We start from the raw sequence: 71,538 nt of genomic DNA, 5'->3' as shown, positions 1-71,538 counted from the left end.
TGACAGAGAGGATGCCACCTGTCTGATAGCTAGTAGGACTTCAGTACGATCAGCAGGAGTCATGATGATGTTCCATTCCTACAGTTGTCAAATAACTAGTTCTCATGAACACTAAACTCAGATTTGTCAGAATACACAAAGTAAGAGATGGAAATATTAAATACCTCTGGACTTCTGATCTTGTCAAGTAAAATCCCAAGTTCTTGCATTTCAGGATAACTGACGGATGCGAAGAGTTCTTCTAGAACATTTGCCTATAAGAAATATATTCAAGTTACAAAAACAAGAAATTATTTAAATTTTAAACCATAACAAGACATTGGCCATACCTGGCGTTTCCTCCATTGTGTGTATGATCTTTCAACCAGAAAATCATTCAGTTGTATGCCACTTAAGAGCTCAATTGAGATTTGAGGAATATCAAGTGGTACATGTGGCTTTCTCATAGAAAACTGCATCAACTTTTGCCTAATGCGTTCATCCATTGCCTCTGATATCTAATTAAACCAGTGAGCAAACATTGTTATGACATGTGTAATGTGTTAGATTATTCTTTTTCTTTTTTTATATTTCTCTTTTGATGATGATAGTAATGAATGGGAAATGGTTCACCTGCATCTGAGCACGAATGGTGTCGATGTGCTCAAATTGGTTTTCAACAGAGTGGGACCTCATGTGTCTTCTATCTCTCCTATTTTTTAACCCGGTTAGAAATTTTGAACCCTTATCTTTCTTCGGGTTCTCCAAAGAATGAATTGTGATCCTAATGTTCAAAAAAAAAAGATCAGATATTCACATATGATTATCTATTTATAAAAAAAAGTAAATTTCCAAAAGGCCACTTTTATATTAGATTTTTAATCTTTTTTCCATACATATGAAAGCTAAAAGTCAAAAAGTAAAATAGAGAGTGAGAATGAGAGAGTACCCAGAAAATGAAATGCATGAAAGCAGTACTTCATAGGCAGATTCCCGCAAGTCATCATCCGATAATCCTTAAAAGTTACTAAAACTATGTATCAGTCACTCAAAAAGAAAACCACAGCATCAGGTTATAGAATTGGAGAAGGAGGACAGCAAATACCTGTTCTTAAAACAGGGAGTCCTAAAGAAGGTACATCCATATTTTTTGCAGACTTTGAACTTGAGGGCACCATATATGGATCATTCACCCCAGAAGTAGTTGCTTCTGAATCATTAGAAGAAACATGGGGAATAGATGAATGTTGTCTATCACTGTTGATCTCAACTGGGGGTGGCACTCGTCTAGGTGGAGATCCAGCAGAGTCTGGTGCAGACACAAGAAAAAAAGAATCCCCTGATTGGGACTGTATCTGCAGAAAATCCCAAATAAACTGTCACAAAATTCACAACATCTGCAACCATGCATAATGGTACTGATATCATATTACCAAATAAGAAATCCTTAGTCCTATCTAATTTCTTGCAACCCCAGAAACAGCATATTGAAGCCTTACCATTGGCGGGAACATAGATTCATCAGTGTGCTTTGTGGTTGCTTTAGAAACATCAAACACTCCACCTGATTACAAGAAAATATCATAACTACAGTGAGCTACGTGATAAAAACTGCTCTAAAGACTAAAAATAGTATAGAATGCTACAAATTGGAGATTTGGGGTTCTAAAAAGTTAAATATCTTCGTATAAAGTTCTAAAAAGTTAAATTGGAGATTATGTTTAATCTTGGGCGGAATGAACAGACTACTTTACAAGGGAATCCCGTTGACCTCTACATCTTTGACCAAACCCTAATAGATACCAGAAACAATACTCCCAACAACTTATGTTCATTGATTATCAATATAGTTCATTGGTTATTATAGTGTCCCCACTTCGGTTCCACAAGCAGATATGAGTTTTGAACTTCAGTTATCAACCACTTTACTTTTAGCTGCAAAAGTAATATTGATTCAATATATTCTAAAGGGAGACAAAATGCTAACCGCGCTAAATTTTACACATGAAAAGATTACCATAAATATATAAATTCGGTGTTGTATGGAACAAAAAACATATCATTTCTTTTTCAAGAGATTGGCATGACATGGCATCACGAGTCAACAAGCATGAAATTTAAGGAACTATCGATTACGTTGAAAATCAAAACCATTGACTCATACAATTACTTTGCCTTCACTTTAGCTTACGGCAATAGCTTCCTCGGTCATTAAAACAAATAAAAACTACTTAATGAAATAACAAAAGCTAACTAGGTAAGAAAATAAGAAATTACCACCGGATTTTATGCATTCGAGGACATAATCGGCGCTGATAACATCGAAATCGATGACGGAACCAGGAAACTTTCGAATATCCGTGATCAGCTCTGAAGAGACTATGAAGTTAAGGAGCTTCCGGCGATCGCGACGGTAGCGCTGTAGCAGAGGAGACTCCATATTTTGAGAGTAATTTGGGATTCTCCGCTCACATGTTCGGAGTGTACAACCAAATGATGCAAAGGGGAAAGAAAAAATTTGGAGACGCGCGAAGATAACAAATAAGAAACGGCGGGGGTAATTGGTAATTGGGTATGGCCGGATTCCTTGACCTTTTTCAGGCTTCTTTTCTCTTTTCCTTTTCTCTCTCTTTGAACGGTCAGCTTACAATAATTATTAATAATTATACCACTTAAAATAATAGATAATATACCAAAAAAGATAGCGTACTTTTAATTTATTTTAATTACTAATTTACCTATTTAATTGTTTTTTAATAATTGAATCATTATATTTTCTATTTATTAAAAAATTAATTTTTGTTATCGAATTTGGTAAGTAAACAAAAATATATTGTTTGGAGTGTTTACTATTTCAATTTATGATTTTACTATATAATTGTTAACAATTTTATGAAGTACGAAAAATGAAAGAGACCGAGTGTGGAGACATTTGCTAGTCTTCTCCCCACTCCCCTACTCAAAATATTTACTTTAACCTTATTTTTATGCATTTGGAATATTTATTGTGTTAAGGTTTCTATGAAGAAAAACATTTGTTAACTTCTTGATCATATGATCGACCCGTTACAAATAAGATCAAAACTTATATTGACTATCGTTTTGGTTTTTGGATGGATTGTGACCTTTTGTGGACTTGAGAAATAAGGATTTCACTATGGATAAATTGTCTTAAACAGTGTCTCGTGCATATTGAAAAAACAAGAGAAAATATGCATATATAATCAGTGTTTATACTATTTACATTTGATATTTTTGGTTTTCTAACACTAAAGGTTGTGAAGCTCCTTAATAAATTCCAAAATATCATATAATAGAACCCCAAATTTATGTTTGTAACTTTTAAAAGATTTAGTTTTTCTATCTATAAAGAATTTAACACCATATTTTGTTGACAGTTTGTCTTCCATCTAATATAATTGAATCTTGAGTTGAATGGCATAAAGAAAAAGCAATATAAATTATATCATGTGTGTCATGATGATATTGTGACTACTAAAACAATGGTTGGCCTGCTAGATGGGAAGTTTGTTATGAAAGACTAAACGTGCCATAATATGAATTATGAACATTCAAAGAGTGTGATTTTATAATTTCAATCGTTGTCTTACATAGATATATAATATATATAATTTCAATTGTTATCTTACATAGATATATAATATATAAAAATAACTTATGTGCTTGACAACAATTTCAAATAACAAAATTGTGTGGGATTAAGGCCCACAACAATATGCATGGCTTAAGAATGAGAAATAAAATATAATGTTTGTATAGACAATATAACTATCAATCTAAGTAGTACTTGAATGTGTAAAATCAAATGTATGTCTATGATGAAGTATACAGAAAACATAACAAGGAAACTAATTTTCGGTAAAAAAAGAGTCAAACCTAATTCTAAAATTAATTTGGTATTTATAAACAGTTAATGTAACGCCCTGTTTCGAATCGTTTCCCGTTGCGGGGTGATGATCAAGGAATGGGTATTAGCAGACTTAGAACCCTTGAAGAATTGAGTTTGGGCTCATTTGGAGGTAGATGATGTAGTTTGGATGATCCGAGTATCCGGTTTGTGTTTTAGAGCCCAAGGGTATCGGTAAAGGCGTTGGTCGGGCCTTTTATGAATTTTGGATTTAATTTCGGTTGGTTTTCAAACTAAATAAAGTTAATAGAAGTGTAGGGTTTCTCGTTACCTTTCCGTGGATATAAAGAACGTTGAAAACGGATAAGGGATGCAAATGTTATGATCATTTGATGTTATAAGGGTTTAGACCAAACCGGGTACGCATGGCATACAAGGGAGGTACGCATGGCGTACACGGGAATTTGGACGCGGATGCATTTGGGAACGCCCTGCGTTCCCCAAGGGAACACGCTGCATTCGTCAGGCCAGATTAAAGCCCTAATTTAGGGTCTTGGGCCCTATTTAAACTCCTTAACTCACCTCCAACCCTCATTTCCTTCAGCCTCCATCCTCTCTAACCCTAAGAACGAAACCCTATCCTCAATTTGAGTGATTCATGAGCTTCAAAGTGATTTATGAGTATTTTGGTGCTTGAGGAGGAAGAAGGAACTTCTTGAAGAGTCATTGCATGACTTGGAGCTTTTGGATCGAGGATTTATGCACCTAGATCTATCTTCTGGAGGTATAAAGTCTCGACCTTGACAACTATTTCATGTAGATCTAGCTAAGTGATATTTTGTTATGAATTTGGTCCATTTGGGGTGGTTCTTGTGAGTAGAAGTTACTCCAGACCCTTTGAGCTTCATATTTGGTCCTTGTTGAGGTTATGGAGTCATAAAGTTTGGATCTTGATAGGTAAAAACCTTTCATGCATGATTTTGTAGTCATTTGATGAAGTTTGGGGACTTAGGGTTTTGATTTGGGTCCTATTGGGTTATGCTAAGTCATAAAGTTGGAAACTTTATGACTTAAGAAGTCCCTTGAAATCAGATCTGGAAGTTTGGATTGAGGTCTTAAGGTATTAAGAAGTTTTTAAGACATTTTAAAGTGATTTTGACCTTTGGAGTTCATCTTTGGTGTTGGTCTTCATTAAGCCATACAAAGGCTTAAAGCCTTTAACTTTATGGATTAAGTCACTGATATGAAGATATGTTGAGGATTTGGACGTTGGACTTAAGCTATTAAGACGTTTGGTGTGATTTTTGGTCAATGGTCGGGAATGACGTGCGTTCATCTCGGGAACACGATGCGTTCAGGCAAGGGGTCCCGATCCGTGGTCTGGCAATGAACGCCATGCGCTCCACCAGGGAACGCAACGCGTTCGGTTCATCAGTGGGCTTTTGGGCTTTTGGTCATGGGTTTGTTTTGGGTTTGTTTCATTTTGGACTTGCTGTTTGGGCCTTTGGGCCATCTAAGATTTATTATTGGATAAGGAATTATTGGGCTTTAGGATAAAGCCCATACGGGTTGGGCCCAATTTGGAAAATTGGGCCATTAGTGGGCTTATGGATCTTATAGTTTTGGGCCTTTTGATTTTAGGCTTGGGCCTCAGTTTTGGTTCATGTTGGGTCAGGGGTAAAATGGTCATTTTACCCCAAGTATTGATTATGGATCATAGTTTGGAACCCAATTGCTAATTGGGTGTTATTTTGGTATTGATAGCTCGGGAAGTCGTCAGAGTAGCAGCTAGGGATTTCTTTCAGTGAGCTTCTGCATTCGAAGTGAGTCTCCTCACTGTTCTATGGGTCGAAGGCACCAATGTCGGCCCATCTGGTTTATGTATTATAGGAAGACCAGGGGTAACCCCTGGCATTTTGTATGAAAGACCGGGAGGCAGCTCTCGGCAAACTGTATGCAAGACCATGGTTTTAACTATGGCAGATAATTGGTTAAGTAGTTGTAGATTGTATGCTAGTTGTATTTGTGATTTTGCATGGAAGACCAAGAGGTGGCTCCTGACACTTGTATGTAAGAGTTTTGGTCCCCAGCTTGGCAAGAAGACCACGAGGCGGCTCGTGGCATATTGGCAAGACTATGGTTGGCACATAGCACTTTTATTGATTAATTGGTTAAGTATGATATATATGGATCGTTTGATATGTTTGGTATGTGGTATTTGGGGAACTCACTAAGCTTTGTGCTTACAGTTTGTGGTTTCAAGTACTTCCGGTTCGAAAGGGAAGGGCTCGACTTGATCGTAGTACATACACCCGTGTTTTCTGCAATATGTGATATTTGGGAATGAACTTTGATAATTGTTTATTTTGAAATGCTTTTAAATGTCTGGATAAAGTTACAATAGTGTTTTGATTATAATAAAAATGAAATTTTTACCCTTGTTTTTCGGGATGTTACAGTTAAAACTTGCTAAAACCGAAAATTTGCAACTATCAACAATCAACAGTGAAACATGAATTTGATATTTAATTATTTTTGTAATATAATTAATGAAATAATATATGATAATAACCTAATAGCGTTAAAGTCTAAGGGGATGACTTATGGACGTTTTTTAGATGAATTTTGGATGTTGTATTATGAATATGTTATGCAATTTACATCTTTATGTGGTATGCAATTGGCATGTTAGGTGGTATGCAATATATGTTAACAACTTACATGTTATGTAATTTACACTTAACAAGTCATATATGGATTTGGATGGTGAAATTTTAGTTTTCTTTTTATTTTCGTGTTATTGGTTGATGTTAATCTGACAAAGGCAAAGAAGAACTGAATATTATGCAAGTAGGCTAGTATAGTCTTTTGCATGAAGATTACTTGATTTTATGATATGGTTATACGTTATGCTTGAGGGGTTAATGGTGGAACAGTACTAGGGTTGTGAGCCTATAATACTTATTGTTGATGACTATACGAGCACCAGAGTTGTTAGTTGTCATTGATGACTAGACAAGCACTAACGTTGTTAGTCGTCGTTGATGACTAGACATGTATAGGAGCTATTACTCGTTGTTGATGACTAAACATGCACTGAAGCTATTAGTCATCATTGACGGTTAGACGACACTAAAGCCATTAGTCTCCGTTGATCAGGTGGACCGGTACTAGAGCCGAGAGCCTTGTTTTTGTATGTATTGTATATGTGATGTAATATGTGGTATATTGTGAAATTCACTAAGTTGTGTGCTTGCGTTGTGAAGTTGTATGGTTTTCATATTGTTCATGTACGAAAGGGAAAGATGCGGCATGACAGTACATTCACATCGATGGATATTCATGACCTAGACTTCCGTTGATTCTATGTTATTAGTCTGTTTTGGAAACCATGTTTTTACAATTTTGAACAAATGAGTTTTATATTACTTTTGGAAACGAAGATGGATATTATACTCTTTTTTGAAAGCGAAAATTTGGTTTTAGATTTGGGACGTTACACATGTGTATTAAAATATAAAAAAACATGGCATCTTTATATATAATTACATGTGATTATATATATATATATATATATATATATATATATATATATATATATATATTAAAGTTGAATATATTCATATGTAATTATATTTCATTATCGTAGTTAAGTATATATTTTAAAGTATAACATCTTAGTAAGGAAAAAACAAAAATACAATTCTATAATTATACTATCTAACATTTATCAAAATGTTGTGTAACTATTCTTAATGTCACATCCTAAGAACAATGTTAAGGTATAGGTTGTAAAGATATGTTGCTTCTTGGTATTGTCAAGCATCGTAGCCAGCCATGCTTCATGCTTCTCCTTTATTCTTCTCTCCAAGGTCTCTTCCTCCCCCCCCCTCTCCGGTTTATGATCACATACACACATATAAAGTCTCACATTTGTGTTTCTTTTTATTTTCCTCTCTACATTGAAGACTTTATTTATAATCAAAGAGGACAGAAAAGAAACTTTGAGGTTAACTTGGTAGTTTACAAGGTTAGTAGTTTTTCCATAAATCGGACTTAATTTTGGGATATAATGATATTATTCTGATTTAAAACAGAGAATAATTGTTTTTGTTTGAAGCTTTTTTACATTTGCGACTCCTAATCAAATTAGATAGCTTATACAATTTAATGGCCTTACATAGGTTATACAGAGGCCTAATTTTTTGTTGGGAGAGAAGGCTATACGATTCGAAGAGTGATTGTGTAAGAGAAACTCAACGACTAAAATAATATAAGTAACAAGTTTTGCAAAATGCTCTAAGGTTCTCGACGTGTTCTTGCTTCTTGCTTAACCCACCCATTTTCTCCCTCCTTCTTTATAACCCTACCAGTGGTGAGGCTATAGCTTAACAAGGTGGGTCACTTGACCCACCTAAAAAAATAAAAACAAAATTAGTAATACTTACATATAAAACTAATTTAGGATATACCTTAAATATTTGAGATGACCTACTTACCTATATATATATATATATATATATATATATATATATATATATATATATATATTTATGATGGGACATCAGATACGACCACCTGCTCTGAGAGTGTGCTTCTACGCCAGAGGGAATCTGCGAGGTCACAACATACAAGGCCGTTAGAACCGCCCCAGGGACAGTGCCCCGTGAGCATGCTTCGACGATAAAGTTAGATCGGTTGGATGGATGAGATGGTTCTCCTTAGCTGGAGAGAACCATCTTGGTGCTTGGGGTGGTGTATGATGGAAGAAGGCGGAGGGTGGCGGTTGAGCCACCCGACCGGAGTCTAGGGCGGCGGCTGAGCCAAGGGGAAGATCCCCTTCTATGGAGGAGATATTGTTCACTTTATAGGGGACAATTAGGTCAAGGGTAATTAGGTCAGGCATTGGGCCAACCCAATTCAGGCCCAACTAGAAAGGAGTTGGGTAGGGCCGCCCCGAAGCGTCTGGCGAGGCTGGCGTGCGCGCACTAGGCAAGGCTGGCGGGCGCACACCATGAAAAGTTGATAAGGGGGCGCCAGGAAAGGGAGCGCTAGACCGGGCCGACAGGAGAGTGCTAGGCAAGGCTGGCAAGGGAGCGCCAGGCAAGGCTGACAAGGGAGTCCCCGACAAGGCTGGCAAGGGAGCGCCAAGCTAGGCTGGTGTGCCAGAGCTGTTTGGACCACGCTAATGGGCCTAATATCAATAAGTCCCCCCAGTCCGATGTTATTGGTACGCGGCCAATGATATTGGACTGGACTCAGTCATATAAATCGTGTGTTATCAAGTCCCCCTAGTCCGATGTGATTGGATTGCTGACAATCGGATCGGACTAGACAAAGCACCAATGTATTGAATAATAAAAAGAAACATCGAACCTCGCCCACGGGAGCCGTGGTGTTGCGCAATGATGTCACACCCCCGAACCGGAATGACGGAAACGTCCGGGGGGAATGACTTCATCTTGTAATATCATAACAAGTGTATATAAATGAAACATAAACATCATCATCACCATACACATAAGATAACAACATTCATGGTTTACATCATTGTGTTTGTACATAAACTTACATCCCAAAAATATCAAATGTATGGTGAAAACAAAAGTTCAACAAATGCCAAAAGTCCAAAGCTGCCAACCTGCTTAGTGAGTTCCTGAGAATACAAGTTATTTTGAAAAGCGTCAACATATAAAATGTTGGTGAGTTCATAAGCATGTTTAAATGAAAACTTTGTATTGGTTTGTAAACACCAAAAAATCCGATATTTTCTGTAAAAATAGTTTGTGAGTTTTGTTTCAAATCTTGTATTATAGCATGTGTATCCTTGTTTTATCTTGTTTGAAAATTGTATAGAGAGTGATTCTCATAAAATCATGTATTTTCTGTGTCATGAGAAAATGTGGTCTTAAACCCTAAGACCGGAGTGAGGTGGATAGTACAAAATAATCACACAATGTTTATACTTTGCAAAGACTGAGTGGTATGTATATTCAGCGTAAATCTTATAATAGTTTTGGTATTCTCTATGTGAGTCGTTATAACCATACTAATATGACAGAGTGTCTGTCTTGACGTTCTTCAGGCGTCGGTTTCTGAGAAGACATTTGTCACCCTAGACTAGTCTGTCTAGTTGTAGCGAGTAACTCAGGTGTGGGGTGTCATCCCCGTATAGATCTATACACAAATTCCCGTTCTCCCTCCAGGAGACTCTAGTTATAACTACAGGGCTTACAATGTACACTAAGGTAGGTACGGTGAAGGTGCGTCTCACAAGAGCCTTAACGAATTTCTTCGCGAATATTGTGTTTCATTATTTCAGCGTTAAAATAATGTTACGAGTGTATATTTTTTACTATAACTCATAAATAGTAAAAATGTAATCATTTTTATTGAGAGTGTCGGAATAGTTCGTTGTTATCAAAATAATCGATTGTTAACGATAAGTTCATGAGAGGCCCAATTTACATAAAATTGGTGTTAAGGCCCAATTAACATAAAAGGTGGCACATAAGGCCCAATTAGGACAGAAGGGACCATATAAGGCCTAATTTTTGGTCCACATTGTTATGGGTGGCCCACTTTACTAATTGATCTAATTCTTGGCCCATTTTATATAAAAAGTCATTTTGGCCCAAGTTTGTTAAATAGTTCATTTTTGGCCCATTGTAAATGAAAATGTCATAAAAAGCTCATTTTTACGAAAAATGACAATTTTAGCCCATAAATACCAAAGTTGACAATAAAAGCCCATTTTTATCAAAAATGACACTTTTGGCCTATAAAACTGTGAATGACATTAAAAGCCCATTTTTTTAATCAAAAATGATACTTTTGGCCCATAAAATCGTGAATGACATTAAAAGCCCATTTTTTTTTATCAAAAATGACACTTTTGGCCCATAAAACCGTGATTGACATTAAAAACCCATTTTTTTTTTATCAAAAATGACACTCCTAGCCCATAAAACCATGAATGACATTAAAAGCCCATTTTTTTTTATCAAAGATGACACTTTTGGCCCATAAAATCGTGAATGACATTAAAAGCCCATTTTTTTTTTATCAAAAATGACATTTTTGACCCATAAATATCGTGAATGTCAAAAGAGGCTCACTTTTACTTTATTGACAAATATGGCCCCTTTGTATGTTTTCTTTAGTTTTATAGTGAATATTCAAGCTTTCTTAGCATTTTTAACCAAACATAATAAGTTATATAATGTAAGTTATTCCAACAACTTCAAGGTTTGAGTAAATCTCGAAATCTTTGGGGCTTTTAGCATAACATCATACATATTAACACATATGTCACACAAACATACACATGCAAGCATATATACTAAGATTTAACACAAAACCAAGCTTGGATTCCCCCCTAAAGATGGAAAATCACGAAAACAAGGGGTATAAAGCTCACCTTGGGCTTGATCGGTTTTGAAAAGGAATGTAGAGGTGATTCTCGGCCTTAGCTTGCTATCTTGAAGAGATTTTTGAACCCAAGATGGTTTCTAGAAGCATATCACGAAAAGAGAGTGGCTTTTGAGGAGTAATCTTAGTATAAAATGTAAATGGAACACCTTAAGTTTGTTAGAAGCTTACCAAGTTAGGATCTTTGGTGAGGAACTCTTGAGCATACACTAACACTCACACGATTTTTAGGGAAGAAGAGAGAGTTTTCTTGGGTTCTTGAGAGAGAAATATGATAGAATGAAATTTAGAAAAAATGAGAGTGAAGTGAGAATGAGGGTGGTGGGTGCTTGGCCGAGATAAGGAGATGAGAGAGGAGATAAAGTGATTTTTGCATAGAGGTTAAAAATTTGGTGCATGGAAGTATGCAATACAATTGCTTGGTTGTATGAGATACAATAATGAGGTGTCACAAGCATACATCTTCATTATATCTTTTTTTTTTTAGAAACCGAGAATAGGAGAGGGGAGAAGGAAACAAGGTTTTTGGGCTTGGGTTTTAAGTGTAACCGAGAACCCCTAGGCCCAATAGGGTTTTCGGTTTTTAAAAAGCCCAAAATAAATGGTTCTCGGCCCAAAATGATCTATGGAGGGTATTGGCCCAATTAAGTTTTTAAAATAATTTTTCATGGCCCAATAAGGCTCATTAAGAGAGTTTAGCCCCAAAATAATGCCAAATGGAGTATTGGGCCCAATATGGCCCAAAAAAGGTGTTCACGGTCCAATAAGGCCCACTAAGGGTCTTATGGCCCAAAATACTATTGTTTAGTGAATTTCGGCCCATCTAGGGCCCATATGTGGATTCTTGGCCCAAAATAACCAAGTTGAGGGGTTATTGGCCCATTAGGGCCCAATAAGAAGGTTTTGGTCCATTAGAAGGTTTGAACTGAGAATCCAAGGTCTAAACCCAAAGTTCAGTGAATGAAGCTTTTTGGATTAGGTTCAGGGCTTTTACGAGGAAGTTTCGACATGAGTTCAAGTTTTTGGATGTAAAAACTGATATAACATTTGAAGTTTGGTTCGCATTTAAACACATAGTTACATAAAGAACTATCTTGTTCATGGATAGAAAGTCCTGGCCCTAAAATGCTAGTTGTGACAAATGAGCCAAGCATGGGCTGGCTGAATGATATTTCCTTGTTAGGAGTACAATCCAGTCGGTTAGATGCAAAGCAGTTGTTGCCGCCATTATGCAGAGCAAGGCTGCTGATGATGTGTAACATCCCAAGTTCGGAAGTAAGAAGTTGAAGGGTACTAAGTGAAAATAAAGGAAGGGACTCGGCGAGTAGGTCTCTTGACTCGTCGAGTCCAAGCGGGTGCGTGGCACAGGGTTAAGTGGCCTAACTCGGCGAGTCGGCGGCTGGACTCGACGAGTCAGTGCTGGTCGAGGAAAAACCCTAATCTTCGGGGTTGCACCCTATTTAAAGGACTTAATGTCCTCCCCTCAGCTCCCTTAGCCCCCTTTGAGACCCATAAACCCTAGAATCGTGAGTGAGAGCCATTGGAAGCAAATTGGAGCATTGTTAAGTGTTTTGTGAAGACATCTTGAAGATCAAGAAGCTTGGATGTTAGGTGCATTTCATGTACCCATTTTGTAGCTTTATTTCATAAAAGTACATTGCATTTAGGTTTAAACTCATGCATTTTGCATATTTTCGGGATTTTTCATGATGCAATTCCATTCACACACTTTTGTAATATTTCAGGGACTTTTAGAGGTTGGATCTTGCTTTAGGAGGTTAAAAAGAGTTGAGGGTAAAATTTCAGGGCTATTGGAGCATCGAGGAGGAAGTTATGAAGAAAATGAAGATTTTGGTTTTACAGGAGTTTACACAGCCGTGTAAATGGAAGCCTATAATTTACACGGGCCGTGTAAACGCATATACAGGAGCATTCTACTTTTCTTGTTTACACGGTCGTGTAAATTGCACCCTTTAATTTACACGGGCCGTGTAAACGTCTCGACAGTTTTTAAAGTAGTTTTACTCTCATATAATGGAGACAATCGGTTTTTTTGGAGGAGGTCGACTTTTGGAGTAGAGAAGGCGATTTTCAGAGCTTTTGGAAGTAGATTAACACTTGGGAACATTTGATTTCATTTTGTAAGAACTTTAATTTCATTTTCTAGATTTGTGATCTCGTTCTAGTCATGAGTGGCTAGAACCCTAGATTCTCCAACTTTATGTCTTGACTTCTAGTTGTGATTTCAATCATATGACTTGATGTTTTCTTTCAATTTTCTATCTAGTGAATTTGATTTTGTTTCAATCGAATGTTTGATTCTAATTGTGATTCTTATTGGCCATTTGAATTAGGGTTAGATCATTCAAGTTATCTAATTGCAAAATCCGTAATTGTTTTGTAAATTGGACTAGGTAACAAGCACTAAATTGATTTCTATTGAATGAATTTAGTGTAAATCTTATTCACACATTCTTATGCTCCCGAGCTTATGAGGAGTATTGAGTGTTGTTGGGAACATTCACATAAAGTTTAATGCAATCTTTCAACCTAATTCTAAGAGTTTGTTTAGATTAGATTGGTAAAGTTAGGATTAATCAAAGAGCTTGTTTTGGTTAATTATTGTGGTGAATGGGAAGTGTTAGAGCTTGTTAACACTTTCAAGTACCAACTTAGATAGAATTAAACAAATATCTTGTCATCCATGGAATCACATTGCTAATTTGTCTTGCATAGAGTTGGAGTACTTACAAATCTTGAACTTATTTCACTTAATCAATCATTTACTTATTGCTTTATTCTATAGTTTAAATCATTGCTTATAAATTCCCCCCATTCTGTGACCATTTTTGTACCTTACGCAAAAAGGTATAAACACTTGTCCCGTGTCTCTGTGGATCGACCCTACTTACCTTGTACTACATTTTTAGTGCATAGTAGTAGTGTTTAAGGAGTCATTTGAACCCTTTATTTGTTGGGTTTGACACCCCTAACATTGGATCAAGGAGATTTGTGGAGATTCAGATTACTCTTCAGCAGGAGGTCGTTTTGGAGGTAATGAATCGTTATCCTTGGCTTTCCCCTTTCTAGATCCATTTTCATGGAAGTTTTAGGGCTTGTTTGGAGATGATATGATGAGATCTTGGTGTATAAGTTAGATCTGGAGTTGAAACTCCAGATCTGAGCTCTATTTGGATCAAAGATGCAGAAAGCCCTTTTGGTTGCTATGCAAAAGCCTTTCCCCAAGAGTTAAGTCCCTTTCTAGCTTGGTTTTTGGTATTATGGGGCAAGAAGCACGTAAAGGTAGCAACTTTATGTTGCTAATGGACTTTAGAGACCCCGATCTATTGTTTGGAGCAAAGGAGCAGCTCTGTGTCTCGAGATTTTGGGAATGCACGTATGGACTCAACGAGTCTGGGAGATGACTCGGCGAGTCGAGCTAGAGATCAGACTTTGAGTCACGTAGTAACTCGGCGAGTCGCATGGGTGACTCGGCGAGTCTTATGATGATGAGCTTGGACTTGATGAGTTGGAAGAACAACTCGGCGAGTCTATTGAAGATTGTCGTGGACTCGGCGAGTCTGTTCTTGGACTCGGCGAGTCTGGTCGCAGAACCCCTAACCCCTTTTGGTTAAGACGCAGATCAGTGAGTCGAGGGGTGACTCAGTGAGTTGGACAGGATGGGACTCGGAGATCGTTGGACTCGACGAGTCTTGGGGTGACTCGGCGAGTAGACTCGGGTTATAGGAATTTATGAGTATAGGGACTCGACGAGTCGACGGGTCGACTCGGCGAGTAGAGTCAGTCAGGGAGGTTGACTTTGACTGAGGACTTTGACTTTGACCAAGAGTTGACCAGTTTGACTTCCAAGGGTATTTTGGTGATTTTGGTATTTATGGAATTGGTTCTTTGGTAGTGTTCGGTGGTGGAGTTCGTGTCGGTGATCGGAGCAGCTGATCTTATCCTTTCAGTCGGCAATTGCGAGGTGAGTTATCCTCTCTATATCGACAGGGTCTACGGCACCAAGGCCGGCCCTTTATCGGATGGAAATCCGGGTATTGTTTGTTATGTTATTGTTTTGCTAGATCTGCATCCTGGTATTTAGGATGGTGTTATGTTAGTGACCTGGTTAAGGTCGGTACCCGAGATATAGGGTAATGTTATGCTAGTGACCGGTTAGGTCGGAATCCTGGTTAGGATGTTGATATGCTATGTGATCTGTTAGACTGTTTGTCTGGTTGAGGATTGTTATGTGATTGATTGTTTTATGTGCACACGGTTGTTTGACGGGGGTTGGGTTGAGGCGGGTCCTGCTTTGTGCTGAAGGCCAACATACCTAGGGCGGACCGAATATTTCGAAGGCCCAGCGAGCGGTCCGGATAGGCTGAAGGCCCCAAGAAGGCGGACCAGACGTGCCGAGGCTCGGGGAGTGGACCAGGCCGACTGAAGGCCCGGTGCGGGCGGACCAGTCATACTGTAGACTCAGAGAGTGGACCAGGTGGATTGAAGGCCCGGTGCGGGCGGACCAATCACACTGTAGACTCGACGTACATGGCTAGACTCGGAGGGTGGACCAGGTGGGCTGAAGGCCCGGTGCGGGCGGACCAATCACACAGTAGACTCGATGTGCATGGTTGTTCTATTTATGATATGTTATGAGTGTGATATGTGTGGTTCGTATTTTGGGGGTAACTCACTAAGCTTTCGGGCTTACAGTTTCAGTGTATTGTTTCAGGTACTTCAGGAGATCGTGGCAAGGCGAAGGCGTGATCGTACCGCTCCTCATGTTTTATGATTTATATGATATGGTTCTGGGGGATACTCTGATGTTTAAACTATTTTGAAAATGAGTTGTATGAACGTAATGGTTTTTGAATGATTAAAATGTTTTAATTTGGCTCAAATTTTATGGGTGTTACATGATGTTACGCGGAGCAGGGCTGCTATGCGAAAATGATGTCGATAAGGCGTCGGGCCAAGGTAGCTAAGAAACGTAAGCTCGCCATGCAGTCGCTGAGACTATTATCCGATGCAGTTGTTATTGTAGTCACACGCTGATGGAATGTCACCGATAACCATTTACATAGTCTGATTTGCATGAGGATTAATAACCGTCCTGAAGGTGTTTCTTGCTTGGGTTACACCTAGTTGGATTCCCCCCAGTCTGGTGTGGGTGGCGTAGGTAGCTGCATCAGACTATGTTGTCAAACCAATAAGCCATAAAGTTGTTGATCGTAATACAAGTGACAGAGGTTCCGGGAGCCAGGCTATTAGGTTGCTAATAGGGGTCATACAGCGAGACTATTTCCGATAGCCATACAATAGAATTGTTGAGGGATAGGAAGTGAGGTTATTCATAGGAAATACGCAGCGAGAGTGTTGCTGAGAGCCAGGCAACAGGGATGCTGAGGGATAAGCGGCGAGGCTATAGGTCGTGGTTGCACATCAAGACCGTTGCCGAGAGCCAGGCGACAAAGATGCTGAGGGATAGGCGGCGAGGCTATAGGTCGGGGTTGCAAAACAAAACTGTTGCCAAGATTTGGGCAATAGAAATGATGAGGGATACGCGACGAGGCTACAGGTCAGGGTTGCACAACAAAATCATTGCCGAGAGCCAGGCAACAGAGATGTTGAGGGATAGGCGGCGAGGCTATGGGTAGGGGTTACGCATCAAGACTGTTGCCGAGAGACAGACAACAAAGATGCTTAGGGATAAGCAGTGAGGCTATGGGTAGGGGATGTGCAGTGATACCGTTGCCGAGAGCCATGCAACAGAGGTGCTGAGAGGTTGTAGGTAGCAGGGATGCTGTCGTGATAACATTCTCGTTGAGAGGTAGCCTGACTGTAGTAGGATGTAGTGTAGAAGATGATTTGTTGATTATCTGAGCACAAGGAAACCATGATGATCGTGGGAGAGGAAACACTAAGAGCGCGGTGCTTGACGTGGTATAAACTTATGATGTGCGACTTACGGTGCGTGATGATGCACGACTTATGTTGCGCGGCTTAGAAGAATAGCTTGGGCTTAGTAGCCAACGATCATGGGGATGTTACGTGGGAGAGCATCACATGCAGATCGGGCATAACAGCCAGCGATCGAAGATACATCACGCGGGAGAGCATGGCATGCAGATCGGGCTTAGCAGACAGCGATCGTAGATACATCATGCGGGAGAGCATCACGTGGAATCATGTAGGAAAAGGTTTGCGAGCCTTTAAGCCTTGTTGGCGGAGCATGCCGATGATGGAGTCGGGTTGAGGAGCCAGGAGACTCAAGGCAACGGTACTGAACCTTGCAGGCGGAGCTTGCCGCTAGAAATGGAGTCGGGCTGAGAAGCCAAGCGAATCGAGGCAAAGGTATTGAACCTTGCAGGAGGAGATTGCCTCTAGAATGGATTCGGGTTGAGAAGCCAGGTGACTCGAGGCAAAGGTATTGAACCTTGTAGGCGGATCTTGCCGCTAGAATAGAGTCAGACTGAGAAGCCAAGCGACTCAAGGCAAGGATATTGAACCTTGCAGGCGGAGCTTTCCGCAATAATGGAGTTGGGATGAGAATCTAAGCGACTCAAGGCAAGGATGTTGAACCTTGAAGGCGGATCTTGCCACTATAATGGAGTCAGGCTGAGAAGTCAAGCGACTCAAGGCAAAGGTACCACCTGATGATTAGTGCGGGTTGAAGTGTAATACCACCTGATGCTTTGCGGCATCATTAGCTGTAATGACAATCGGTGCCTCACTGTCTTGGATGTTTGCCGAGAATTATGTGGCGAGACTACTTAGAGTTGGGTAGTGGAGCTGCTGTCAAAAGGTGTGTAGTGGGATTACTGTCGAGAGCTGGACAGTAGAGCCGCTGAGAAATGGGCAACGAGTTGCTAGCGATAGATGAGCAACACGACTACTGAGAGTTGGGCAATGAGACTACCGAGGGTTGAACCACGAGCCTGCTATTTCGATCTGGAATATTAGTGTCACCTCGGTAATGCACTATCATGCATAGTATCAGCTCTTCATGTACTTTAACTCTGCCCATTCGGAAGAAAAATTACTTTTGCATAGTATCGTACCAACCATTCTCCCCCCCCCTTTCTTAGAAGGGGCAGAGAACGAGAATGATGGATGCATAGCTGCTAGAAACTAGGCAACACAACTGCTGAAAAAGCTAGGCGACAGAAGTGCTAACAAAACTAGGTAGCGCGACTGCCAAGAACTGGGCAGCGCGACTGGTAGGAGTCAGACAACCTAGCTGCTTATGCCTGGGCTTTGCAGCTGTTGAGCTGGGTCGCATGGCTACTGAGGGCCGGGCTGCATGACTGTTGAGATCTAGGCAACACAGCTGCTGAGAGCTAAGCAGTGAGACTAGCGGGGGTCGTTCAACATGAATGATGAGAGTTGACTAGCGAGACTGCCTGAAGTTGGTCAACACGGCTGCTGAAAGCCGGGCAGCACGGTTGCTGAGGGTTATTTCGAAATGCTTCACGAGTATTAGTAGCGTATTGCCTGAAGGCCCGACTTGACCGCAGCGCATACACCCATATTTTTCGTAACCTTGCGGTTATGGGATTGTACTCTGATAACTATTTTATTATAAAATACATTTAAGTGTTTGAGTAAATGTTAAATGGGTGTTTGGGTTACTTTAAAAATGAAATTTTTACCTTCATATTTTGGGGTGTTACATCTGATTTTTCAAAAAAATCATATATTCTTCATACGAGTTCCGTTTTTGACATTTTTTATATCCCCGCATAGTTATCGACGAGATCTACAACTTTCATTTATACACAATCGGCTAATGCTCACTTTGTTTTTAAATTTATATTTTTAACAGACGTAGACTCTTAAAGTCCGCATAAAAATCATAACTTTTTCATACGACATCCATTTTCGATTGTCTTTATATCGACAAAATACTATTCACGAGATCTTCAACTCTCGTTTATATTGTTTTTCCTATCAATCGACCGATTTAAATTTCAATTTTTGTGTCGTATATTACTACGCTAAAACTTAGAAAAATCATAACTTCCTCATGTGAAGTCAGATTTGGACGTTCTCTATATGTATGAGTTCGCTTTTATAATTACTACGATTTTTGTTTAGATTACTCAGGATAATAAGCAATCCATTTCCGATTCACTATTTACAACGTACATAGCTGTGTTGGTTTGATCACGAAACTTCGAAGATGCATAACTTCTTCATACAAAGTCGGATTTAAGCGCTCCTTATATCCACGTGATAGTCATTACAACTACTACATCTTTAGCTAAGATTATCTAATATATCTTAAATTTCTATCTCGAATATGCGGGCGTTACACATATATATGTAAGGATTAGACTGTAGAACTAGGGGTGTGTGGGTCCTCTTTTTCAAACTGGTTATGGCCAATTAAAGAATTAGAATTATACAGTGTGCTTTCCATTATTATTTCGTTCTCTATTGATATTAAATCTCATTCCTCATTATTCTGGTGTAAGTTTCTTAAATATTTTTTTCTTCCCATAAAAATGAGATTTTGTTGTTACTCTTTGATTATTCATCATTGAACTACATCTCCAAGTTCCACACGCATAGAATGATCTGGTAGTGTAAAATCTTTTAACCATGAAGATGGAAAGCGAAAACAAGATCAACATATTTCTAATGTTCTTTTGAGGAACTCTTGAGCATACACTAACACTCACACGATTTTTAGGGAAGAGGAGAGAGTTTTCTTGGGTTCTTGAGAGAGAAATATGATAGAATTAAATTTAGAAAAATGAGAGTGGTGGGTGCTTGGCCGATATAAGGAGAGGAGAGAGGAGATAGAGTGATTTTTGCATGGAGGTTAAAAATTTGGTGCATGGAAGTATGCAATACAATTGCTTGGTTGTATGAGATACAATGATGAGGTGTCACAAGCATACATCTTCATTATATCTCTCTTTTTTTTAGAAACCGAGAATAGGAGATGGGAGAGGGAAACAAGGTTTTGGGCTTGGGTTTTAAGTGTAACCGAGAACCCCTAGGCCCAATAGGGTTTTCGGTTTTTAAAAAGCCCAAAATAAATGGTTCTCGGCCCAAAATGATCTATGGAGGGTATTGGCCCAATTAAGTTTTTAAAATAATTTTTCATGGCCCAATAAGGCCCATCGAGAGAGTTTTAGCCCCAAAATAATGCCAAATGGGATATTGGGCCCAATATGGCCCAAAAAAGGTGTTCACGGCCCAATAAGGCCCACTAAGGGTCTTATGGCCCAAAATACTATTGCTTAGTGAATTTTGGCCCATCTAGGGCCCATATGTGGATTCTTGGCCCAAAAGAACCAAGTTGAGGGGTTATTGGCCCATTAGGGCCCAATAAGAAGGTTTTGGTCCATTAGAAGGTTTGAACCGAGAATCCAAGGTCTAAACCCAAAGTTGAGTGAATGAAGCTTTTTGGATTAGGTTCAGGGCTTTTACGAGGAAGTTTCGACATGAACTATCTTGTTCATGGATAGAAAGTCCTGGCCCTAAAATGCTAGTTGTGACATTATCCCCCCGTTAGAGGGAATTTCGTCCCGAAATTCTTTCGTGAGATATCCTTAAGGGCTAGAAAAGAGGTGAGGGTACTTCTGCATCATTTGATCCTCGCGTTCTCATGTGAACTCAGGTCCGCGTTTTGCACTCCATCGTACTTTTACGATAGGAATACGGCTTTGCTTCGTACGCTTCACTTCCTTATCCATGATTTCGACTGGTTCTTCAACGAACAGGAGATTCTCGTTCACCTCAATCTCATCGAGTGGAACAATGAGGGTTTCATCCGATAGACACTTCTTGAGGTTTGACACGTGGAAGACAGGGTGTACGTTGCTGAGCTCCGATGGTAGCTGCAGCTTGTAGGCTACCGGACCGATCCTGGCAAGGATCTCGAATGGTCTGATGTATCGTGGGTTTAGCTTTCCCCGCTTTCCAAACTGTATCATCCCTTTACAGGGAGAGACTTTTAGCAGCACACAATCACCTACTTGAAACTCCAGCGGTTTTCGTCTCTTGTCTGCGTAACTCTTCTGTCTATCCCTAGACACTTGGAGTCGTGCCCTGATTTAGACGATCTTCTCAGTTGTTTCCCGAATGATTTCGGGTCCGGTGAGAGTGTTGTTAGGTGTTTGTCCTCTAGCCAGCTGAGTGTCTCCCACCTCAGCCCAACAAAGAGGTGATCTGCATTTCTGACTGTACAAAGCCTCAAAGGGAGCGACTTTAATGCTTGTGTGGTAGTTGTTGTTGTAGGAAAACTCGATTAGTGGCAAGTGGGTATCCCATGCCTTGCCAAAATCTATCACGCAAGCTCGGAGCATATCTTCTAGTGTCTGAATGGTTCGCTCACTTTGGCCGTCGGTCTGGGGGTGGTAGGTAGTACTCATATCAAGTTGGGTTCCCATTGCTTTCTGGAGTGACTGCAAAAATTGTGAGGTAAATCTACTATCTCGGTCAAAGATGATAGATATTGGTACTCCGTGTAATCTCACCACTTCCCTTATGTAGATATGTGTTAATCTCTCCATCTTGTATGTCTCTTTTATTGGTAGGAAATGGGCGGATTTAGTCAACCGATCGACAATCACCCAAATGGCATCCAGACCGTCAGCCGATTTAGGTAATTTGGTTATAAAATTCATTGTTATTCGTTCCCATTTCCACTCGAGTATCGCTGGTTGTTGTAATAATCACGAGGGCTTCTGATATTCTACCTTAACCTTTGCGCAAGTCAAGCACTTGCTCACGTAGGTAGCAATTTTCGCTTTCATGTTTGGCCATCAATAATGTTATTTGATATCCATATACATATTATCCGAACCCGGATGGACAGAGTATCGTGTCTTATGTGCTTCATTCATGACTACGTTTCTGAACCCTCCAAATTTTGGGATCCAGATCCGGTCCATGAGATAGTGTGCTCCGTCCTCCTTGATTGCGAAATTCTTGTCCATCCCACGCAAAGCTTCATTTGCAGCGTTCTCCGACTTCGAGGATTCTAGTTGAGCCTCTTTGATTTGTGAAGACAGGTGGGAATGGCGGTCATTGTCAGTGTTTTTACTCGGCGGCCCGAGTATTCCTTCATGCTTAAGGCGTCGACCACCACGTTAGCTTTGTCGGGATGGTACTTGATCTCACATTCGTAGTCGTTGAGCAGCTCGACCCATCTTCGCTGCCTCGTGTTTAATTCCTTTTGATTTAGAATGTGTTGGAGGCTTTTTTGGTATGTGTAAACTGTGCACTTTGTCCCATAAAGATAGTGCCTCCAAATTTTTAAAGCAAAGACCACCGCTCCTAGCTCGAGATCGTGGGTAGTATAATTCACCTCATGATTTTTCAGTTGCCTGGACGCGTAGGCAATCACCTTTCCACGCTGCATTAGCACACAACCCAAACCCTGGTTGGAAGCGTCGCAATATACTACGAAATCTTCCGTTCCCTCTGGCAGTGTTAAGACCGGAGCGCTGTAGAGAGCCTGCTTCAGAGTTTGGAAAGCAGCTTCTTGTTTTGCATTCCAGTTGAAGGGTACGCCTTTTTGGGTGAGAGCGGTGAGAGGCTTGGCAATTTTGGAGAAATTCTGAATGAACCTTCTGTAATACCCAGCAAGGCCCAAGAATTGCCTGATCTTCGTTGGCGTCTTCGGGGTTGCCCAACCCTCAATAGCCTTGATCTTAGAAGGGTCCACATTTATCCTTCCTCACTGACTACGTGCCCCAAGAAATCCACCCTGCGAATCCATAACTCGCATTTGGAGAATTTGGCGTACAAGTTCTCCGCCCTTAGAGTTTCCAAGACCTGCCTTAGATGTTGACTGTGCTCTTCATTGCTTCGTGAATAAACGAGTATGTCATCGATGAAGACGATTACAAAGTTGTCGAGGAATGGTCGACAAACTCGGTTCATGAGGTCCATAAATGTTGCAGGTGCATTCGTCAGACCGAAGGGCATTACCACGAACTCGAAATGTCCGTAGCGGGTTCAGAAGGCAGTTTTGGGGATATCTTCTTCTCGGACCCGTAGTTGGTGATATCCGGACCGTATATCTATTTTGGAAAAGTAACTGGCTCCTTGAAGCTGGTCGAATAGATCATCAATCCGAGGGAGAGGATATCGATTCTTTATAGTGAGTTTGTTTAACTCCCGATAATCGATGCACATTCTGAAAGATCTGTCTTTCTTCTTAACAAACAAGACCGGAGCTTCCCAGGGTGAGAAGCTTGGCCTTATAAACCCTTTGTCGAGGAGTTCGCTTAGTTGGCTCGATAACTCCTGCATTTCCGCAGGGGCTAACCTATAGGGTGATTTGGCAATTGATGTGGCTCCAGGTATCAGGTCAATTTGAAATTCAACCTGTCTCACGGGAGGTATCCCCGGGAGATATTCTGGGAATACGTCTAGAAAGTCGCGCACATCCGAAATATCGTTAATGTTCTTTTCCCCTTTCCGTTTGTCTACCACGTAGGCTAGAAAGGCATGATTTTTCTTGTGCAGACACTTTTGCGCCTTGATGCACGAGATAAGACGGATATTTACACCAGGTTTATCGCCGTAAATGATTAGAGTTTCGTTGGTGGGTAGGTGAAGGCGAACGGCCTTCTTGTGGCACATAATAAAAAGGGTAAATTTGATGGGTTTTGAGCATTCTAACACTCCTATGGTGTACATGTAACCCTAGATGCTTTGGATCTATGTTTTCTCTATTATACATGCATACATTCAATATTCCAAAGCATCATCCTAACTAGCATACAATGGAGTATAAACAACATGAAATACAAGTTAGATGACATACCTTTGGGTGTAGTTGAAGCCTTGGACCTTTAAGAACTTAGTGCCCCAAGTGTTGCACCTCAAATGGAATCACACAACACCACCAACAAATGGAGGAACTTGAGAAGATGTCACTTGCACTAATAAAATCAGTTTGCCCTCTTGCGTTTCCACTAGTGCCCACTTTATTCTTGCTTAGAGCCAATTTCATGAGCTAGAGGGGTTCTTATATAGTGTGGCCAACTAGGGTTACACCACGTAAACCCTAATGACTTTCCATATCCCTCATGATCCATGAGTTAAAACCTTCATGGAGTATCCATGAGTTACCACATGGGTTTAGCCCAACATGAAGAACTATGGATAGCCCACGTTATAAGAATGAATGATTTACCAAATCAACCCCTTATATTTAATTAGTCTCTTTTGATCACAAAATTAATTCCAAATTAATTATTGATCAATACTAATTAAATAATATGATTTCATATTAATATATTAGAACTTATAATATATTAATAAACCATAAATAACCTCTTCTCAGTTATCCATCCTTCAGATTGTTCCGATGCCATGCAACTCAAATGGACCATGCTACTCTCGGGTCAAGTACATACCAATAATAGTTATGGACTTAGACACTAATCCAACAATCTCCCACTTGGATAAGTCTAATAACTATCATTGCCAGTATGACTCTAACCCGACTAGCAATCGTAGCTCTTAAAAGTCGCTGTCGAACTCTGACCTAGTCAATGACGTGTCCATTAGATAAGAGATCATATATTCCTCCATTCTAGATATCATATGGACTGAGACATGGATTATAATCATTCTTTCTGTCCATATGTTGTTTCCCGATTTCCGATTTATGACGACCGACTAATTGAACAAATCAAATCAGTCCAGGCCTGATGTCATCACTAAATCATCGAGGGGCCCACATATATCGCTTTTATCCACATGGGGTAAAAGAAACAGATAAACTTCGACCCGAATGCTCGCTTGTACTTACTCATCGAATTACACACAACAATATGTTTTATAACACCATGTTACTGGTGCGTTTACATATGTTAATGTGCAACCGACTTGCAACTACAACTCACACGTCTTGGTTTCAATAATATAAGATGTTATCGTCTCATGATCATTCGTGATAAAATCCATGAAGTGATTCAAATGAGTGTGGGTTGAGTCCAATACTCGAATCTTATTCCAGGAGTACTCATGAACACTGCAGCCACCTTGTCCTAGACAAACTACATACCCTATCATGACAGTCTTGCCTCAATACCTACTTCCAAAGTATGATCAACTGTGGATGGTTTGAATAACCTAGTTATTCGGGAAGTCAAAACATGCAAAGTGAAACACAAGAATAATACTAATCCTATATGGCCCAAAAACTTTTGATCTATATTGATTACTCATCATTCATTGTATAATGTTTCGAATAATCAACTTAATACTTGAATTAAAACAATAGCTATGCTATGCTCCAAGCATGCACACTATGTTTGACTAAACAATAGTTATGTCATGCACCAAGCATGCACACTATGTTTGTCTATGGTCATTACTTTGTGAAATAGATCAATTGAAAAACATTTCAATGATGCTCATTTCAAAATCCCAAATCCTTATTGCAAGTGTAGGAATTCCAAATTCTTGTCACTGCTAGAAAGTGTTAGATTCTAAACTATCATGCAAAGATTCTTTTGTAATGTCTAGGTGCCAAAAGTCACAGAGACTTGACCAATAATATTACAAAATATTCATTTGGAGATTGTTACAAGACAATTCCATGGAAATGAAGTCTCAAATTCAAAGTACATTCCTTTGAACATCCTTATTGCATAAAAGTTTCTAACTTTTTCGTCTATTCTTCAACTCCCAATATGGAAACATTCCATATTTTCCATACGACAACTCATTATTAATAGACTCCTGTCTATTCATAATAATGTCAATATGGTTCATCCTTTACTATACTTCCAACTGTCCTTAAGCGGCCAATCTTTAACGAACCTTAGATTGTCCTTAACAGTTGTTTAACCACTTTAGTCATATCCGGTTCTATTCCTTTTTCGCTCTAAACGCCCTAGGCATTCGGAAAATTAGAACACGAGAATATTATAACATATGCAATCGATCCTATACCCAAAGCATATGGGATACGATTCATAATGTCTAACATAAAGACATGATACTTAATCAGTCTTTTGCTATAATATTTATATTTGCCATGTTCTCATAATATTTCTATTTTCATTTTTTACTACTACAACATTATGCTTTGAAAAATCACCAAATTATAGTAATGTCATTACAATACAGAGGAAAGCTGAATATCTCATATAAGGAAAACCCTAGGCTAGTAGGCATCACATAATCAGACAATTCTATCATGCAATTCCTGAAGATCCCTAGCCTAGTACTAGCATGCTGTTCTAACATATCACATAATCAAATAACTTGTATGGTATTTTGGGGTCTACTTACTGGCTCTGGCTGATCGTACCCTCTGCATCCTTCTTTATTTATTTCGAAAACCTTTTGAAAACCATTTTGAAAATCCCTCCTTGATTTGAGACTGGATTCACACGAATATTCCTCCAATTCACTCAAACCAAGGCTCTGATACCAACTTGTAACACTCATGAAAATTTGCACCAATTTAAATTATAACATCCTACTTTATTCTCTCTCTCTCTCTCTCTCTCTCTCTCTCTCTCTCTCTTTCTCTGTGTGTGTGTGTTCTCACTATTTTTTGGTTGTTTTAAAAAATAAAAGAAAAAATTGAAAGTTGGTTGTTTTAATAAAAAAAATGAAAAAAGATGTACTTCCGTTTATTTCTATCAAGGCATTGTTATTTCAGTTTTTATTCTTATTAAGGCACTATATAGTTTAAAAAATCAACCAAATCATAGCATCTTTTTTATTCTTCATGTTTTCTCAATGGTCATGTGGGGATGCTAACACAAAAAAACACCCCCTTAATGTTGTTCTAGTGAATCATTTATCATCGAGTCAACTACAAAAAAACTAAGTATAAGTGAATATTTCCATACACAATGTTGTAATTAGAAAATTTTCAAAAGTACAATGTTATACTTGGTATATTTTTTTAAACTAAAATTTAGTTAACTAAAGCAACAAAAGTAGGATGCTTTAATACACAAATAAATTAAAGTATGTTATATATTGCATTTAGCTTTAAATAAATTTAGAGGTAAATTGAAACATAGCAATGCACATTCATATATTTGATCACATTATTATTAATGCACATTCATTTATTTGATGGTTATTAATATTATTGTTTTTGTGAAAATATTAAATCTGTTTGGTCCGGATCCTAAATTTTTAAAAGATGAATGGAAGGGAAAAGGGAGACGGTCGTTTGAAATACAAAATAATAATAATAATAATAATAAATAAATAAATAAATAAATAAAAAATAGGGAAAAAATGTTTTGTTAAAAAATTAAAATATTTCCAAAACACAATTCTTTTTTTAATTCAGATACAACCTTTTCTTTTAAAAGATGAGAGATTGTTGAACAATTAAGAGACAAGAAATAAGAGGCTGTCAAACACTTTGAATCTAAAAATTAAGAGTCTTTCTCTTAATTGAAAAATTAAGATGCTATCAAACAACACCTAAGGCTACATCCATATTCTAAACTCAAGAAGATCTTTTACAACTGATTTTACCTATAAATCAAGAACCCAAACCTGACCCAACTCCAATCGGGTCCAAATTTTTGGGACAGGTTCGGGTCAAGAGTTTGGTACCCGATCCCAATAACGTGATTATGAGTGCATGATTGAAACGTAGCGGATATCATAAAAATGTTATAATGGGAAAACCACACACACACACACATTGGGTTTTCATGAATATGATAATTTATGAGCCAAAAAGAAAAGCAAACATGCAAGAAATAGGCGTTGTTGATACAAGTGAAAATGATTTAATACTATGTTGTTACTACTAGACTAGACCTCCTCACAAGCACTGGTGCGATTCTTGACAATGTTGTATTTGCAAAGAGGACAGGTGGCGTTGATGTAGAGCCACTTGTCTATGCAGCTGCAATGAAAATGGTGACAACATGGAAGCTCACGTAGTTCTGCTCCATCTTCATATGCAGATAGACAGATACAACACTCCTGCATTTTTACCATTTAACATCACATCTCAAATCAAGTACACCTTAATTAAAGTGTCATTTTCCTGATATGCACTAAGTCAAAAAGAAACATTCATATATAAGTTAAATAAAAGTCAAAGAAATGACAAAAAAACTTACAGCATCCTCAGGTGAGAGAAGATGTTGAATGGGTGTTTCTGTAGCATGTTCAATCATTACTCCTCCACAAAGCCCCCCTCCTCCTTGTATTTCATCATCACTTTTCCCACCTTCCCGCCTGAATGTGAACTTTGGCAGCAGCTCAATGTCCTCTTTGCTTGCTCCTTCCTGCTTTATATTTTATAACAGCAACAAGCTTCGTTTACTTTTAAGACCCAAAATGATGCTTCATTCAGAAGTACACAAAGGTAAACTACACTGATTTACCTGATCAGCAACAGCATACAAGACAGCAATTATACATGGAAGACAACAGCAAACTGCTATACCAATGACACATGCCAGTGCAACGCAGAAAACAACAAAAAACACATCAAATGCCAAGAATATTACACAAAGCCTGCAATGCATTCCAAATATCAATCAATCATCTGCACTTGAGTTAACAAATATATACAAGAAAAAAAAAAGCAGGTCAATTTTACCAGTAAAGCTTAGGGGAATCCTGTGCCAATGCTTGCCCACCTGAGGAAACCCAATAGAACCCAAGGATCCACCATACAAATGAAAACATTGTATTTGCAGATTCCAAATACTTAGCCACCCCACTGCAAAACGGATCATTCATTTCAATCGGATCAGAATGATACGACATCAATACTTACTACAAACAGCCAAGTCATGATTTAAAACTGAATCAAGACAAGAAGATCCTTCGTATTGTTGAATTTGCAGATAGAAAGTACATACCTGTTGTCATTATTGGTCAAATTGGCCAATGTAACATACTGGCTACCATTTCCTCTGGACCCATTGACGCTGTCACCGCTGTCACCGGATTCTCCACCACCACCCCACCGCTGCTCACGCCTGTTCTTATACTCACTCCAAACACACACCATATGAACAATACACTGCACAGCATACCCTACAATCCACAGCCTCAACCACGCCGTCGGCGACTCATCCTGGCTCAAAACCAAAACGACAGCAGCTACAACAACAAACGCCAAGTTCCATACGAGATCAAGTATCACCACCGGCTTCGAATAAGCCCAGTCGCTCTGCCTCTCCTCCAGCTGCTCGGCTGCCGTTTCCCTAACGAGCATCGACGGCTCCCTCATCATCCGCCGGCTACTTGCTCGCCGTAGAAACCGCGCGGCATCACGTAAACTCTGTCGCCTGAGTGACCGGCGGCCTCGATCATCTTCCACGGAGTAAAGCAGCGGAGTCGTACCGGGGATGTTGCCAGATGGACTTGGAGCCAACATTTTTCAGTAACGGATTAAACCCTAAATCGTGAATTTGATTCCTTCAAAGTTCAGATCAGTTCATCGTTATTGAACCGTTGGGTGTTGATTTACGAACAAATCGGAGAAGTTGTCAGCAGAATTGTATAACAGAATTGGGGGTTTTAGGGTCGGATTAGATTCGAAATAAAAGGGATTTTCCAAAGTTTTGACTGTTTGTTGTGTGAACAGTGATTGATTGGTATGTGATGTGAGGGTGTCCCTACCTGAAAACAAGAACTGATTTTGCGGGTAAACAAGATCCGGTGTCCAGACTCCAGTATTGGTATACTTGTATACTTGTACGCTTGCATGTGGCTCGTGAATTATGGTTGCGCGATGCACCTTTTTGGCGTTAGAAGCAATTCAACTTTATTCTTGAATTCTATTCATTTTACTACTATTATTCTTTTCAAGCATTTAATATAACCAATTAATTATACTATTATTTTACATATATCTTATATGCAATGATAAAGACATATCAAATTAAACGGTTCTACTTTTTATAGTTAAAATGTATATTGTATCAGCTGATATAATTTTAAAAATATATTGTATTACTATTGTCAAATCTTTCAACTTTATGATAGTGAACTGGTGATAAAAGTTTTAAACATTCATGATTGATTATTGTTTTAGTGTACATAAATATGAAGTACTTAATTATTTTTTAGATTGACTTGACTTATAATACCTTCTTGTATTAATTATGGCATCTGATGATTTTTCCTTTTCATATATATATGGGAAGATTTTCTTTTCACGATTTAATAATGAGATTGAGACATCCTATCTAACAAAAGTTAGGTTATAAACATTAGGAGCATTTACAGTTTGATAAAAGAAAACGAGTAAACTTCAGTGGCGAATCCAGGATTTAAATTCAAGGGTGTCCAACTTAGATAAGAAAAGAAAATAAATGGATAAAATTGGTTATCGGGTCGGTTTTTCAGCAGTACCATCTAAGCAAAATATTTTATTAAATTTAACAGCAAAAATCAAACATAATTTTAAAAACCATAACATTATACCTAAAAATAAAAATAATCATCACAATCTTAGAATTACCAAACCATATTATTAATTAACCAAATTACAAGCAAATAATACCACGTACAAGATAACATATAACCTAAATAAATTATCAAATCAAAATAACACATAACCTAAATAAATTATCAAATTAAAATAATATACAGAAAAAGTTTAAAACAAAAGAGAAAAGAAACATAAGAGTAACTTATGATTTCCGATTTGTATGCCTACTTTAACCCATCACCTATTGCTTTCATTTTCAAACCAGTGTCCCAGTAATTTCTAGATAGCAGACATAGACTTTGACCTGCTTCCTATAATCTTATGCATTGTAAATTCTAATTTAATAAGAGAGAAAGAGACAGAAATTGAGACGATGTTACTTAAAAGATAAAATCAAAGAATGTAAAGAAGTAAGATACAACGGCAACAAATGACAACAATAAAGAAATCAGAGGAGATGGCAGTGAAATAAGTGAAAACATACCGAAGACAAAAAAGAATCGACTTAACAGCAGCGGCGGAGAGAGGTTGAGGACAGCAGTGGCCGGTGACTTAAAAATAATCTTTGTTCTTTTAGGTTTTTACAATCACTCTTCTTCCTTTTTTTTTCTCCATATTTTAGTAATTTAAAGACTGAAATCAGATAGTAATATTTACAAATAAGATTTTTTGGTTAGGATCCTAATATATCGGTGCAATCTTGTATTTTGTTAAAAAGATTTCAAAACTTTTAAAAGATTTCTATTTATTTTGCACCACAGGTGTCCATTTTATTTTTCTACACGTGTCCATCTTAATTTTATTATATAATCTACATAAAAATTATAAAATTAGGGGTGTCCATGGACACCCTTAACCTTAATGTAGCCTCGCCTTTGGTAAACTTACCGAATTATTATTATTATTTTTCGCTTGAGATGATTTACATAATTTATAGGTTGATTTTATCAAACCTAGTACAATTATCTCGGTCCTAATGTGTAGACGGACATTTAGGTTTGAGTTTATGGGTAGCTCACTTATTACATTACAATGTAGATCGTGTATTATATTATTATTCCTTCAATACAATGTTGTGAAGAGATTTTTTAAACATTATTTGTTAGGCTATTGGGTATGGGCAACATGTTAAGACATGTTATCATACCCAAAATTTGCCAACTCACATGCCATGTCATCCTTAACACCATATGAATTATGTAGGAAATGATGTTCAAATGTTATAACATGTTAAAAGATACAAAGAGAGTTAGAGAGAGAAAGAGAAAATAGCTTTTGATTGGTTAATGCTCACGTTACTTCTCGTGGACATGATAACATTTCTTAACATAACATCAAATAACATGAGTGGGAGGCATTGTGTTGCATGTTATGACGACGTTATTAGGCTTCCAACTCAGATTAACGCCTCTTGGCGTTGCCCGTACCTACCAGTCTTATGATAGTCAAACATACAATCTTCCGCTATTTTCTTCTCCTCCGACATAGATCGTTGTTGCACCTTTAGCCAGTAATCATTATTATTGCATGTTGTCATGATTGATCGTTGTTTTATTATTTCCTTCGATTTTAAATCATATTTGTTATTTCATCAAATCCAATTGTCGCACAATCATCGAGAAAATTTGGTTTGATAATGTATATGAGACAATGCAAAAGCTAGAAAAAAAAGTTGAGAAAAAATTGTAATATATATATATTTTTAAAGTTGGAAAAATCTTATATCCCATTGTAAAAATGTTGTAGAATAATAAATTTGTAAAAAAACTATATTTTGGACAATTCATAACAAAAAAATTTAAATTCTAACCAAATTTATATCTAAAATATGGGCTAATAGTATAAAATTGGAAATATAGGTAGCCTGTTAAACCTTAGATAGGAGGAAATCGAAAAAAAATAAGTTTATTATATTGTTAAAATATAAAATCGGTTATTTGACAACGTCAATATATTCCTAAAAATTAGTTTTAAAAAAGCAATAATAACCTTTATTTTTTTGATATTTGGTTTTAATTCAATTTTAGGTCCCACGAAATTAATTTATCAATTTTATGTTTGGAGTTTTGATTTTATCATATCTACTCTAATAAATGAAAGTTTTTTTTTGCGTATGTCACATTCTCATTCAATTTGTCAAATGTTATTTTATGGCTATTTTGATTTAAATTATTTTCCACGTGTCATTTTATGAATTTTTCTATTTTAATAAATTCCACATAATTATTTAATGTAATAATTACAATAATTTAGTAATAAATTAATATCATTTTCATTAATGGAATTACCTTCTTATTTCAAATTCACAAATTAAAGTTCATTAGTTTATTTTGTTTATTTATTTAAATTTATAAGATAAAAATAATCAATTTTAATAATTCATTATTTTTCTTATTTTTTTATAACTCCAAAATTCTTAAATATTTAGAACTTTATATTCATTTTTTTTTGAATTAACCCATGTAACATATAGGTCTTACAATAGTTGGCTTAACATCCATTTTTCTTTAATTTTGCAATGGCACATCGTGAGATGCAAGTGCAAATAAAGTCCACAAGGACAAATTTGTAATTCACTTCACTTTTACATAATCAGTTGCATTGAATTCACATCTGATTTTTGTTAACCAAATATTCCATATGATTTTAGTTTTTTGAATTCCAAATCCATTAATTTCCAATGAGAAATTAAATATCATCCTACTTTTGTTCCTACAAATCCTTCTACACAATGAAATGATGACATGTGTCATATTTATATGCTAAAATATCATTAATTGAACATTAAATGTTACATATTTCACTATTTAATTGGGTAGGAATATTTGTATTAACAATAAAATTTCTCATTTCCAATTCCTCTAATAAATTTAAAATATTTTGAAAACAATAGGATAATGGATAAGCCCCACCCCCAATTAGGGGATGGAAAAGAACCAAACCGTAATACGAGTGCCAAAACTAAAAAAAGTTTCAATAGCAAAGGGGAGAAAAGTTAGGGTATATTATATATACATTATACTCCCTCTCCTTGCCATTTTCCCTCCATTTTGAACTCTCTAGGGTTTCTTACAGTAGTGAGGTCCGATTTCCCTGACCACAGATTTCTATGGCTTCTTCATCAGCTTCCTTGTCATCAAGCCATGGCTACGAAATTCCATGGGTTGAGAAGTTCAGACCTACAAAAGTGGCAGACATTGTCGGGAACGAAGATGCCGTCTCCAGGCTTCAAGTAATTGCGCACGATGGTAACATGCCAAATCTCATCTTAGCTGTAAGTAAGCAAACCCTAATTTTATGATCAAATTGATTATTGCAGTGGACTCATTTACAGATGCACGGGAACGAAAGAGTTGTTAAAGTCGATTTACATTTTCTTTTGTTTCCTGTATGTTGCTAGGAATATTGTACTCATTCACTAAGTTTTATAACAAACTTTAAACTGATCCGCTCAAGTAGCTTTACTGACCATGGTAAAGTATTCACTTTTAGGGCTTTTATGGAAGCTCTATTATCACCTTAACTTGTTTCGTTTTCTCTTTTCTAATCTTTCAACTCACCCCTGGTTTCCTTAAGGCGAATTTGACATTGGTGTAGATGTTTGAATCTAATATATCAAAATGGATTATATTTGGAATGATAATGCCTAGCTGGTGGTTTTGTTTCATGTTTCCAGTAAAGAAGTTGTCTTTTTGATTCAAGTAACAGCGTTACTTAAACAGTCAATTGCTATGAAGTATACTCCATTGATTTTTCAGTCATGCATTTGCTAATCCGATCATTAACGATTGATAGTAGAGTGATTTGTACATAGTGTAGTGTGGACACATGCATAGTTTATCTTGATTGAGTAATATACTGTCTTGAGCATTACTCTGTTTATGCATTTTCAGGGTCCTCCTGGAACAGGTAAGACCACAAGCATATTAGCTCTTGCTCATGAGTTACTTGGACCAAATTACAAAGAGGGAGTTTTAGAGCTTAATGCATCAGATGACAGGTCTGCGTACTGTGCTAATTCATAATTTCATATCCACATTTCTCAATCTGTTTGCCTATCTTTCAAGCTCACCATTCTTTTTCATTTTTCCTTTCAGAGGTATTGATGTTGTGAGAAACAAAATTAAGATGTTTGCACAGAAGAAAGTCACTCTACCCCCTGGAAGGCACAAAGTAATCATTTTGGATGAAGCTGACAGGTATCTTGTTCTAGGGTTTCATCTTTCAACATCATTTTTTATATTATTCTCTCATAAGTTGCATTTTAACTTTAAATTTGGGGATCATTGATTCAGCATGACATCTGGAGCACAACAAGCACTGAGGAGAACAATGGAAATATATTCAAACTCTACCCGTTTTGCCCTTGCATGCAACACATCTGCAAAAATAATTGAACCCATTCAGAGTAGATGTGCCCTTGTGCGATTTTCCAGGTTATCTGATCAAGAAATCCTTGGTCGGCTCATGGTTGTGGTTGAGGCAGAAAAGGTAACCCTTTATATTACTTTAAAAATCTTTTCCAATTCTACCCTTACTGATATTATCACTATACTAATGTAGGTGGCATATGTCCCAGAAGGGCTTGAAGCGATTATTTTTACTGCTGATGGTGATATGCGACAGGCTTTGAATAATTTACAAGCAACTTATACTGGATTTCGATTTGTTAATCAAGAAAATGTTTTTAAGGTCACAAATTCAAATAATCATATTTACTATCTTTAAAACGTTGATTAAAAATTATTCTTATTTTATTGGGTTTTCAGGTGTGTGATCAGCCTCATCCTTTGCATGTGAAAAATATGGTCCGGAATGTTGTAGAAGGAAAATTTGATGATGCTTGTTCTGGTCTGAAGCAGCTTTATGATTTGGGATATTCACCAACTGATATCATCACTACCCTTTTCAGAATCATAAAGAATTATGACATGGCAGAGTATCTGAAACTGGAATTCATGAAGGTAACAACTTTAATTTTATAAAAAAAAAAGTTATTTATTAAATATAAAAAATTGCAGGAAACTGGATTTGCACATATGAGGATCTGTGAGGGAGTTGGTTCATATCTTCAACTATGTGGTCTGCTTTCAAAGCTTTCGATTGCTTGTATTACAGCTAAAGCAGCATAAGAACAAGGCAATGACAAAAAAGAAACTTGCTTTCATGTACTCTCTTTATTTTTTTTTATTTGACATTGCTTCTTTTTTATGGCATCTGTAAGATATCTTAATTTTTTTTTTCTTTTTCTTCGTTTTGTTGATGGTTGGTAAGTTTTTAAATAGGATCAAATCTTGCAACCAATTAACCTGAAACCATCAGTACAGTTGTGCTGTAAGTTTTTAAATTTTTATAATTTCTAATCTCTAGTTTGTTTTTTGTGCATTAGTAATATATTTTCCTACAAGTAGCTTGCTTGTTATTTAAAGGTATAATTAGATTCCCATAGAGGGAAACATGTCATTTGTATGAGAAGAGTTTACATGGAATACACAAAGAAATTTGGAACAAGATTTCCAAAATTGTGGTTGAATTGTGAAAATAATAATTGAGTTTGACAACTCATATTGTTTGGTGGCCATTTATGCTATCAAAAAAATATGGTTATTTTCTGATATAATGTTACAAGATATAGTTATTTAATGAATATCACAAAAAATAATATAATTTCATATTCTAGAAAAAGCTCAAAACATTAATGCATACTTTTTTTAGTTTTTTTTGGAACAGGAGAGTTACATTAAAAGCCTAGCAAGATGATAGGCACAACATGATAATTACATAAAACTTATAATAATATTAAGTTTTGAAGCCATACCCAATTAATTTTGAGTCTAAATTGTTACTCCTATTGTAGAACCAAAATAAGAATACGTAATTATAAATAAAAATAGTTGTATTTTCTCGTTTAGTCATTTCAAAAATTATGTCGTAAAACTTTCAAATCGTCCAAAAAATCGTAAGATTCACAGCCTCAAGACACTTTTTATGAAAGGTAGTCATCCTTAAGTTATTTGAACAAGTACTCGTAACTGATAAAGTTCGCCGAGTCAAAAAAAAAAAAAAACCACCTCGCCAACTGAGAGCAAATATCACTTATAAGAGGACATGTAAATAATGTATATATGGTCCAATGTGGTAGTTCCCACTTCCCAAGTCACAAGTAACACACAACTAAAGGGTATCAAAGTCTATACCATGTTTGTCAAGATCAAACTTGATTGAGAGTTTATTTAATTTTATTTTCCAAACCAATTAAAATGCTTAATCGAAACAAGGTTATTTATTTATTTATTTAATATTTAGTATTTAGTATGTTTATCACAACTGGATTCATAATCCACTCCATGATTTAAAAAAAAAAAGACATATCATGTGCTTTGTTTTAATTAACGAAAGTTTGTTATCATTTTTGTAATTACTAGGAAAATTTGGTTACTATATAAAAATTGCATGCTTGCTTTTTTTAAGAATGGACAGGAACATCAAACATGTTCTTTGTTACTTTGTGATCGGGCTAACGTAATTCATACGTACGTCAAAAATTATTTGGTCTATGAAGGATCTTCAAAGCATATAGTTCTACCTAACTTCATGCTTAAACATAATTAACTTGAATAACTAAAATATTAACAAATATCCACAATAGGAAGTTTTCTGAATAAGTTTTTGGTCACACAATTGAAATTTGACATGCCTACAAACCAGAAGGCTAAACAAACATCAACAGTTAGGGATTTTTTTTTACAAAGCTTATTTATAATCTTACCAATAAAAATTTATAAAACATATGAATATAATATTTATAAAATATGAAAAAATTCGATGCACAACCTTGTAAATTTACAATCAATATTAAGAAAGCCTGCACAATAGGGTTCTACGGTTATCAAACGTTATTTGATCCAATAGGCTATTGAAATAAATAAATAACCTTATTTCCAACTGAAAACTCGTTTTTTGAGTTTGAAAAACCAAACTGATTTTTTTTTTCTTTGTTAACCATGCTACTAAAATTTAAGAAACTTTTCTTTTACTAAAAATTAATACGAGATGATATAATGTATGTTTATTATTATAATTTTCAGTAAATACTATAAATGAATAATGGTTATAATGTATTTAGTCAATTAAACGTATACATAAAACGCCATAATTTTGGATATTTTGCTTCGGTATTTTATATTCAAAAATTCATTTTTTTCTAAAAATGACAAACCAAACTCTTCTGTTTGATTTTTTTTTCACAACCTATTGTAGATGCCGTAAGAACATGTAAGGGGGTGTTTGGATAGGGAAAAAAAGAGGATGTTTATTGCTTATTGTTATTCCCACCACAATAAGCTAAGTTTAAATGTTTGAATAAGAATCCTTAAAAATAAGCTTATTGTGGTAGGGATAAACTAAATAAGCTGATTTTAATAAGCATCTCCCACCTTGTTTATTGCTTATTCCCACTACAAATAAGCTAATAAGCAATAAGCTAATAAGCTATAATCTAATTTATCCAAACAACCCCTAAATATGAGCGCTTTTTCACTAGGTGTTAAATTATCGCCACTTAACAAACCAAAAATCTCAATTTTTGTTACAAAACTTATTATGAATCCTACAAATAATTTTTTTAAATGGTAAACCCAATATATGAACGGCCTATGGAACATAGACTTTTTTGTATGGAATTCCGTTTCTAAACCATTTTCCTAGCAACCAAACAAAATATGGAGTTGGTATCAAATTCCTAACATATTCATTTTCCGACTTCAATTCCAATTCCTTCATAAACATTTTGCGAACCAAACATCACCCAAGCTTCTATCCAGGTGATTTAATGTACTTTTATATATTTATTTGTTTATTTTTATTGTAGAAACTTTAAGATCATTGCCCATCCAATAGTGGTATTTTACATATACTTCATTTAGCGGGATATCCAAGCTTCTATCCAACCCAATTTCATCCATTCTTCTCTTCCCATGTACTATAGGCTTAAGAACTTGTATATATGTTGTTTTCAATTGAACGAGTTGAGAAATATGTTATTTTCGTGTAGTGTATTATGAGTTGAAAATATAAAAATAATAATAAAAAAAGAAAAATTCCATGACGTTGAATGAATTAGAAACATTGGCAAACCACCATGAATTATAATTTATGCAACCATTAATTTACAAAGTCAATGCCAATATTTTCCGAAATCATTGATTTATCAAACATTTTAAAGTAAATCAAATATAGACATATGGTCCTTATTTATTTTACAAATAAAAAGACAAGATGTTTAATTTGTTTTGTTAAAAGAAACTTATTTACGTGCAAATTACAATTGGAAAACGCGAAACGAGTGAACCGGTAAGGCGTTACGCGTATTAGCAGCGGATCACCTAACATGAAATCGACAGACAAGCTACCCCACTGTGAAATGTGAATCCACCACCCGTTTGCAATCTCTCTTTCTTCCATTCCTTCTAAGTTACCTCCTAAACACTTTGTATATATATACATACACGATTACAGTTGACATATACTCGTTTGATATAATTTTAAGCAATAATATCCTACCTTCCAACAAACGAATCAATACAGATGGGTAATGGAGATCTGGAGAGCTGGGGAAGTACAAAGAACAGAGGTGCACCACCACCGGCACCACCGCCGGCGTCTTCTACGTATCACACTGAATCATCGGACAAACAATGGACTTCATGGCTCGTTCCTATGATTGTTGTTGCAAATGTGGCTATGTTTCTTGTCGTCATGATTGTTAATGATTGTCCCAAGAACCACAATTCGAGTCTTGAGGGGGATTGTGTTGCTAAATTTCTTGGTAGACTATCTTTTCAGCCTCTTAAAGAGAACCCGCTTTTCGGTCCTTCTTCTTCCACGTAAGTGTTTCTCACTTGTGCCCATTTGATGTTTTATCATTCTCTGTGTTATGATTCGGGAATTTTCTTCTTTAATATATACCCCCTCATTAGGGTTCTTATGTTTATTGAAAACCTAAGCTCTTTTGGTTGACATTTGAATCCTTTTTTCTATACCCATTTAGTTAAGTTATGTCAAGCCTAAACTTTGATTCATTTAGAGCAATTCTGTAAATTAGGATTCTTGATTGTGATCTGGGATTGGATGTTTCTCTAGCATACCAACCCATTCAGCTAATTTATGTAAAAAGCTGATTCTTGATTGATTTAGGGGTTTCCAGTAACATGATGATTCTTGATTATGATTTGGGAATATTCTACTTTATGAACTCATTATGGTTGTGTTAATTGATTATTTGGAGCTATTTGGTTGACATGGGAAATTTTCCTTACATACCCAATACTCAACGATATAAAAGGTTATTCTTTATTATGATTTTGGGTTTTTTTTTTTTTTTTTTTTTTTTAAATGATGATTCTAGATTATATTCTTTATGGAAGTTTTTTTTATCGTACCCATATAAAGCATTATCATGTTAAAGATACCTGTTCTTTATGATTAGGCCTTAATGGAAGCTTTTCTACTTAATCAAGATTTTCTTTTGTGATTTACTTTTTGTTTATGATTTGGCTTTGGCCTTTAAGGCTAGGCTTGTAGTTTGTTACATGAGACATGACAAGCTTTCTAGGGTTATTCTCGATAATGAGGATGAGGGGGGCATTGACGTCTTTTGCACATATGAGAGATCAAGAGCGAGTCTGTGTTACTGTCCCATCTTTTTTATCCATTGACAAAAGTGACAGTCTTAGTCCAATGCACGCCAAACCCAGCACAACCAGTTCTATTTGTCCACTTTATATATATTTATTTCGTGGCATAATCAATATCTCAGTTTATTCTTGTTCATGACATGTCGATTTATGATCGGTTTGATTGAATTATAGATTGGAAAAGTTGGGAGCTCTAGAGCGGAGTAAGGTGGTGAATGGACATGAAGCATGGAGACTCATATCTTGTATTTGGTTGCATGCGGGAGTCGTTCATCTACTTGCAAACATGTTAAGCTTGGTTTTCATCGGGATTCGCCTCGAACAACAATTTGGTTTCGGTACATCTTTAATTCCCTTTAGTTAAAGACATATCTCATTTAAAAAAAAACTTTTATCTAATTTTTTACCTACTAATTATTAAACACATATAAATTTATTACAGTTCGAGTTGGTATACTCTACATGTTGGCCGGGATCGGTGGTAGCACACTATCTGCACTTTTCATAACAAGCAACATCTCTGTTGGGGCTTCCGGTGCTCTATTTGGACTTCTTGGAGCAATGTTGTCTGAGCTTCTTACCAATTGGACTATTTATGCTAATAAGGTGCGTACTCTCATTATATACATGATTTATAATTTGTTACGCAGGACAAAACATAACAAGTTGTACTGTGTTTGACTGCGACTGGGACTGATGTCAATTTGAATCTGACGTATGTGTTGTTTTGTAGGCGGCGGCTTTGTTTACACTTGTGATCATAATCTTGGTGAATTTAGCAGTTGGAATGCTTCCTCATGTTGACAACTTTGCACATATCGGGGGTTTTTTAACGGGATTCCTCCTTGGATTTGTACTTCTTATGAGACCCCAATTTTCATGGCAAGAACGCCGCCGTCTTCCTGCTGATGCTCGTGGCAAGTCCAAGTACACAGTCTATCAATATGTCTTTTGGATTATATCCGCGATTTTATTGATTGTTGGGTAAGCAAGCTTTCTCTTCAACAATTATAACACTTTCATCATTTTATCGATTATTGTCTACAGTGATTAAATGATTTTTTTTATTGGGAGCAGATTTACGGTGGGACTTGTGATGCTTTTCAAGGGAGAAAATGGGAATGATCACTGCAGCTGGTGCCATTACTTGAGCTGTGTTCCTACTTCCAAATGGCGATGTGATAACCGGTGAAGACAGACGTGATATGGTTTTATGATTGCTTAGTATTTGGTTGATGTTAATATGATGAAGACTTTGGTTCAATATTCTTAATTCTTGTTTTCTGTTGTGTAAATTTTTGTATTTTTGATACGTAGTTACTGGTTAGGATACGATATTTGGTTGTACATCACTTGTAATGAAAACTGATTTAAGGAATTCTAATATTAAAGTACAAATTCATATAATGACAAAACGTCTCAAGTTTATTTTGTTTTAAAGTAATGTTATATGATTTGAATTTTGTTAATAAAAATGTGGTGAAAAGGTAAATTACATGTGATGTGATATTTGCAAGGTTTTGTTAAGGGAATTTTAGGATAAACATACGAAGGTCATCTAAATAATCACCAGAAATGATAAATGACTAAAGTATTTTTAATTGATTGCTACGTGTTTGATGGTAAAAACATAAAATAAAAGAGTAAATTACATGGATGTTCCCTATGGTTTGAGGTAATTTGCGTGTTTGGTCCCTAACTTATTTTTTTAACTCGGAAAGTCTCTACTGTTTGTTTTTGTTATGCGCTTGGTCTCAACTGTTTATTTTTGTTACGTGTTTGGTCCCTGTCTTACCTAAAAAGACTATTATTTAAATAGAAAAAAATGATGGAGTATGTAAGGTAAAGTGAGGAGCTGAGGTTGAGGGTGTGTTTATTTAAATAAATTAAAAATCAATAGTAAAATTGTCTTTTTAGGTAAGAAAGAGACTAAACGCGTAACAAAAACAAACAGTAGGGACCTTCCAAGTTAAAAAAATAAATTAGGGACCAAACATGCAAATTACCTTAAACCATAGGGACCATTCGTGTAATTTACTCAAAATAAAATAAAATTTGTGTACTTATGAAAAAGGAAAACTTTTGAGTTAACAAAAGGGACGCGTATAATATAAGCATTGATGCATGATTTTATTATTCATGTTTTAGTTTTATTTATTAAAAACCGATGAATTTCCATATTATTTTTATATGATATGATATCGAATTAAAGAATTAAAGTTAATACCCAGAAAAGTTTTGACGTAAATTATTATTTTCACTGATCGGTGGACTGGCGCTCTGATTTTCGAAAAACTCAACTGCTTAAAGCAGAGGCAGTTACACCCGCCATAGCAGCCCCACTTTATCTCCTTCATTCTCAGAAGGGTTTCGCACACTTCACACTCATGTTCATCGAAATGAGACCTTGCATAACGATCGCCGTCTTCTTTCTATTTATCTCTTGTCATCTCGTCAATGGCGGCGTCCAACTCCTCTCCAAATCGAAGCTTGAAAAATGCGAAAAGGTTTCTGAAAATGCTCCTCTTAACTGCACCAAAAAAATCGTCATCAATTTGGCCGTTCCTAGTGAAGCAGTAAGTGTTCCTGTGGGTGATTCGATCTGTGTGGTGCGTGTTTTAGGCCGATTAATGCTTGATTTTTGTTTTCCTTTGTTTTAGAGCGGCAACGAAGCATCGATTGTGGCCGAAGTGGTGGAGGTGGAGGAAAAATCGACTGATAACATGAGAACTGTTCGAGAACCGCCGGTGATCACTGTCAATAAGTCTGCCGCCTATGCGCAATATCACTTGACGTACATTAGAGTATGTATTTCAGAACTTGCTTCGGGTTAGCGTAGGGTTTCTTTTTCAGTGAATCGAGTTCATGTTACTTTATTTCATGTTGTATCTACAGGCACATTCTTCTTTTTCATTTTGACTTGGTGCGATAAAATCATAAAATTATTATAGTTATAGCCATGATTTCAGTTCATGTACATAGTAGGAATTGTGTAAAATATGTCCCTCTGTTTACTTGTCTAGGCCAAACTCCTCATATTTGCAATCACTTCACCATTTAAGATCAATAAGAATTGTATTCCCTGAAAATAAGGTCCTAAGTATACAAACTCTCTTCTGCAGCAACAATTTGTTTTCTCTTTTTCCAGGCTCAATCTAGGTTTACAGAGCTTATTAGAGCTTGTATCAGGTCATGCTCTTAAGCTTGAATTTGTGTGGGTCAAACTGAGACGTTGGTGTCTATAAAATATGCACTATCCCCAAATCCATGAATTTATACTTCAATGCAACCATTAAATTAATTCATACGAGTATCATTATATACTGTCTGAAGCAAGCATTGTATGTATACCATCATCATCAGAGAGAGAGAGAGATTAGCAAAACTCCACAATGTTCAGGATGGGATAAACTGCTTTAATCAGCTTTCAATTTGATGGAGATCAGCTGGCAATTGATAACATTCCTTAAATTTTGAAAACCCCTTCCTTCTGAATTTCTTGACCTTTTATGTTTAAAATCTGAATCACGTTCTATTTGCAGGATGTTCCTTATAAACCTCTAGAGCTGTCTTTTAAGACACGCAAGTGTAGTCGTTATGCTGGTGCTAATGTTGTGGGCATGTGTGAGACGTAAGTAGTACAATGTTTGACCTTCATCTTTTAGGTTTTAAGTCCATACTTGGATAGAGGCACTCACTTTTGTGCATGTATGCATGTATGTGTTCTCTTTTGGCAATTTAGCACTGTATTCTTTTCATGTTATAGCTCAAGTTTATGTACAATTGACTTGAAATTTGACCCGTTAATGTGTGACTCAGGTTACTAGATGAGCAAGGACATGTCATTGAGAACACCCGGGTAATATATTGGGAATATCCTCTTTTTTTAGGAACATGCATGAGCATGTTCATCATTGTTTTAGTGATCTGGAACTTGTTTTAAGCTCTGATTATGATACTTATATCTTCTGAGACATCATTTCTGATCAAAACTTCATCTTCTGTTATTCTTATTTTCCGAATCATTGGATAGCCAATTTGTTGTCCTTGTGGGGGTCACCGTAGGGTGCCTTCATCATGTGGAAATTTTTGTAAGTCCTGTCAATCTAATTACTGTAAATTCTCACTGTATCTGTATGTTACTTCTAATATCATATCATATCTTTATTTATTTATTTTAACAGTTGATAAGTTGACCAAAGGGAAGGCCAACACTGCACACTGCCTTCGTTTTCCAGGTGATTGGTATGGAGTCTGATATTCTTTTCACATCTTTTTCTACTTTCTACTGATTCTTCTGATATTTTCCATATGCTGTTTCTTTCATACTAGTTTCTGGTGTCTTGTTAGGTTCCATGTGTTTGGAATTGGGCAGCATTCAATAGGATTCACCATAAGGGTTAAAGTCAAAACAGGGTCTAAAGTCTCTGTATGTGTCTGGTTTCCTTCACCACATAACTTAACTATGTGTAGGGATGATTTTGTATGTCTCACAACTTACTCTGTTCTAACAGGAATTAGTTATCAGTCCTGGGAATAGAACAGCCCTGTCAAGTGATAACTTTTTGAGGGTGAATTTAATTGGGGACTATGTTGGATACAATGATGTACCTTCTTTTGAGAATTTCTTTCTTGTTGTTCCAAGACAGGTATAAATATAATGCATGCAATGTTTGTAAAATAAAAGCTTATGTTACTTGTTGATCATTTTATGGGTGGCTGTGTTTGTTTTAATTGTTGATCAAGGGTAGCCCAGGTCAACCACAAGATTTAGGAAGGAACATTTCTATGTGGATGCTTCTTGAGAGAGTCAGATTCACATTAGATGGAAATGAATGTAATAAAATTGGTGTCGGTTATGATGCTTTTAATAACCAGCCAAATTTCTGTTCTGCTCCTTTTTGGGCTTGTCTGCAAAATCAATTGTGGAACTTTTGGGACGTGAGTATATAAAATATTAGTCTTCCCTGAATCCCTTCATTAATGTTTTTTAGATTGTAATACAAATATAATCATACTGTATTTCTTGACTTAATTTTTTTGTCACAGGCTGACCAGAACCGAATCCAACGAAACCTGGTTCCTCTTTATGGTGTGCAAGGGAGATTTGAAAGAATCAATCAACATCCAGTATGGTTTCAATGATTTTAAATTTCTATAATAAAATAATTCCCTCTCATGTTTTGTATTATTGATGCAGAATGCAGGAAGTCAATCGTTCTCAATTGGGATCACTGAAGTTCTTAATTCAAACCTTTTGATAGAACTTAGTGCTGATGACATAGAATTTGTGTACCAAAGGTCGATACTAGCTCTTGTTAAATGCATATATATATATATATATATATATATATATATATATATATCATATAAAAGTCTGTAAATCTATCTTTGTTTTTACTGTATATATTGTTTGTAGGAGCCCTGGAAAAATTGAAAGAATCACAATCCCAAATTTTGAAGCTCTTACTCAGTTCGGGACTGCCACAATCACAGCTAGAAATATTGGTGAAGTGGAAGCATCGTATAGCTTAACGGTATTCTAGGAAACATTTTATTTATGATTTATCTAACTTAATAATAATTGTATGTTTTAACTTTTTACTCTTTCGATCTTTGCAGTTTGATTGTTCCATAGGTATCAGCCAGATGGAGGTATAATAAGCTATTTATTTGTAATATGAAATGAAATATTGGTAAAGTAAATGATTTGAATGTTATTTTTGTTTTATGCAGGAACAATTTTTCATTTTGAAGCCAAAAGAAATGGCAACCAGATCTTTCAAGGTGTACCCGATGTCTGATCAGGCTGCAAGGTATGCATGTTCAGGTAGGGACGGGTTCGTCATTTTTCTCAACATAGTATTTCTTTTCTTAAAATCATGCATTGCTTACTTAAAAGTTAAAACACAATCTTATATATATATTGCGCAAGCAGCTATACTGAAGGATTCTGATTTTCAAGAAGCTGATAGAGCAGAGTGCCAGTTTACAACAACAGCCACAATTCTGGACAATGGATCAGTGGTATGCCAAATTAAATTATTGATAAATCAAGGATTTGGTTTGGTTTGGTTTGGTTTGGTTTCACAATATTTATTATCTTCCAGATTCCATGGGAACCACCAAAGCATGGTTTAAAAGGTTTCTTTGAATCTATTGAGGATATGTTTTTCACGCTTTGGCATAGTATGATTGAATTTATCACTGGAAAAGCTTGCAGGTTATATTTCTCTTCTACCAATTAAATATTTAATTAAAATGAGAAATCAGGATCATTCAGTAACAGTTGATACTTTTTATCCATGTTGGCAGTGCAAAATGCTCTGGGCTTTTTGACTTTCATTGCCATTTCCATTATCTCTGTATGAAATGGGTGTTGATGTTTGGTTCGGTTTTTGCAATCTTCCCTACAGGTAAGCTTTTGACTTTATTGGGAATCAATTTTGAGTAAATATTCAACTTTATTTTTCTTGAGTTGCAGTGATTGTCCTACTGTGGCTTCTACATGAGAATGGAGTTTTTGATCCTGTGTATGACTGGTGGGAAGACCATTTTTGGGATGATGATCGAAAAGCCCAACATATTAGAAACTTGCAACTCCATTATAAGAAACATCATAAGAAAGAGAAGGATCGAAAACATCATAAGGCTGCTGCTCATGCTCATAAAAAGGGAAAAATCAAATATCTGGAACACCAACACCAATACCAACACAGCCACAATCATTCTGACCATGATCATCTTCACCATGTTAAGAAAGAAAAACACAGACATGGTGATGAGATACTCAAGGAACATCATAAGGACAAACATGTTCCAAGGCATGACAAAGACAAAGACAAACACCATAAGCATAAGAGAAGGAATTCGATACCATGAATCAACTCTTTCTTGTTTTTTGTAATGAATTTTCGCGTTTGCTTTTGGCTCTTAATTAAGGATTTGAGTAAAAAATTTGTATATTACAAGTGTTAGAACATTGTACATTTTTCATTTCTTGCTTCTGTAAACTTATACATTTTCTAAGCATTGTGCTTGACATGCTCCTGAGCAAAATTTTCCTCAGCTTACTCACATACATTTTCAGGAAGTTGGTGATTGTTTTACAACAGGGATCCTATTGTCTTGGATTAGTATCAGATTCTTGATTCTGTTTGTCTTTCTCTGTGATCTCAACATGAAACCCATTTGGAAACTGTAAACCAGGCGTTCGTACAATTTCTCCTCCTCCCACAAGTCGCCACCTGCCAATTTTTAGCAGAAAATCATGTTAGTTCACATCTCTCTCTCTCTCATACACACACATGTCACAACATGTATGATGAGTTTTTACCTGTATTTGGTGACTATGCAGTGAAGAAACACAGCCATCTGTAGTTTAGTGAAATCAGTTCCAACACAAAACCTCATGCCACCACCAAAAGCCATAAAGTTCTTTGATGCACCTTTCTGATCCATCCTCTGTTTGGCAATACATGATTAAATATAACATTTTTTTTTATCTATTTAATTTCAGCATGCATGATTGATAAGTAAGACTCATGGCAAATGGCATACGCATACCTCCCATCTCCATGGATTGAATTCCAGCGGATCTTTATAATTGTCCGGGTTTAAGTGTACGGCTGGAGGACATACCATTACTGCCCAACCAGCGGGAATTGTATAGTCTGCATGTATCAAAAAATGTCATTTTAAAAACACGCATTCACAAAGTTAATTATTTAAATTTTAAAACAGTTTATAAGATGAGTAGATCGATCGTCTGAATGTATACCTTTGAACTTGATATCTTTAAGTGCTTTCCTGAATACCCCTGGAACTATGTTAGCCAGACGCACTGTTTCGTTTATAAGCTGAAACGTGAATGTCATGGACTTATATTCTTTCCATGTAAGTCCAGACTCTGTATTTTCCCTGTTTCTTAGTATACTCTCATGCTCTTCCTGCAAAATCAGGTAATTAATTAGCGGGGGTTTATAAATTAACTAAACTTAAAAGGTAAATAAGTAAAAAAACTAAATGTTTGTATAATTACCGTTAATGCCTGCAATACACGAGGATTCTCTTTCAGAAGCTTAATAGCTACTGTTATGGCGAGAGAAGTTGTTTCAAAGCTCGCAAACAATAGCACAAACATCAAATCCATGGCGATTGCCTCTGTAAGTATGGAATCACCTCTTTCAAGTTCTTCAAGTAAGTAATCGAAGAAATCACTTTTCACCTCTCTTGGCTTTGCTCGCCTCTCTTCTAGCATGCTCTTCAGCATCGTCATTGCCTTCCTTCTTCCCTGGTTATACAATTAATCAATAAATCAGCAGAAATTATATAAAAAGAAATCAGATTTAATTAATTTGTGTTTGTGTGTACGTACCTCTAGACACTTGTGGTAAGCTGTTCCAGGAATGTCCAAAGGGAAGGAAATTAATCCCTGTATAAAAGCTACAAAATTCTCCCTCAGATTCTCGGATGATTTCTCCGGATCATAACTTATCAACTTTTTTGCAGTCAGATCAAATATCATCTACAAACAAAAAGTTGATATATTAGAAAAAAGAAATTTTTTATATATTGTTACATGAGAAGGCCTTAATTAATTACATTTGCAGTTGCTTCCTTCAATTCCACCGAATCCTGGGCAGCCCATTTCTGTAAGTTTATAGCTGCCACGTGTTCTACTTCATGAAGCATCTTTTTGAGACTTTCAGGACCAAATAAATATAAGACCATGTTCTTAAGATATTTGTACATATATCCATGCAAAGATCCTACATTCTGTCTCCCAAAAACTTCGGTAAAGCTATCTGGATACCAGCTTTGAAACAACTGGCCTTCTTGCTGGAAGATGATATAATTAAGATCTGAATCAGTTGAGACTACAACCGGCCTCCCAACCAAACTAGTTCGGAATATTGACCCATATCTGAAATATCATTACTTAATGTGAGAATTCAATGATTAGGAGGCATAAAATAATGTAATAATGTAATATTCATATATATACGATCACCTTTTGATCCTCTCTTTGACAAAGGGAGGAGTATCCCAGGTTGGATTAGGAGCGAAGAAATGAAGGGTTTCACCTAGTAATGGCCAACCCATTGAACCAGGGGGGAGATTCCCGTTGCATTTAGGGTTCCACCATCTGTAAAGCCAATGAGTAATGCCCACCACAACCATGGCTGTAAGAGCAAGACCCCACATACTTACTTAACTTAATTGGTTGCTAAGAATCCCAAAAAAAAGGAAAGGAAAGGAATGAGAGACTTAGGGAGTTGGAAATGGGAATGAGGAATGATGAATGATGAATGTGTGTGAGAGAAGGAAATGCTGGAATGTATTTGAGAACCCACGAGGAGGAGAAGTATTTATATAGACATGCCAGAAGTTGGAACTATTTTTTAACTTTTAAGATAATAATATTATATAATAAGGTTTGCCTCACTTCGGTTTTTGTCAGAAAGCTGTACAACTGGTTGGTCATAATAATTAATAAAAAAATAATTATATACGTACATCATCTTCACATCACACCAGTACATACCCAATTTCTTTTTTAATTTTGTCAACGGCATCTTATAAATTAGACCTTAAGCCTTGCATCTCAATTACTCTCAACTTTACATAATCTTTCCCCTCTCTCTCTCTCTCTTTTTATTTATTTATTATTTTGTTTGGAAACCGCAAATGATTCAACAGAAACCTACTCGCATATTTCAACGAGTATCCCGTGTTTGAGTTCCTTTGCAGGACGAACCCAACCCCGATTGTGGCACAAGTTTAAAAGGCACCCATTTTTGGGTTTTGCAGGGATTGAACTCCCGACCTTTTTCTAGTCCCTCTAATTTCTTCTCTCCTTATTTTTAATTTATTAAATATTTAATATGGTTAAGTTATTGCGAGAGAACTCCTAAAGTGTTCATCATTTTTCAAAACAAAGACCATTATTGGTCTTCAAAAGCAATGACTAAACCATATCTAGGCTAAAAAAAAGATTTGACGATTTTTTTTGAAAAGGAGCGAGTAAGCCATATATATATATATATATATATATATATATATATATATATATATATATATATATATATATATATATATATATATATATATATATATACGGTAAGAAAGAAATTTTTGGTAGGAAGGTAAGAAGTTTTTTTTCTATATATTTTTTTGACGAACAAAATAAATGAATCACTAGATGATTCATTTGTAAGATGATTCACAAGAAAAAATTCCCAAAAAAACATCTTTATGATTCATTTTTAAGTAAATTAAGAAAAAATTCACTTTTATGACAATTTTAGTGAATAACAACAAAATCATTGTATAAATGAATCATCGAGATGTTTTTTTGAGAATTTTTTCTTGTGAATCATCTTACAAATGAATCATCTAATGATTCATTTTGTTTGTTCGCGAAAAAAATGTATTGAAAAAAAACTTATTACCTTCCTACCAAAAATTTCCTTCTTATTTGATCTTGACACACACTCTCTCTCTCTCTCTCTCTCTATATATATATATATATATATATATATATATATATATATATATATATATATATATATATATATATATATATATAGGTTTAGGTTCTAAAAAAATCATAAAAATGCATAAAAATAAAAAGCTTGAATTTTAAAAGCTTTTGTACAAATAAATTATACATAAATATATCATTAATACTTGCCAAAAGTTTGAAAACGTGAATTAAAGAAGGTTATTAAGAAATTTAATTTAAAGCAAAATAATAATTTTAAAATATTAGATTCATGTATATAAATTAATTTATATTTATTAAACTAGACACTGATATTATATAATTTACATCAAATTTATAAACCGACAATATAAATATAAGGTCTAAACATAATTATTTTATTTTAAAATAATAATTTTTTATTACATACTAAGTAATAATAAAATCTAATAATTATTTCTTTGTAAAAAAACTATTCATCAAAAAAGATATATATATATATATATATATATATATATATATATATATATATATATATATATTCAAATTAAAGTTTAACTTTATTTTTTTCTTCTGAAAAATCCCTTACATTTTCTCTATTTTTCTCGAGTTAGCTTTTATAATTTTTATTTTTTCGATTTACCCCTTACATTTTCATTTTTGTTATTTAGCCCCTATATTTTCATTTTTTTGGATTAAACCTCGACTTTTTTTTTTCCGAAAAAATCTTTTCATCTTTGTTATCTTGAAAGTTTTCTTGTATTCGGTTCCATAACTCCATGTTAGATGCTCCTAGCTTCATGATGGTTTGGAGTAAATCTAGGGAGAGTGTGTTGTAACTCTATTGTTTGACGATTGCATAAATTTCTCTTCCACGTAACATCATGATGCGGTGAAGAACGTTGTCGGTGCATGTAATCATTTAGAAAAATTCAACCCAAGACGTGTAACAATCATCAATATGATTTCAAAGGTTATTCTCATTAGGAGCCATAAGGTTTATTGATGGACTAAGAGCAACCCCTCCTCTTTTTCTCTTCTCGCCAATGGATGCTATCCTCATTCTCTTATTGTCTTTCTCACCTTCCATCATAGAACCCTATATGGCTCCCTAATGAAAATAAAAAAAGCCAACAAGAACAACTTTTACTTTTCTTTCACCATAACCAACATAAAAAAAATTCAATGTAGATAACCCCTGATTAAACTGATGATCATTATGCATCTTGGGTTGAAGTTTTCCATATCATTGTATAAACTTACAATGTTCTAGACCAATCGTCAACCAATAGATTTACATGACCACCTCTCTAGATTTACTCGAAACCATCATAAAAGTGGAAACATCTGCTATGAAATTATGGAACCAGATGTAAGAAATATTCCAATATAACAAAGATGTAAATTTTATATTTTAGAAAAATAAATAAATTTGAGGTTTAATACTAAAAAATGTAAACATGTAAGGGCTACATCGACAAAAAAATGAAAATGTAAAGGACTAAAGGGTAAATAAAAGAAATAAAAATTATAAAGGTTAAATCCGGAAAAAACGGAAAAAATGTATGAACTTTTTCAGAAAAATAAAATAAAATTAAGGTTTAATCCGAAAAAAATACCATAATATATAAGATTTTTTGTGATTAATCCATGATTATATATAAATAGTTTTCTTATGCTACTCATTTAATCTTCAAATATTAATCATTTTGTGAAAAAATTCAAATCAAATCGTATACTAAATACGTACTCAATGGTTTGAGACTTTGAGTTTTTGAACTTTGTTCTCTCTCTTTTTGTGTGTGTGACTGACACATACGTGTGCTATTGCATCAGGCAAATAAGTTTTTTACTCTTCCCTAGATTCTAGAAGATAGAGGTAGAAAAAATATGTTGACTATTCCATGTATGAAACCAATCATCAAGCAGATCATTAAAAATACTAAAATTCCAGATGTGTTTGAGGTTTTAAGTTTTAAGTAATGCCACAAATCTTTTCCAGTATCTCTGCTAAATACTCTGTTAATTTTATGATACGGATGTTCTTATTCTCTTCCTTTTATATATATATATCTCACTTGTTTAGTTTTTCCATATATGACACTATATGTCATCCTAGATTTTCATTAGCTGTACATATATATTATCTGAATCTTATTTGCATCACCATTGATTTTGAATACACGACTATGCAACTACTGTAGATTCTTTTCAACCAAACTAAGTGTTGTTCTAATATATTTTAAACCATACTCAATTCTTATTTGTTGCCGAACAATATCCATGTAAGGGATTAACAAGAATATCACTAACACACACAAAGATACAATATCACAATCACATTATTTAATATGGATCGGTTAATGTGACATACGCTAGCTCCACACAACAGAAGAGAATATTCTTATTCATAAGCTTGGAAACGATAATACAGTATAGTTGAAAGTCTAGCTATCAGCTATATATACGGTCATTAAACACCAAACAATAAAATGGGTCAGGTCCTAGCTACACATTAATCCAAGTCCTAGTATTTGTCGTGTATGGCAACAACACGCTATTCCAAATACTTATCCTGTTGAAAATAGGTATCAGATTTATTTTGGATCTTCAACTCTAAACTCATATTTAACGATACAAATTATATGAATTTTGAAGTGATAAACTTTTAAATTTGCTGTAAAAAATATCAATAATTGGAGTAATAACCAATTTATATATATATAAAAAAGACACACGTAAGAGACGCGGCTAACTTGTATTAATCGTAGTGGGGATACTTTTTTGAGCCACGAGTTATTTTACTAGGTAGGTTTCTGTATACTGGTATGACCATTTGACCATCACTGTGTGTGCACGTGCATGGTGCATGTGTGGGTGTGTGCTCTTTGAAGAGTCAGAGAGATGAGCATTCACCATGTGAGAAGAAGTGGAGGAATGGAATTTAGAAAAGAAAAACAGGAGCATGGGAATTTGTAATCATTGTCTGCTCTTTCAAGTTTTAACATGTCGTGTGGTCAAAGTGATGAGCTCTAAACTCCATAAACTTTCCTTTTGACTTTTACCAATTATTACTATTTATTAAATATTTTTATATTCTTACTTAATTTGCTTAGACATATAGTAAAGCATTTTTGGAAATGCAAACCCTAAAAATGCGACTGTCTTTAATTAATGATGAAAATAGTGTAAAATATGAAAAAGGATTGAGGTAGGAAGGTGTGTTACATAATAAGGATGACAACTCAACAACTTTTTCCAGGGTTTATAAGTTAATTAATCACTTTGATTAATTAGAATTATAGCAAAAAAAGGTAGTATGGAGTTGAAGTTCAATGGATTGTATTGTTAGGGATCCATGATGTCTGACGGAGGGCTAATTCAGGGGTCCTACTTGTCTTATACAGATCTGATTCATAATTAGTTGAGAAAGAGAGGGACCCACTTTGAAAAGTCGTTAAAAAGTGGGGGTGTGAGATGGCATGTTATCACAGTGTAAAATTGTACGTTCTTAATTAGTCCTACTTGGAATTTTTAGTTCCCTATTTTGGAAACCCACAATTGATACCGATGCATTTGACTACTAAACAATTTGGGTCATTACTACTAGTTTAGTCCAAGTGTTTACTTATTAATATGATTACTCAAATATTTAGAATACTTATGTATTTACTTTTTAACTAATTGATTGGTTATCAAGGAAAACCTAAATTAATCTACTTTGGCATAAATAGCTAACAGTATCACCTTTAGTCGATTAAAGATTTAAAGGAGTGTTGGTCTCAAGAATCCATACAATATAAAATCACTTGATGCCTGCATGAATGTCAACGAGATCAAACGGGGACAAAAATAGCCTCCTCACCCCGACCACGAATTCCCCCGCCCCGAATTCCTTGACCACCCCGTTTTCCATGTTAACATTGTTTGACTTGAAATCCCCCGTTTAACCTTATTTGCCTTATTTTTAAACCATGCATTTTGTTTAACCTCACATATCACATTAATTATTCAAATACAAAAATATACATTTCACAATGACTAGTTAAGTTTATTATTTGTTTTTATAAATGAAATAGTTAAAATAAGATAATTATTTCGGGGCCTCATGAGGTATTTGGACGGAACTCCCCACCCCGACCCCGAAAACCAAACGAGGGTAACACCACCCTCCCGTCCTAGAACCCGAAAACATTGTAAAAATAACCCATGTGCGGAAACGAGCCCTGTAGGGTTGTGGGTAAGTGATCTTGAAAAAAAAAACATGAATGTTTGGTAGCTTTTTAATGGCGCAATTAAGAGACAGACATACTCTGAATCGGTCAGAGCGTTTGGTAGCTACTTTTTCAGTCAGATGCTAGGGTGTATCTGATTCAAAAAGGAAAAAGAACGTGTCTTTATAACAACCCTCGCTAGGGCCCATTTGTAAAATCATTTTCAACAAAGTTTTTTAAATGGTAATATTCAAAAGTTTCAAGTTTAATGCGAAAAAGATTAACGGTCCCAAAAGTTTAATAAAGTTTTACGGAGCGCGGTTTTTCATTAGATATCATCACAAAGGTTCAAGTTTCCTACAAGTCGGGGTCTTCTAAAATCCATGTTATCTCCTAAGCATCAACCTATCAATTTGAACATACATCCAAAATAAGTTAGACAATGAAATGTCCAGTGAGCTACCCGATGATCAAATCATTTTGAGTAAGAAAGATAACAATCCAATACTCGAATTGATCCTCCAAAAAATTATAATTAATATTTTGAAAGATGCAAAAAAATATTTTCTTTTGTTCAAACAATGCCAAAAGATGTATAAGAATTCCATGTTAAATGCAATGCTAAGCATGCATCTATTCCCAACCTCATGTCAATCTCAAAGTCTAACTCACAAGCTGATGGTTGGATGTGAAGAACATATGACAAACAAAATGTCAAATTTGCCCTTACATCCACAAACAAGGCACTATGGGCCATCCAACCTAGGCCACACGGGGGGTAGCGAGCCTTTACTCGTGCATGTTAGGGTTATCTAGAAATCTACTCACACCAATAACAATAATAAATGTCCATTTGGGTACCCGAGATCTCAAGTCACACCCATCCTAATATGAATATGCACATATAGGAAGATGAAAACATTTTTCAAAGTTTCTAAGCTCTTGAGTTTCATTTGTCAAACCATTTCAAGAAAGTAATTTGCATGAATGTATGATTAGAGTATATAGTAATCAATGGGTATATAAAGCAGCATGCAATGAGAATCAAGTAAGCTTGATATAAAAGTTTAGTAGGTGGGGGATGTATGTTCCCGGTAACTCACCTTAGCTCTTAGCTTCTTATTCCAATTATCTTTAACAAGTAACCACCCTTAATCACTACCTTTGTAAAGTGAAAGTACATTACTATATTGCTAAAAGTAATCTAAGAATTATAGATAAATGCATTTGAAAACTCATATTACAAGTTATTATAACATAGGGGATGCTTAAAAATGGAATTGAATGGAAATCATGGGACAAATCGCAGAATTTGGGAGCTATTGCACTGGGCGCATCGTGTCTAGACATAGACACCTTGCGTCCACAGTGCAAACAACTTCTTAATTCCATTTTTGTTTCTTTCTTCCAAGTAATTCCAACTGCCATTAAGCACTTAACTTAAACCCCAACAAGACACCAATAAAAGTATGAAGTTATCATGTTACTTCTATTAATTTGACTTAATTCACTAAGCTTTCCCAATGATTAAGGCATCAATTGGTCATGTAACGCTTGGTTCCTGGCACACATTTAGTTATAATTTATTCACTTTTGTAGAGCTACTCGACGAGTTGGGAGCCCCAAACTCGTCGAGTAGAAACCATGATGGACACGGGATTTTAAGTCACATACTCGACGAGTTGAGAGCCTCGACTCGGCGAGTAGGTCCGCCAAACCCTAATTTCGGGGTTTTGCACCCTATTTAAGCATCTTAATCCTCACTTGCTGGCCTCATTTCCAGCCTCCAAGTCCTAAACCCTAATCCACGAAACCCTAGTGCCTTGTATGAGCTTGTGAGTTGTTTTGAGTGAAGATTGTGTGTTTTGAAGCTTGTTGAAGAAGGAGGAGCTTGGAGATTCAGAAGGAAGCTAGTAGATCCAGAAACAACATCTCATCCTCTTCATTTTCTGGTAAGCAAGTCTCAACCTTGCATAGTAGCTTGATAGATCTCCTTCTTTTCACTTTATGGGGGGGGGGGGGTTTGGTCCAAGAAGCTTAGTCCTTGGGAAATGGACGTCCCAAGTGATTTACCTTTCAGATTTGGGGTCTATAAGGGGTTTCATGGCATAGAGGTGCAAACTTTATGACCATGCAAGCCCCATGCAAGCTTTAAGGTGTTATTTTGGCCTTTTAAGCCCCAAAAGGCCATGCATGGAAGGAAAGTTTGAGACTTTACGTGTTCATTTGGTGTCTAGGATCTAGATCTCAGTTTTCATGCTTTGGTTTGGAGTATTATGGCTTTTGGACCAAGATCTATGTCTTAAAGAACTAGGGGTTGAGTTAAACCCATTAAGAAGGACTATTAACGGGTAAAGTTGGAAACTTTACCCTTAAAAGGGCATTTCCAGTATGTAGATGAAGTATGGAGCTTAGATCTGAAGAGTAGGGGCTTAATCCTTTAAGATGGCCTAAACAGACTGAGGAACTCGACGAGTCCAGAGAGGGACTCGACGAGTTGAGTCGTTTTGTCCCGAATTTGTACAAGGTAGAACTCGGCGAGTCTGCGAAGGGACTCGACGAGTTAATTTGCCAAATCGCGACTATGAGTAGCCAGGGAAATCGGCGAGTTAGGGGGATGACTCGACGAGTTGGATCACGATTTCAGGGTTTTTGATTTATAGAACTCGGCGAGTTGAGTCAACCCAGAACATTGACTTTGACCAGAATGTTGACTTTGACCAGGGGTAAAATCGTCCTTTTACCCTAAGAAGGATGATCAGATTTTGACTAAGTGTTATTGTAATAATGATAGCCGGGGAGTCGTTGGAGCAGCCGTCAGGGATTCCTCACGCGAGATTTCACAGTTAGGTTACGAGGTGAGTTTTCCTCTAGTAGGAACGGGTTGAAGGCACCAAGGTCGGCCCGTTTATGGATGTTAGTATGTTCCGTATTAAGGTTCGATGCCGGGCGGGGCCCGGTGTAGGTTTATATGTTTTTCCGGATTTTGATCCGATGTCGGGACGGTACCCAAAGAATGTTAGTATGCTTGATGTCTTTGTGATTCTTGCATGTGTATGTATTTGTATGTTTCCGAACTACGGTCCGATGCCGGGGCGGCTCCCGAGGAATGTTTGTATGCTTCCGGATTTTGGTCCGATGTCGGGCGGGACCCGAGGAATGTTTATATGTCTATAGTTAAGTGGTTATACTTATGTTATGTGTTTTAGTAGTTATTCTCATATGTATACCGAGCTTTGCCCGATGCCGAGCGGGGCCCGATGCCGGGCGGGGCCCGATGCCAAATGCGGTCTGATGCCGGGCGGGGCCCGATACCGGACAAGCCGATACCGGGCAGTGCCCGATGTAGCAGGGCGGGGCCCAATGTATGTTATATGCGATTATGTGATTATGTGTATGGTATGTGGTAGTTTGGGGAGACTCACTAAGCTTCATGCTTACAGTTTTCAATTTTGGTTTCAGGTACTTCCGCTAGTAAGGGGAAGAGCTCGGGATGACTGCATGACACACACCACAACTTTTAGTCTGGGAGGATTCACTCTGATGTTTTGACATATGATTTTGATACATTGACAGATGTTATGATATTTTCGAGATACATGATTTATGACTTTTATATGATGGATGATACTTATGGTTTTTATTAATGAATTAAAATGAAATTTTTGGGCTGTATTTTTGGGATGTTTCAGGCCATTAAGCCACCTAATATGAATAAGTACTCAATCCACCAAATGACTCAATATCTCTATAACCACTTCCTCCATGAAAATAAATTCAATTAGATTGATATATGTAAGTATGACAAGCTTCTCAACATTCCAATCCATAAAATTGATCTCAAGAACATGTTTTCCCTCTTCTATTCATACTTTACTGTAACATCCATAAAATTCAAGCCAATTTAAAACTTTTTCAAGCATTAAAAAACCTTTAATTATTACAAAATGTTTTCAAAATAGTTTCCTATCAGAGTATCCCAGAAATCAAGATCATAAAAATGTGAGGAGGTGCACGATCACGCCTTCGCCTTCCCGCGATCATCTGAAGTACCTGAAACAAAATCCAAAACTGTAAGCCCGAAGCTTAGTGAGTTCCCCCAAAATACCCGCACAACGAATAACACACATATAATAACAGCATACTATGGGCCCAATCAACCATCGGGTTGGAATGCCCCAGGCCTTCAACCATCGGGTTGGAATGCCAACATACTATGGGTCCAATCATTATCGGGATGGTATACCCTCGGCCCACAACCATCGGGTTGGAATTCCCACATACTATGAGTCCAATCATCCTCGGGATGGAATACTCTTGGCCCACAACCATCGGGTTGGAATGCCCTGGTCTGTTGGCTCTCACACAAAGCAGATAAGCCTCAACCATCAATCAATCATGTGCATATATATCAGATAATCACATAACAGTCTACAGATAGACAAACCGATCTACAGATCACTAAGCATAGCAACATCCTATCTACCAGGATACCGATCTAATTGATCATAACCACATAGAACATCCTATCTACCAGGATACCGATCTAACATATCACTAACAATAAAGAAGGATAACAATCCAAAGGTCCGACCTTGGTGCCTTCGACCCTTGAGCATAGTGAGGAAAACTCACCTCACAATGTCGATCTGTAGTGATAAAATCAAACTCCCGAATCATAGCCACAAATTCCACCACCTACAACCACCATAGGACAAAGTCCATCAAGATCCCAAATTACTAAAATACCCTCAAAAGTCCAACTGGTCAACCCTTAGTCAAAGTCAAAGTCAACAGTCAAGGTCAACAGTCCATGTTGACCCAACTCGTCGAGTGCAGCTTACTGACTCGTCGAGTTCCTTCAGAACTCAAAGAATCGTGAAAACCCCAGTTGACTCGCCGAGTTTCTAGACAGCTCGTCGAGTCCATGCAGTGTCCAAAATGTCGGGAAAACTCTAACCAACTCGTCGAGTTAACTCACCAACTCGCCGAGTTCATGTAGAATCCAGAAAGCGGGAAACCCTCATCCAAATCGTCGAGTTGGCTATGCAACTCGTCAAGTTCCTTCACTCCTTTTCTCATTCATACGCTTTTAAGTGAAACCAAGGCTCCAAACTGTAGATCTAGCCTCCTAGGGTATAGTTACCACGTAAAGTTGCTAACTTTACGTACATGTAAGGTTCCAAGAAGCTAAAACACTCATAACTAGCCTTAGGAAGGGGTTTTGGACATGGAGGAGAGTCAAAGCTTCGTAAAGCTTGAGGCTTTATGTCCATAAGGGCCTAGAGGAGTCCAAATCTGAAACCATGTTCTCATGACAAGCTCAAACTCGAGTATGACCACCTTTTTGCACCAAAGTGCCCATATACTAACATAAGAAGAGATCTAAGGAATGGAAAGCCAAGGTAAGGACTTTTTACCTTCAAATGGATGCCAAAACAATGTAGATACTGGATCTACAAGCTTCTTCTCGTTCCAAGCCTCTAAATCTTCAAGCCTCTTCAAGAAATGCACCAAACACACACTTTTAGCCTCACACACTCAAAAATAGGTTTAGATCGATTAGGGTTTTCTTCTGGACGTGAAAGGGTGGTAAGGAGGCTGGAAGGAAGGAATTAAGGTCCTTTAAATAGGGTGCAAACCCTAAAAATTAGGGTTTTCATGCACAACCTCTACTCGTCGAGTTGGGGTCCACCAACTCGTTGAGTAGGCCTCATAAACCATGCGGTCATATCCGTCTCTACACGACGAGTTGTGGCAACCAACTCGTCGAGTAGGTCTCTAATAATGAATATAAAACTTTTAAAATTTATACCTGGGAGTCGGGGTGTAACATTTGCTCTTTTTGGCCCAACAATCGCTAGAACCACACTAGGATGTCATGATTTTCTTGTTGAACTTCAATTCATAATCAATAACATAGAACTAGGATTATGAACAATACATACTCCTTATATCACGAAGAATCACCATTAAGGTTCATATTTCATAATTATCCCCAAACTTCATAATCTAAGTAAATGATTCTACCATTGCCTAAATTATGCTATTCTATGAAGATTTATAATCAATCTTTCCTCAGTGGTCATGGAATCATATAAAGGTTAGATTATAATATCACCATTATCATTGGAAAATCTAGGGTATGTGGAGATTTAGCAATTTCAACCTAAATTCTACCATATGAAGATAGATTTGAGCTAGAAGCTAACATAATCGTCCTAGTTTGCTTAAAACACAAAACCCTAGTCCTCAAATGAGATGAAAATCAGATTCAACACCTAACCAACAAGTGAAACTCAAAATTTCACACCAAGGGGAGATAAGATATACCATAGACCACTAGATTACTTCACAATGTGCTCCAAATGGACTAGCAAAACTTGATGTTATATTGCAGATGCTAGGGTATGAAGTCTTGTCCAACATGAATCACTTAGATCATAATGGAGCACTTGGGGTTCATGAAGCATGTGACAAAGGAACAAATCATCTGAGAAGGGAATGTATCGTCTGAAAAAGGAACAAATCTAGTGCCAAAGGAACATATCATATAATTGGGGGGGGGGGGGGTTTGGAGCACCTGGAAGAGGTTTGGAGCACTTGGGCATGATATGGAGCAACAAGGGGACCTTTTTGCGCCATATGATAAAGAGATGGGCCAAGAAGGATGTTGTTGCGCCATAAGCATTCCTTTTCGCGCCATGCTGCTCCCTCTTGCACCATGGGGTTTCCTCTTGAGCCATGGAGTATACTGTTGCGCCGAACATGTTCTTGTTGCACCAAGGTGGTGATGTTGCTCCAAACTAGAAGTTCTTGCACCACACTTAAAGCCTGTTGTGCCATCCTTGCACATGTTGCGCCATCATGGTGCAAGATGGGTTATTTTGGTACCTTGATGAGCCATGGTATCCCTAATGAGCAAACTATGCTATGAAGTCTCTATGACGCTCAAGATCGTTCAAGGATGCTCAGAAGTTGGTATTACTCAAGGATTACATTATGTTGTGCCACCATGATGGATGTTGGGCCATTAATGTTCATGATGTGCCACTTGTACATCATGATGCTCCACTATGACACAAGGTGATCCATCATGTGTGTTGCTGATGCTCATGGGTTGTATGTCATGGAAGAATGTTCTAGAAGATGTTGTATGTCAGAATATGATTGGTTGTAACCATTCATGGGCCTATGGGCCAATGGGCTTGGCCCATTAGGGTTTTAAGTCTCATCCCTCAAGTATAAATAGGCTTATACCCCCATCATTGTAAATTGCTAGATTTCTATGAGATCTCCAAGTGAGATACAATTTTAAGTGCTTGTAATAGTTCCAGAAAGTTAATAAAATCTCTCTCTCACTCGTTCGCCCGTGGACGTAGGTCATCTTGACCGAACCATGTTAAATATTGTGTTCTTTTGATTTACGTTTTTCAGAAGTTTTGTGAGTTCACCGATGTAACATCCGGAAAATTATGAGGTAAAAATTTCATTTTTAATTCAACCAAAACATTAATTATTTTTAAATCGACATTCAGTATCTGATTATCCAAATATTCAAAAGTACTTTTTGTTGGATTAGTGTCTAAGTCCATAACTATTTTGGTATGTACTTGACCCGATTATGAGCATGGTCCTTTTGGGTTGCCTTCACCATAACAATATGTAGGATGAATTTAGGAGAGAATGGTTTAATTATGATTTATTAATATATTATGAGAATAATATATTAAAGGAGAAATCATATTGTTTAATTAATATTAGTCAAGAATTAATTAAGAATTAATTTTGTGGCTAAAAGAGATTAATTAAATTAAGGGGACTGATATTGTAATTATAAGATAGTTACAAAGTTGGGCTTAGGATCCATTAGATGGCAATGGACAAATTCTATATGGAGGTCCATAAAGAAATCGTCCAAGGGCCTTCTGGAATGGTCCATTGGACTGCTTAAGGCCTAAGCAGTCAGATTAGGGTTTCCTAGTTGAAAACCCTAATAGCCTACATGTATATAAAGGACCCCTATGCCCCAAAACGTGGTGAATTAATCCTTTAGGGTTTCCAGCCGTTTTTGGTGCCTCCTCTCTCCTCCCTCTTCATCCAATTTGCTTAGTGGTGTTTGTGAATCCATTAGAGGTGCAACACTTGAGGCACTAAGCTTTCTGAAGCCAAGGATTGATTGTTATTGCTATATAACAATCAAAGGTAAGATCTAAACCCTAATTTCAGTTATAGTTTATTAGATCTAGGGTTTATGGCTTTGGATTATCAATTGCATGTTCATTAGACAAACTAGATCCAAAGCTATTAGGGTTTGCATGTACACCATAGGATTGATGTGTTGCTCAAAACCCATCAGTGGTATCAGAGCCTAGGGCTGTTTGTTTGATGTATTTGATGCTATAGTTAATTTTTCATGCTTAAAATCGAACATTTTTGGTATAATAGGACGAAACCTTCCATTATAAGTATAATAGGACGAAACCTTCCATTATAAGTATAATGAAGTACAAAGTAACTAAATGCTTTCACAAATTCCCAAATCATAGATACTTTAGGCAAAATGTGAATTTGTATGCTAATCCATGGAATTACACTTCACACCCTTGCCAAACGTTAGTGGAGCGTGCGTGGTTAACCGGCACACTAATTTGGAGTTGACATTGGTAGTGAAGGGTGGCTCGATGTTTATCATAGATCAATGGAGCATGTGTGGTTAACCGACACATTGATTATGTGATAGTATCATTGAGTGCATCACGTAGATTCGTATGGTTATTCACACCTTGTTTGTGATCCTCGGCATCCCAGTCGCAAATTTGAAGGGCATAATCGAGATTAAACATGCCATTGAAAAGTTCAATGAATCTCAAAAGATCTAGGAGTTTCAATTTATTTAAAACTTAAACTTTATTTTTTGTTTTTCATGGTGGGAATTGGTAAATCGTCATTTACCTACCTTCGAATATTCTGCAACTAGATTACGGCATCCCTCTTCTAGGTTGTAGAGTATTGTGTTGGATCCTAGCCTTGATGTTTCATTTGGGTGTTACATCAAGGATTCTTATCAACCAACTTGAATTTTCTCCCGTTTTGTAGATGTTTAAATCTTACAATTGTCTTCCCAAGTCCCTTGGAACAAGCTTTCCAAATGAAGATGACGTTCCATGATACGATCAAGGAAATGAGAGTCATGCTTCACTTCCTCCACCTCCTCCAATTATTCTCCCTAACCCACAAGTTCAAAGGCTTGAAAAGTTCAAGCTCACTCAAGCCCTATTGGCAAGTAAACACGAAGATGGGAAACCTGTGTGTGCACACGTCTTGGAGATAAAGTCACACATTGACAGGTTAAGGATGTTGGGTGTCGAGATTTCAGGTGAGTTGGCTGTTGAATGGGTTCTTCAGTCGCTTCCTGAACCATATAGTGAGTTCGTAAGAGAGTACTATATGATGGAACACGACGTGACCCTCATTGATCTCACCCATTTGCTTATAGCTGCTGAATCAACAATGATTTGGCGTGTTGGTCAAGCAAATTTGTATGGTGAATCAAACTCCCAAACTTCAATGACACTGGCAACATTGGAAGTCCAGAAAGGACTAAGCATGAGATTGCTCCATGTGCTGTGCCAAAGAAGTCCATTTGCTTCTATTGCCAAGATAAGATTACATTTTGATGTTTTGTAGGATCGAAGAAAAGAGAGGAAGCTTAAGGGAAGAAGTAATCTGAATTTGATCGTGAAGAAAATGGATTTCGATCGCATTGCTTGAAGATCGGATTTTTGATCTACTACTTTAGAGTTAGAATAGATTGCTTAGAAATTGAAATAGCATAGTTTTCATTTGAATTGCATTGTAAGGACAAGTTTTTCCGCAATAAAATGAATTTTGATTTCGTCCTATTTATTTATCTTTGCAATGGCATATGTGAAAATGGATGTTTATGTATTTCTAATTTTAGAAATGTTGAATTGGATGTGATTCTTGATTATGTTATTTGTGAAATGTCGAGAATTTTCCAAATAAAGGAAGATTCTCATCGCCCAAGTTTCAATTGGACAGAAACTTGGAATCATACAACTTGGTTGCGTGATGAATGAGAAACTTCATATTTTGGAAATTAGACTAATTGTTTGGCAAAGTGTCAAGAGAAGGACCAGGAGATCGAGTACACTAGGTTGTGCGTTGATCAAGTCCACCACAAGAGTGATAAAGATATTCGTCATGATTTACTAAAGTTTAGTAAATCTGATTATACTTATAAGATTAAGTATAATTCTGAGTTGATTGAAAGAGTTTCAATCAATAGCAGAACGAATAAGAAGAATCAAGTAGGCAGAAAGATAAAAGTTTCTCTATTCTAAGAAGAAGGGAGAGTACCTTTTATTGTGTTTTATGATAAGTCTTAATGATTAAGAACCATATCTCAATTGATCCTCTAAGTGAGTCTTAGTGCAATTGCATGTGTAAGAAGAGGAATCGAGAATTGTAGAAATGGTTAAGTCAAGAAGTCAATCATACTTCGTTCCAATATCAAGTCTTAGAGTCAAGATTCTGACATGAGTGACAAGTCTTAAGTAGGTTTATAACACTCGACAAATGTGGAATTTGGAAAAGTTTTCTTATTCTTGCACATTTGAAATTGGTAAGTTGTGATGTCTTGGATAAGACAAAGACCAACCAGGACCAATTGTGTGAAGTGTTAAACTTGACAAAAGGCTACACTAACTCTTGAATATTTGTTTGTCAAGAAATGTTTCTTGACAAGAGAATCTTATATGTCAAGGAGATAGTGGGAGTCTTAATGGTCTTGAAAAGTTTCAAGAACAAATCAAGAGTAAACCTAGTTGATCATCACTAGCACACGACTTGAGGTTTAAAGCCTATCGTGGATGACATACTCTTTTTCTGTGCCATTCCAATTGAGTTAATTATGCATGTGAGTTCTATGAGTTCTCATTTGAATGCATAAAGACAAAGCACCTTGATCAATGGAAAGTACATTGATATGAAAGGGTGAGTTGCTTGGAAGACATGGTGGGTATTCATGTTACCATGAGGCAAGAAATCGAGATTGAGCACGTTCGGTCCATATGAGTTTGGATTTTTCGCAAACTTTGGTTTTGACAAATTCACATGGATAGGAACACATACACTTTAAAATCTAAGTGTAATAAGGTTTCCCTCCTTCATGAAAATGATTGTAAGGAAATGATTTCACTAAGAGAGATTTTAAGAAGATTGAAATTGTGAATATTGTATTCTCAAATTCGATTATGATTACGGCATCCCTCTTCATAGTTCGAATTGTGAGATTTGGCAATTGGTCTGAACATTTGGGACTTAATAACATAAATTCTGAATTGTTTAGACACACATGTGAGCTATCTAAGGCAAAGGTGTATGAGCTTAAAAGCTTAGATAAAGGCTTATCAAAGCATTAGGTATTAGAAATATGAATTTAAGGAATTCAATAAGCATTGTTTTCTAGAAGTTCAAGTGTTTTCTGAATACATGTCAAAGCTAGTGGGAGCATAAGTGTTATGCTGGTAAGAAAATAATCATCATGTTAGTGGGAGCATGATTATTATGGTAAGTATTGCAAGTTAGCAATATTAATTATAGAAAACAAGAGTTATACTTTGCAAAGTTGCAAGGGTTGAAAAGTTGTTTTGCTATAATTAAGGGAGAGAATATTATACTTCGTTTCAAAATTCTAAAGCTTAGATCGAGAAATGTTAATAAATTTAGTCAAGGATACATAGTGCATTCTCAATATTCGATTATGATTACGGCATCCCTCTTCATAGTTCGAATAGTGGGAACATGACACATAAAATATTATGGCAGAAGGATGATAAAGTATCACGTCTTTATGTGAGACATTATGCATCGTGTCCAATACACTTCGGGTGTAGGATCGATTGCATATGCTATAATATTTGACCATTCTAAAATTTTCCAAATGCCTAGGGCATTAAGAGGGAAAAAGGGACTAGAATCGGTTTTGACTAAAATAATTAAACAACTATCAAAGGACGATCTGAGGTTCACTGAGGATTTGTCGCTTGTGAGTAGTTGGAAGTATAGTATTGGACGGACCATATCGACATTATTATGAATAGATAAGATTCTATTAAGAATGAGTTGTCATATGGCAAATATGGAAATGTTTCCATTAATGGGAGTTGGATATTAAGAAATATGTCTAGATTAGAAACTTTTAAGCGAGAAGGATGTTCAAAGGAATGTACTTTGAATGTGAGACTTCACGTCTATGGAATTGTCTTGTAACAATTTCCGATAGAATACCTTGTAATTTCATTAGCCGGGTCTTGGTGACTTTTGTGCTATGACATTACGAAAGAATCATTGCATAAAATGTTAGAATCTGACATATTCTAAAAGTGGCAAGAATTTGGTATTCTTATACTAATAATAAGGATTGGGGATTGTGAAATGAGTTTCATTGGAAAAGTTTTTTCAATTGATCTATTTCACTAACTATGGACCATAGGAAACCAAAGTGTGCATGCTTGGAGCATGGGACAATTGTGGTTATAATTCGAGTAATAAGTTGATTTTCTGAAACAGTAAGCAATGAATAATGAGTAATCAATATGGTGTTTAAATAAAAATGTTTTTTATTTACGCTCAAAAGTTTTGGGGCCATATAGGATTAATATTATTATTGTGTTTCACTTTGCATGTTTTGACTTCCAGAATAATTGGGTTATTCGAACCTCCACAGTCGGTCATACGTTGGAAGTAGGTATGAAGGAAGACTGTCATGAATTTGTTTGTAGATTGTCTAAAGTGTTAAGACATAGCACAAGTTTGCTGCAGAGTTCATGAGTGCTTTGATAAGATTAAAGTATTGGATTAAACCCACGCTCACTTGAATCACTTCATGGTTTTATCACGGGTGATTAGTGAGACGATAACATTGTATATTCTGGAAACCAAGTCGTGTGAGTTGTCATTTGCTGGTCGGTTACACATTGATGATAAGTAAACGCACCAGTAACTTGGTGTTATAAAACTTATTGTTGTGTGTGATTCGATTAGTAGGTGCAAGCAAGCATTTGAGTCGAAGTTTATCCATTCCTTTTACCCAAAGTGGGATAAAAGCGATATCTGTGGGCCCCTCGATGATTTAATGATGACACCCTAAGCGCTTGGCCAAGTCGGGACTAAGTTGATGTGTTCAATTGTAGTCTATTGTCAGTCGTCATAAATCAGATGTCGGGAAACAATACATAGACATAGAGAATGCTTTAAATCCATGTCTCATGTCTATACAATATCTTGTAGAATGGAGGAATGTATGATCCCTTATCTAAAGGACACGCGTATCTAATAAGATCAGAGTTGACAACGGCTTTTGAAAGCTACGATTGCTGATCAGGTTCTGAAGTTATGCAAAATAGTTATTAGACTTATCCAAGTGGGAGACTGTTGGATTAGTGTCTAAGTCCATAACTATTTTGGTATGTACTTGACCCGATTATGAGCATGGTCCTTTTGGGTTGCCTTCACCATAACAATATGTAGGATGAATTAAGGAGAGAAAGGTTTAATTATGATTTATTAATATATTATGAGAATAATATATTAAAGGAGAAATCATATTGTTTAATTAATATTAGTCAAGAATTAATTAAGAATTAATTTTGTGGCTAAAAGAGATTAATTAAATTAAGGGGACTGATATTGTAATTATAAGATAGTTACAAAGTTGGGCTTAGGATCCATTAGATGGCAATGGACGAATTCTATATGGAGGTCCATAAAGAAATCGTCCAAGGGCCTTCTGGAATGGTCCATTGGACTGCTTAAGGCCTAAGCAGTCAGATTAGGGTTTCCTAGTTGAAAACCCTAATAGCCTACATGTATATAAAGGACCCCTATGCCCAAAAAACATGGTGAACTAATCCTTTAGGGTTTCCAACCGTTTTTGGTGCCTCCTCTCTCCTCCCTCTTCATCCAAGTTGCTTAGTGGTGTTTGTGACTCCATTAGAGGTGCAACACTTGAGGCACTAAGCTTTCTGAAGTCAAGGATTGATTGTTATTGCTATATAACAATCAAAGGTAAGATCTAAACCCTAATTTCAGTTATAGTTTATTAGATCTAGGGTTTATGGCTTTGGATTATCAATTGCATGTTCATTAGACAAAACTAGATCCAAAGCTATTAGGGTTTGCATGTACACCATAGGATTGATGTGTTGCTCAAAACCCATCAGTGGTATCAAAGCCTAGGGCTGTTTGTTTGATGTATTTGATGCTATAGTTGATTTTTCATGCTTAAAATTGAACATTTTTGGTTTCTGGGGGCTGGACTCGCCGAGTCCATGGCTGAACTCGCCGAGCCCCGCATACCAGAATGTTATGCCCCACGTACTCACCATCGAAGCACAAAGTACATGTCCCTGATGCACAAAATCAGCATTACGCTGAGCATACACTTGTGTATGCCCATCGTACTCTTCATGGGTTTAAACATCCAAAATAAGCTCTTAATGGTTAAGACAATGACTTCTAAACTTGGATATGACCCTAATGAGATGTCTTAACATGTAAAGGTGGAAACTTTACTCCTTTGCAAGGCTTAATGGGACCAAAACCTTAATACAATCCATAATAATCATCCAAAATCATGCATGCAACACAATAACTCATGAAGATGACATTTTTATGAATAAGGGACCTTCCAAAGGCCAAGATCCGACATTCTAAGCTCTTGGAGTAGCTCGTACTCACAAGGATGACTCTAAGGACCAAAATGAACCCAACATACTCCTTAAACTAGATATAACACCTAGAGTCATCAAGATAGAAACTTTATACCACCAAAATGTAGATCAAGATGCAACAAGCCTGGATCCAAAAGCTTCAAGCAATCCCAGACTTCTCCAAGAAGTTTCTTCTTCTATGAACACCAAGAAGCATGAAATACCACCAAAAGCTCAAAAACCACACAAATGGGGGCTAGGGTTTCGTTTCTAGAGTTTAGAGGGATAAAGGCTGAAGATAATAGGGTTTGGTGGTGAGTTAAGGAGCTTAAATAGGGCCCAAGACTCTAAATTTGGGTTTGGGTTTGACTGGAGTACGCTCAGCATACTCGTTAAAGAACTGCGATCATTTTGCTTATTACGCCTAGCGTACGCCAATGTACGCCTCGCGTATTGCCCTTCTTACTAGTACGCTATGTGTACACTTGTGTAAGCCATGCATACTCAGTTAAACCCTAAAATCACCAAACTTTCGAAGGCAATAACTTCTTCATTATAAGTCCGTTTCCAACGATCCTTATATCCACGAACAAAAATCCAATTTCCATAAAAGCCCGAACTGACACTTTACCGAAATAACCCTTGGCTCCAAAACACAAACCGAATCCCCGGATCATCCAAATTACCTTACCGACACCCAAATGGGTCTATATCTCTTTTCCTTAAAGTCCCTAAGCCTGATGATACTCGGTCTTCGGGTCACCACCCTGCATTAGGAAACAATCTGGAACATGGCGTTACAATTCTCCCCCACTTAAATTAGATTTCGTCTTCGAAGTCACTCCTTGACACCCTACCGGAAACTAACGCTGTGATCAAAACCTTCTAGTGCTGAACAAAAACATTGAACCCATATCTGACGATCCAACGCGATACTGCTAAAATCCCGAAATTCCGTTACTTACCTAACCTCCATACAGGTGGAACCAATCCGAAACTTAATCACAAGAGTCTCGACCAAAAGCCAACTCAGTACATAACTCATAACCGGAGATCCAAGGATCTACACTTGGATTTCACCTGAAATCTTCTAATCCACTGCATTCATTCACTAAATCGGGATATAAGATCCCCAACCACCGCTGAGACTACCAGTCTCACACCTGGTTCAACCACCAAGTTCCTGAGAGTCCAACAGATAAGGCTATCCTAGCCTTTGCACCAAACTATGCCACTCCCTGACCATATAATCATCATACTAAAACCATAATCCAATTCCTTGACCTAACTGATCTCTACCAGGTCTCACCTGCATTGCCATAATCATACGGGCCTCGCCCACGGGTCTCACCTAGTCTATACCAATGAACGGGCCACACCCACGAGTCTCACCCCATCGTGAGCTACACAGGCCCAACCCGCCTTAGACCACAATGATCCTAATCCCATAACATATATGCTCTCCGACCCCACATTCCACCTTGCCCAAGGCACAAGATGGTCCTCCTTAATACTCACGACCACCCCAGTAATGGTCTACCTCAATCTGGTGAATGCTAAATTCCCATCGCAAACTTACAACACTTTCATACTATCTGTTAATCTAGTGAATGCTACAGCCACCCCGCAGTCTTACGACATGTTTAACCCGCCATGGTCACCGCTCATGGTCTTACCACACCTCTACCATATCAACCACAATCATCA

At 36.6% G+C, this 71,538-nt stretch overlaps 6 protein-coding genes across 8 annotated transcripts in view; 3 read left to right on the top strand and 3 right to left on the bottom strand.

The window, feature by feature from the left end:
• Positions 1-2,603, bottom strand: part of LOC145165221 (DNA topoisomerase 4 subunit B (DUF810)) — a 6,851-nt gene extending 4,248 nt beyond the window's left edge. The window contains exons 1-8 of one of the 2 annotated variants that reach the window (XM_079083914.1): positions 2,257-2,603; positions 1,479-1,543; positions 1,085-1,334; positions 929-995; positions 613-763; positions 330-497; positions 165-254; positions 1-78 (exon numbers count right to left, since the gene is read on the bottom strand). The exon at positions 1-78 is cut by the window's left edge and continues 120 nt beyond it. In XM_079083914.1, coding sequence (XP_078940040.1) covers positions 1-78; positions 165-254; positions 330-497; positions 613-763; positions 929-995; positions 1,085-1,334; positions 1,479-1,543; positions 2,257-2,419 — 1,032 coding nt within the window. In that variant the 5' untranslated portion in view covers positions 2,420-2,603. The remainder of the gene's footprint in view (positions 79-164; positions 255-329; positions 498-612; positions 764-928; positions 996-1,084; positions 1,335-1,478; positions 1,544-2,256) is intronic. The other variant, XM_079083915.1, reaches the window with a different exon arrangement.
• A 25,276-nt stretch (positions 2,604-27,879) lies between these two features.
• LOC145165220 (E3 ubiquitin-protein ligase At1g63170-like) lies at positions 27,880-29,990 on the bottom strand. 2 transcript variants are annotated; one of them, XM_079083912.1, is made up of 5 exons: positions 29,119-29,990; positions 28,854-28,976; positions 28,636-28,768; positions 28,369-28,539; positions 27,880-28,228 (listed from the first exon to the last, which is right to left on the bottom strand). In XM_079083912.1, exons 1-5 carry the CDS (start codon positions 29,637-29,639, stop codon positions 28,055-28,057), a joined length of 1,122 nt encoding a protein of 373 aa, XP_078940038.1. In that variant the 5' UTR covers positions 29,640-29,990; the 3' UTR covers positions 27,880-28,054. The 2 variants fall into 2 exon arrangements, with proteins under 2 accessions (XP_078940038.1, XP_078940039.1); XM_079083913.1 differs by having other exon boundaries at positions 28,369-28,536; positions 29,119-29,986.
• Positions 29,991-33,700: 3,710 nt separating this feature from the next.
• Positions 33,701-35,933, top strand: RFC2 (replication factor C 2). The gene is made up of 7 exons (XM_079083911.1): positions 33,701-33,972; positions 34,592-34,698; positions 34,796-34,897; positions 34,994-35,189; positions 35,262-35,390; positions 35,468-35,662; positions 35,720-35,933. Exons 1-7 carry the CDS (start codon positions 33,808-33,810, stop codon positions 35,828-35,830), a joined length of 1,005 nt encoding a protein of 334 aa, XP_078940037.1. The 5' UTR covers positions 33,701-33,807; the 3' UTR covers positions 35,831-35,933.
• Positions 35,934-39,174: 3,241 nt separating this feature from the next.
• Positions 39,175-41,833, top strand: LOC145165218 (RHOMBOID-like protein 2). The gene is made up of 5 exons (XM_079083910.1): positions 39,175-39,583; positions 40,568-40,731; positions 40,836-40,999; positions 41,127-41,377; positions 41,471-41,833. The coding sequence occupies exons 1-5, from the start codon at positions 39,285-39,287 to the stop codon at positions 41,583-41,585; spliced, it is 993 nt and encodes a 330-aa protein (XP_078940036.1). The 5' UTR covers positions 39,175-39,284; the 3' UTR covers positions 41,586-41,833.
• An 832-nt stretch (positions 41,834-42,665) lies between these two features.
• HAP2 (hapless 2) lies at positions 42,666-47,449 on the top strand. Its single transcript, XM_079083908.1, has 18 exons — positions 42,666-42,969; positions 43,054-43,197; positions 43,936-44,024; positions 44,213-44,252; positions 44,427-44,484; positions 44,578-44,638; positions 44,744-44,822; positions 44,908-45,042; positions 45,140-45,334; positions 45,443-45,523; positions 45,594-45,694; positions 45,813-45,930; positions 46,016-46,048; positions 46,130-46,223; positions 46,332-46,420; positions 46,504-46,616; positions 46,709-46,809; positions 46,878-47,449. The coding sequence occupies exons 1-18, from the start codon at positions 42,781-42,783 to the stop codon at positions 47,273-47,275; spliced, it is 2,118 nt and encodes a 705-aa protein (XP_078940034.1). The 5' UTR covers positions 42,666-42,780; the 3' UTR covers positions 47,276-47,449.
• LOC145165217 (cytochrome P450 87A3-like) lies at positions 47,338-49,727 on the bottom strand. Its single transcript, XM_079083909.1, has 8 exons — positions 49,407-49,727; positions 48,998-49,319; positions 48,771-48,920; positions 48,435-48,686; positions 48,174-48,342; positions 47,960-48,066; positions 47,730-47,857; positions 47,338-47,640 (listed from the first exon to the last, which is right to left on the bottom strand). The coding sequence occupies exons 1-8, from the start codon at positions 49,598-49,600 to the stop codon at positions 47,514-47,516; spliced, it is 1,449 nt and encodes a 482-aa protein (XP_078940035.1). The 5' UTR covers positions 49,601-49,727; the 3' UTR covers positions 47,338-47,513.
• Between the last annotated feature and the right edge of the window lie 21,811 nt (positions 49,728-71,538).

This window comes from Lactuca virosa, chromosome 3 (assembly GCF_052849685.1).
Source record: "Lactuca virosa cultivar CGN04683 chromosome 3, Lactuca_virosa_CGN04683_v6, whole genome shotgun sequence".
NCBI classification, from domain to species: Eukaryota; Viridiplantae; Streptophyta; class Magnoliopsida; order Asterales; family Asteraceae; genus Lactuca; species Lactuca virosa.
This window is presented reverse-complemented; position numbering and strand designations above follow the sequence as displayed.

Bases quoted from the DNA above. Each gene is read 5' to 3' on its own strand.
- LOC145165220 (XM_079083912.1), bottom strand. From the start codon at position 29,639: ATGTTGGCTCCAAGTCCATCTGGCAACATCCCCGGTACGACTCCGCTG. The intron at 28,540-28,635 runs GTAAATCAGTGT...TAAAATATAAAG, and splicing joins TGTATGCTGTTGCTGATCAG to CAGGAAGGAGCAAGCAAAGA. The intron at 28,229-28,368 runs GTAAGTTTTTTT...GTAAAAATGCAG, and splicing joins TTCTCTCACCTGAGGATGCT to GAGTGTTGTATCTGTCTATC.
- RFC2 (XM_079083911.1), top strand. From the start codon at position 33,808: ATGGCTTCTTCATCAGCTTCCTTGTCATCAAGCCATGGCTACGAAATT. The intron at 34,898-34,993 runs GTATCTTGTTCT...TCATTGATTCAG, and splicing joins ATTTTGGATGAAGCTGACAG to CATGACATCTGGAGCACAAC. The intron at 35,391-35,467 runs GTCACAAATTCA...TTGGGTTTTCAG, and splicing joins ATCAAGAAAATGTTTTTAAG to GTGTGTGATCAGCCTCATCC.
- LOC145165218 (XM_079083910.1), top strand. From the start codon at position 39,285: ATGGGTAATGGAGATCTGGAGAGCTGGGGAAGTACAAAGAACAGAGGT. The intron at 41,000-41,126 runs GTGCGTACTCTC...GTTGTTTTGTAG, and splicing joins GGACTATTTATGCTAATAAG to GCGGCGGCTTTGTTTACACT. The intron at 41,378-41,470 runs GTAAGCAAGCTT...TATTGGGAGCAG, and splicing joins GCGATTTTATTGATTGTTGG to ATTTACGGTGGGACTTGTGA.
- HAP2 (XM_079083908.1), top strand. From the start codon at position 42,781: ATGTTCATCGAAATGAGACCTTGCATAACGATCGCCGTCTTCTTTCTA. The intron at 42,970-43,053 runs GTAAGTGTTCCT...CCTTTGTTTTAG, and splicing joins TGGCCGTTCCTAGTGAAGCA to AGCGGCAACGAAGCATCGAT. The intron at 46,617-46,708 runs GTTATATTTCTC...CCATGTTGGCAG, and splicing joins ATCACTGGAAAAGCTTGCAG to TGCAAAATGCTCTGGGCTTT.
- LOC145165217 (XM_079083909.1), bottom strand. From the start codon at position 49,600: ATGTGGGGTCTTGCTCTTACAGCCATGGTTGTGGTGGGCATTACTCAT. The intron at 48,921-48,997 runs GTAATTAATTAA...TTTTGTTTGTAG, and splicing joins TGAAGGAAGCAACTGCAAAT to ATGATATTTGATCTGACTGC. The intron at 48,343-48,434 runs GTAATTATACAA...CTGATTTTGCAG, and splicing joins GTGTATTGCAGGCATTAACG to GAAGAGCATGAGAGTATACT.